The 72,089-nt window shown below is 34.4% G+C and overlaps 1 protein-coding gene and 2 long non-coding RNA genes across 8 annotated transcripts; 2 read left to right on the top strand and 1 right to left on the bottom strand.

Annotated features, from left to right (window-relative positions):
• Positions 1-12,680: 12,680 nt before the first annotated feature.
• On the top strand, positions 12,681-15,672 carry LOC132036411 (uncharacterized). Of its 6 annotated transcripts, XR_009409580.1 has the most exons (4): positions 12,681-12,864; positions 12,995-13,091; positions 13,247-13,322; positions 15,424-15,672. It is a non-coding gene; the product is annotated as an uncharacterized LOC132036411 (long non-coding RNA). The 6 variants fall into 6 exon arrangements; XR_009409575.1 differs by having other exon boundaries at positions 12,687-12,864; positions 12,995-13,322; XR_009409577.1 differs by lacking the exon at positions 12,681-12,864 and having other exon boundaries at positions 12,871-13,091.
• A 19,866-nt stretch (positions 15,673-35,538) lies between these two features.
• LOC132036369 (probable N-acetyltransferase HLS1) lies at positions 35,539-38,713 on the bottom strand. Its single transcript, XM_059426698.1, has 3 exons — positions 38,172-38,713; positions 37,506-37,726; positions 35,539-36,703 (listed from the first exon to the last, which is right to left on the bottom strand). The coding sequence occupies exons 1-3, from the start codon at positions 38,355-38,357 to the stop codon at positions 35,845-35,847; spliced, it is 1,266 nt and encodes a 421-aa protein (XP_059282681.1). The 5' UTR covers positions 38,358-38,713; the 3' UTR covers positions 35,539-35,844.
• Positions 38,714-67,115: 28,402 nt separating this feature from the next.
• LOC132048018 (uncharacterized) lies at positions 67,116-68,276 on the top strand. The gene is made up of 3 exons (XR_009412877.1): positions 67,116-67,231; positions 67,365-67,536; positions 68,122-68,276. It is a non-coding gene; the product is annotated as an uncharacterized LOC132048018 (long non-coding RNA).
• Positions 68,277-72,089: the final 3,813 nt, after the last annotated feature.

Below are 72,089 nucleotides of genomic sequence, written 5' to 3'. Positions count from 1 at the left end.
CGCCAAATGTCATTATTTTAGTGACATTTTTCGTCAAATGTCGCTATATTTACGACATTTTACATCACATGTCATTATTTTTACGACCTTTTTTTCATAAATGTCGAGAAATTCCTTTTTCCCCGACGTTTATTTCAAATGTCACTAAATAAATGTCGTCGTATCTCCACTTTCTTGTAGTGTCATGTTCATGTCCAGATTTTCAGTTTCAGTTCTTATCATGTTATTCCATGTCCCATGTTATTTCTTTCAGTTGCTTTACATACCAAGACATTTAATGTGGCCGACGTCCCCTATTATCGGGGGCCCGCATTTCACGATGCGGTGACGGGATTTACAGGACGACGCCTCTCGCTCATTAGGATCCGTACGTACTAAATTTTATTAGGCGGTAGCCCCATCTCATTCGGGGTTTAGGCATTGTCTTTCTTTATTTAGTTTTGCATCTTAAGGTATGCTGGGGGCCTTGTCCCAGCAATTATGTTGCGTGTTTCAGACTCATGTTAGAGGTTTCATAGACAAGACAAGTGTCATGTTAGACTTTCAAAATTGGTTAGCTGGTTTGGCTCATTTATGATATTGTCCACATTCATGACTTAACCAAATAATTATGTTTAATATTATGACTTGCTATGTTTTATAAAGGCTCATCATGCAGTTCACGTTATATTTTCGCTTATGTATGCCTCATGATGATTCAGCAAGCCATGTGGTTCGCTGGGTCATATGCAGCCAGACACCGAGTGCCGTGTTACGCCCAGGCTCTGGTTCGGGGCATGACAAAGCTTGGTATCAGAGCCTAGGTTCAAGTGTTTTTAGGGAGTCTATGAAAACGTGTCCAGTGGGGTCACTTTTATATGTGTGAGGGCCTCATACATATAAACAGTTGACCACCAAGACATTTAAGATTTGTCTCACTTCCTTCGTACTCTAGATCGTGCAGTTAGAGCAGTACTTTTAGGATGCCTTTCTAATTCGTGCGTGTATGTATTTTCAGAAAATGCCTGCAAAAAGGAAATAAACCAAAAAGGCCACAGCCACCAGCCAGAGGGCTACTGCTGAAGCAACTCGCGAAGAGACCGTTCCGACTCAGACAGTAGCCCCAACCGCTCCTACAGTTACACCTCCTAGTGATTCGGATGGGGATGTTAGGAGTGCTATCAACATGCTCACACAATTGGTAGCAGCTCAGGCCCAACGTCAGGAATCTGGGTCAAGTTCAGGAGGCAATGGAGAGTCTTCTAAGACTAAGGACTTTCTCAGGATGAATCCCCGAGTCTTTACGGGAACAAAGAAAGATGAAGACCTTCAGGACTACATTGATGCTCTCCAGAAGATCTTCAGGATTATGACAAGCTGTAAAACCCAAGGCGCCTACTTTTGGAGCTCATCAGCGACAGGGCATTGCTAACACTTGGTATGAATCTTGCGAACTATCCTGAGGTGAGGATGCACCTGACGCTATATGGGATAAATTTACAAGCGCATTCCTGGACCACTTCATGCCAATAGAAGTCAGAGAGGCTAAGACTGAGCAATTTCTAAAGCTTAAGCAGAATGGCAGGTCAGTTCAGGACTACTATTTAGAATTTATCAGTCTGGCTAAGCATGCTCCACATATGGTACCTGATATGAGGGCAAGAGTGAGGAGGTTTGTTGGAGGACTTGATTCGTATTTGTATGATGGGGCCAGTATTGCTGCACAGAATGGGGGAATGACCATCTCCAAGATGGTTTCTTTCGTACAGGGTAATGAGACAAGGCTAAAGGAGGAGGAAGCCTTGCAGAAAGAGAAAGGCAAGGAGTTTAACAAGAGGGTCAAGTCTACCGGACAGTTCAGCGGGAACGAAATGTAGACATTCTTTAAGAACGAGTCGGCGGGACTGCTCCGTCCACAACAAGTGCCCCGGGCCCCAAGTTTCGTAATGATAAAGACGGAAATTTCAGGCCATCAAGTTTTACTCTCGGGCTTGTATGGGTCGATCGACTTATACCCATCCGATATGCGGCAAGTGTAACAAGAGACACTGTGTGAGTGTCGTGGTGGATGCCGATGCTTTAGATGTGGTCAGAAGGGCCATTTTCAGAAGGACTGTCCAGCGCTCATGTTTCATGTCTCATGCTTCAGTATCCATGTTTTCATATAATCACATCATTTCATATCTCATGTCTCATGTCATGTTTTCTTCACATTCATGTATTCAAGCCATGCCCAGCCATATTCTTAACCATGACCTATCATTCGAGGACGAATGATCCTAAGGGATAGATATTGTAACACCTCGTACCTTTAACCTAAGCTTTGACCATGATCATAGACTTAGAAAATCAGATAAAGAAAGTGGGAATTGGAATTTCCCTGTTCAGTTGTAAGATGGGGGTTTACGCCCATGAACAGTGAACGCATTTCAGTATACGGGACGTATTTCAAGTCGTAAACTGGCACCAAAGATTTCTGAGCATTCTGAAATTTGGCATTTGAATGTTACATTATTAAATACGGATTGTATTTCACAATATGGATCGTATTTCAAAACATATTTGTAATTTGGGAAAACTTCCTTGATGAAAGTTGTAGAGCTTTGAAATATCTTTCCCACGGTATATTATGGGGGTCAAACGGACATCTGCGCAAAGAGTTATGGCCATTTCTTGAAGAGACGCAGTGCAGTCCACATGAAATACGGATCGTATTTCAAAATACGGCCCGTTTCAAAATACGGCCAGTATTTTGCTGGGCGTAAAATTCAATTTTTCAGAACAGTATATATTCGTCCATATCAGTTCAAATCATTATTTTTCATTCCTTCAAGCCCTAGAACGATCTCCTACCCTCTTCCATCATCAAGAACACCAAGGTAAGCCTACTCTAATTATTCCAAGTCAATTCTAATACATATCCTTGTAATCTAAACAAGAAATCATCATTCCTAAACTAGGGTTTTCAAAAAAACCCATCTCAAGGTTCAAGAATTCAAGATTTTGAAAATCTTCTTCAAAGTTAAAATCTTTAATTCAAGTTTGAAGCATTACCAGGTATGTAGAGTTGCTATCTACGTATGGGAATATCATTGTTCTTTCCCACGCCTCTTAATCCATAAAGTATGATTCTTTACGACAACTAGGGTTTCTATACCATGCTCATAACAACCCTAGGTCCATGTCCATGATTGTATTATGTATGAATTGCTATTATTCTATCATTGTGTTCTTAATAACTCCATATGATTATTGAGAATCTGTCTGTAATCCATGAAAACCCATATCTTGTATTCCATGAGTTCTTGCATGCATGTTTTTAGCTAAAAATGGTTATTTTATAAATATCCTACATGTCTATAAGTTTTTATGCAACTACATTAGATAATTACTTTCATGCCATGATACAAGATACATACATGCTAAATACAAGCTATTTCATGAAATCATGGTTACAAGTTATTTCGTGAAATCATGATTACGAGTCAAGTGCAAGTTAATTCACGAAAATCATGGGCTTCTTAGCCAATTATATCATGTTCATATTTTTGGGAGTTGCACGAATTACCGAGAAGGCTCAAATAGCCCAAAACTACATAGCCACCATAGGACAAGGATCGCTCCACCCAGTTAGGACGATTCCTTAATTTTACACTGAATGGATCCATCAGGCACGTTACCACCTTATACCCTGGCAAGGTATGGGGGCTCTGCTGGTCCGGCGAGGTACCAGACTCCACGTACCCACGTGGTGATATCACGTGGTCGGTTTATGAAATGCTCTCGCTACTTATCATGTTTTACTTATGTTATATATATATATATATATATATATATATGTATACCCATGCTCATACTCATGTTCATGTCCAAGTTTTCAGTTTTAGTTCTTGTCATGTTATTCCATGTCCCATGTTATTTCTTTCGGTTACTTTACATACCAAGTACATTCAATGTGCGACGTCCCACTTTATGCCGAGGGCCTCATTTCACGATGCGAGGCACAAATTTAGGGGACGACGCCTCGCTCATTAGGATCTTCACGTACCAGCTTATTGGTGAGCCCTGTCTCATTCGAGGTTTAGGCATTGTCTTTCTTTATTTAGTTTTGCATCTAAAGGTATCTTTGGGGGCCTTGTCCCGACAATTATGTTACGTGTTTCGGACTGTTTAGAGGTTTCATAGACAAGACAAGTGTCATGTTAGACTTCCAAAATTGGTTAGCCGGTTTGGCTCATTTATGATATTGTCCGCATTCATGACTTAACCAAGTACTTATATTTAATATTGTGACTTACTATATTTTATAAAGGCTCATCATGCACTTCACGTTATATTTCCGCTCATGTATGCCTCATGATGATTTAGCAAGCCATGTGATTCGCTCGGTCACATGCAGCCAGGCACCGAGTGCCGTGTTACGCCCAGGCCATGGTTCGGGGCGTGACACACCTGACATAACTCCTGGGCCTGGTTGGAAGCGGCTGTCACAGGTGCTAGGGCAATGTCGATCTGCCTCTTTACATACCTCTCCATCTGCCGAGCTAAAATTTTTGGCTGCTCATCAGACTGCGCAACCTGAATCACCACTCGTTTAAAATTTTCTTTGTTGAATGCAAATGGGTCTTGGGACGACTGCTGGGTGGCTGGAGGAATAGTGTGGGCTGCTTGTTCCCCAGACGGATGCACGGGTGCAGTGCTAGCCTGAGGACCTGCAGAAGTAGTGGTCTCAGTGGCGGCCGGAGGCTGGGTCGCTGCTGTGGGAAATTCCTCAGTGGTGGGCACCTCAGTAGTATCAGTGCCCATAGCCCCAAAATCTGCTTGGTCACCCTCAACTTGCTCCTCAGGGGCTGTTGCGGCTGGACACTTAAGTAATGATTCAGCTTTCTTCTCTTTGTTCTCCTCCTCTTTCATTTTGTGGATATCATACATGCGAGTAGCAGTGAAACAATAATCTATAAAAGGTAGTGGTGCCATCTTCGGTTGGTGACATGGAGCAGTGATAAGGCAAGGATATGCTAACGAGGTGGTGTCATGCTATGCTCTATCCCGAATCTCACGTGCAATCATCTGCCCTATGTCCAGTGGGTAGCGGGTCATGAGAGCTGCCACAGCTCAGTCAAGGGGAAGTGAGTTGCCACTTACTGTAGGAATTATTCAAAACTGCACTACACCCCACCAAAACTTTGCCTCTAGCGACAGAGTGTTCTGGAATATCTTCGACTTTTTGCTCAACCACCGTGGGCTACCCTTGGCTATAATGGAGGCCAACCACTCTGTTACCGACTTTGTCATCCTCCTCTGAATCTTATCATCGTACTCAACCGTGCGAAGAGGTGGAGCAAAATCAGCCCCAAAATAATACCTGTTTATGGCGGCAGGTGATATATCAGCATTCCTAGCTTCACAACAGTGCTCAATTGTGCACCATAATTGGCATAGAATTCCTGCATGAGCATTGGGTAATAGTCACTCAGTTCGCTGTTGAAAAACTCTAGCTTGTAGTGGATCAGCAGTGCCCTGATTTGTGGGTGATCCTCCAAGTCCCGGAATCCTATTCGCCTTTCTTCCTAAATATTTCGTCTAGGAGCACCCCCTTTCTTTATACTTTCAATGCCCTTGTTAAACCGCTCTCGTGAACTTTTTACCGAGAATCGAAGGGTATCCTCCGCTTCAGCTCTGATCAGGCTTTCCTCCTATCTTCGATAATCTGCCACTTCCTGATGGGTGACAGGGGTTACCACTGGATTCCAAGCTATTTTTTATGCTCGAGCTTATTCCGGATCGGACCCTATTGTATCTGAGCTAGAGGAATCCTCCTCGTCAGACTGGGAGGGCACCTGTACTGGGTTAGCTAGGCCTCGAGTTGAGGTTATCAATTATTTCAATGGTCTGTTGTCCTCGTCAGACAAATCTTGGTCCGAGGGAACATCCTTAAGCCTTGTAGTAACCCTGCCTCTCTTGCCTTGTGTAGAACTTCCACCTTTGTGTTTGGGCGGCATACCTGTTGAGGAAAACATTACGTGTGTTATAAAGTTGTTACAGGACCCATGAAAGAAGCGGCAAGTCTTTGCTTGCAAAGCAGTGTTTCAGCATTGTAGGCTGCACAATTAAAGTACAGGGCATATTTTGAAGTATGGACATAAGGTACGCGATGTACACTGATGTACGGGACGTACTTTGTGCACGTACTTGGGAGTTTACAGCTTAGAAGTTTCTGTTGCATTTCACTGATGTACGTGATCAAGGTACGCAACGTACAATAAAGTATGGGACGTACTTTGCTCACGTACTTTTAGGTATACAACTAGGCTGGTTCTGTAATCTTCTACTAAGGTACGTGATCGATGTACGTGATGTACAATAAAGTACAGCCCGTACAGGCATCACGTAGTCTCAGGTATTGCCATTAGACCCTGCTAATATTAAAGACCACTTACACAACATCACCAACACATAAATTACTTCTTTCATACTTCAATTAAGGGGTTTAGGGGTGCGGGTTACTTAGACTTCACCCGTTGCATAATATTTTTCTTTGAGACAATTTACCGAGCAGTTGGTGGGCATAACAACTTTAGGCTTCAAAACTGAAACCCATCGTTAGAATGCCCTCCAACCTAGTGGGGATATGAAATATTTGTCCCCATGAGTTCTATACATGACAGCATACCAATCCCCGCCCCGAATTATACCCACAAATGCTCCCATAACAAGATTTCAATATATGTAGTCCCTTACAATGATCAAGGCATATAATGAAAGAACTTAAATCAACATATCCATGAGGAAGATTACAGCGAGAATAATGTACGCAATACAAAAGATCCCTACAAGTTCCTTTCCCTCACTACTTTTTCGGGTACAAAAGATGGAATTGGGTGTTTTAGTGATTGTGAGGACTATGGTGAGATTATATGGTGGACTGTGGTTAATGGGACTAAGTGATGGCAATTATGAATGGGGTGGTGAAATCGTGGCTGAGGATGGGGGAAGTGGAAGGAATTTAGAAGTGGGAAGAAACAACAAACCGTTCCTTTCTTTTTAAGTTTCAACTTCCCATTTTTTTTAAAAATATTTTTTTTTCTGAAAGTTTGTTATACACGGAAAAGGTATGTCCCGTACAATGAAGTACGGGATGTACATATAGCACGTACCTTTCTCCCTTGTTCCAGCGAGTGTATTCGACGTACCTGATAAAGTACGCGGAGAAGGTACGGCACGTACAATGAAGTACGGCCCGTTATTTCCTCCCGTACTTCCCAAGAATTTCCAGTGAGTTTGCAAGCTTCACTTTACAAGTACGGGCATGAAGTGCGCCCCGTACAATAAAGTACGGGATGTTCTTCTCAGCTCGTACTTCGATCGTCGAAATTCCTGGAAAAAAAAAACAAACGTTACACTATTCTAAGAAACCTGTAAAACATGGGTTGCCTCCCATGAAGCGCTTGATTTAATGTCGCAGCACGACGGTGTTACCAATTTACTCTTGGTCAGGACTTGCCGAGTCGTCATTCGTTCCCAGGTGCTTCAACCGATATCGGTCAACAATCCTATCTCCCGAAATCATACCATGGTAGTGTTTCACCCTCTTCCCGTTCACCTTAAATGTCCGAGTTCCATCTTCGGACTTCAATTCAATAGCTCTATGGGGTGAGACACTTACCACTTCAAAGGGACCTGACCACCGTGATTTCAATTTGCCCGATAGCAGCTTCAATCTAGAATTAAATAGCAGGACGGGGTCACCCTTGTAGAATTCCCGCTTCAGGATTTTCTTGTCATGATACTGCTTCATCCTCTCTTTGTATAATGCTGCACTTTCATATGCCTGATAGCGGAACTCATCCATCTCGTTGAGCTGAAACAATCTGAGTTTGGTCGCGTCTTCCTAATTCATGTTCAATTTCTTCAAGGCCCACATGGCCTTATGTTCAAGTTCAACTAGCAGGTGGCATGCTTTTCCCAAAACTAGCTTGAAAGGCGAAGTCCCAATCGGAGTCTTGAAGGCAGTCCGGTAAGCCCATAGAGCATCATCGAGCTTGTGGGCCCAATCAGTTCTATTTGCATTCACCGTTTTTGCTAAAATACTCTTTATCTCCCGATTAGAGACTTCCACTTGCCCACTTGTCTGAGGATGATAAGGGTTTACACCCTATGTTTGACTCTATATTTCTCCATCAATCCCGCAAAGGCTCTGTTGCAAAAGTGAGAACCACCATCACTGATTATTACCCTTGGGGTACCAAAAAGAGTAAATATGTTCTTTTTCAAGAACCCCATGATACTCTTGGCTTCGTTATTAGGTAAAGCCACCGCTTCTACCCATTTAGAAACATAGTCAACAACTACCAAGATGTACTTCATGCCTCTAGAGCTTACAAAGGGTGCCATAAAATCTATCCCCCAAACATCAAATACCTCAACTTCCATTACAAAGTTCATAGGCATCTCTTTCCTCCTACCAATGTTGCCCTGCCGTTGTATTGATCACGAAGAACGCATACTCAAATTAGCATCATGAAAGAGAGTAGGCCAATAATAACCACATTCGAGAACTTTTGCAGCAGTTCTCGTACCACTATGATGTCCCCCGACTGGAGAGTCGTGGCAAGCCTTCAGAATCTCTAATGCTTCACTCTCTGGGACGCAACGCCGAATAATATTATCAGCGCAAGTTCTGAATAAGTATGGTTCATCCCAATAGTACTGATGAACATCCTGCAAAAACTTCTTTTCTGATAAGATTTGATCTCATCAGGAATGACACCAGTCACCAAGTAATTAGCAAAATTTGCATACCAGGGTGCCATTTGCATAGAAACCTCCAAAACTTTCTCATCTGGAAATGGATCTTCAATATCAAGTTCTTCTGCTGGCACCCTAGTTTCTTGAAGCCTAGAGAGATGATCTGCGACCTGATTTTCGGATCCCTTTCGATCTTTTACCTCAAAATCAAACTCTTATAACAAAAGGACTCAACGAATCGGTCATGACTTAGCTTCCTTCTTTGCCATCGGATACCTCAACACGGCATGGTCGGTGTACACCACAACCTTGGACCCCAACAAATAGGATCAAAACTTCTCAAAAGCATATACTATAGCAAGCTACTCTTGCTCAGTCACCGTGTAGTTCATACTGCGCCGCATTCGATTAATCTCTACTAGCATAGTAGATCGGGTGCATAATTTTATTATGCCTACGGCCAAACACAACATCTATCGCAAAACCACTAGCATCACACATCAACTCAAAAGGCAAGGACCAATCAGGAGTAACAATAACAGGAGCAGTAGTGAGGCACTCCTTTAATTCATCAAACACCTTTCGACACTTGTCATCAAACACAAACTTAGCCTCTTTTTCAAGAAGCTTGCACATCGAGTTAGCAATCTTGGAGAAATCTTTGATGAAGCGCCTGTAGAGCCCAGCATGTCCCAAGAAACTTCAGACACTTTTGACTGAAATGGGTGGAGGAAGTTCTGCAATCACATCTATCTTCGCTTGATCAACCTCAATTCCCTTTTCAGAGATTTTGTGACCGAGGATGATCCTTTCCTTCACCATAAAGTGGCACTTCTCTCAATTTAGCACGAGATTTATCTCTTCACATTTTTTCAGCACTTGACCCAGATGGCCAAGACAATCATCAAATGAATCACCAACAACAGAGAAATCATCCATAAACACCTCCAAGAAGTCCTCTACCATGTCAAAAAAGATCGACATCATGCACCTGCGAAAAGTGTTACTGAGGCATTACACAACCCAAACGGCATTTGATTTGAACGCAAATGTCCTATAGGGACAAGTAAAAGTCATCTTCTCTTGATCTTAAAGGCAATGTTGATCTGATTATATCCCCAGTAACCATCTAGGAAGCAATAGTAAAACCTCCCAGCCAGCCTATCCAGTGTCTGATCAATGAACAACATGGGAAAATGGTGTTTACAAGTGGTAGTATTTAGCTTCCTATAGTCCATGCAAACACGCCATCCAATAACTGTACGAGTGGGAATCAGCTCATTTTTTGCATCAGGCACCACAGTGCTACCTCCTTTATTTGGTACACATTGAACAGGACTCACCCACTTGCTGTTCGGATACACTACCCCATCATCTAACCACTTTATGATCTCCTTCTTCACGACCTCTTGCATGTTCTGGTTCAATCTTCGCTGATGTTCAACACTCGGCTTACTGTTCTCCTCTAGCTGAATTTTATGCTCACAAATACCAAAAAGAATACACCGAATGTCTGCTATGGTCCAACCAATAGCACGTCCGTACTCGCGCAAAAGCTCCATTAAACGCTTAATGCGATTCCTCGATCGGTAATGCTGAAACGATCCGGTAATGTCTTATTCGGACCAAGGAACTCATACCTCAAGTGTGATGGGAGGCTTGGGCTCAAGCTTTGGTGGCTCGATAACAATAGAAGGCTGGTGGAGTAGTTCTATTTGCAAGGTCAAGATCAAGCTTTCTTGGGTGGTAAGTGTAGGAACCCAGATCCTCAAGCGTATTTATAGTTTCCACATAGTCCTCCATATCATAAGCATTAAAGTTCATCAAAACCGCAGCAAGAGCTTCTCCCAGACTTTCTTCTTCCATTTTATATTCGACAGCATCATCAATCCCATCAAACGAATCAATAACCAAGATACTCTCATAAGCGCTTGACAACTTCATCCCCTTGCTTGCTTGGAAAGTCACTGCTTCCTTATTCACTCGGAACTTAATTTCATTCTTTTCAGAGTCCATAAGCGCTCTGCCTGTAGCAAGGAACGGTCTTCCCAAAATGATAGGAATATCTCTATCCACTACACAATCCAGAATAACAAAATCAGCAGGCAACATAAACTTACCCACTTACACCAACACATCATTTATAACCCCAACTAGCTTCTTGATAGATCAGTTTGCCATCTGTAATCTCATAGAAGTCGGTCTAAGAGTCCCCAATCCAGATTGTTTGAAAATAGCAAGGAGCATCAAGTTGATACTCGCCCTATTATCACACAGAGCACGGGCGAATGCATGAAGCCCAATGTTGCATGGAATGGTAAACGCCCCTGGATCTCCCTTCTTCTGAACTGTAGTGGAAGCAATAATCGAACTCACACGATGAGTTAAATTCCCTATCTCATGTTGAACAGACCTTTTCTTTGTAAGCAGGTCTTTCACAAACTTAGCAAATCCGGGCATCTCTTTGACAGCATCTAAGAATAAAAAATTCACTATTAACTGCTTCAACTGATCATAGAACTTATGACACTTAGCATCATCATTCTTCTTTGCCAACCTCTGCGGAAAAGAGGCTCTGCTTTGTACATCTGAGTCAAAGGGCGAAGTGCCCCTTTTATCGTATGTTTCCTTGTGTCAAAAGCAACTTCTGAAACATCACCAACTTTTTCTTCACCACGGACCTCATCTTCAATAATAGGCACATCGAATACACCTCTTCTTCCTCAATAAGTTGGGATCTAAGATCAATACCAACTCGGCCAAGACCCTAAAGTATTTTACCACTCCTCGTGCTAACAGCAAAAGTACGTTCCACTCCCCCACTATTCTTCGAGTTTGGAATAGTATCACTAGGAAGCCCATATTTTCTAGCAGGATGTTGTTCTCTAGAAAGATCACGCATCTGCTGTTCAAGATTCTAAATAGCTAATGAATGAGAAACCATTGTCTCGGATAGCCCAGATAATGTTTTTTCAATTTTTATCTAACTTGCCAACACTTTTTCAAGCATTGACTCCAACCTCGAACTAACTTGATCATTAGACTGCCCTTTTAGTGGAATGTAAGGGTTGGAACTTTTGTTCCTGAAGTTACCATTGTTGTTGTTGTATCTACCTTGGTTCGGTCCCTGCATGGTTGTTATTGTAGTTCCTTGGTTGTTGTTGTAGTTCCCTTGATTGTATGCACCCATTTGCCCTTGTTAAGGTCTCCAAAGATATCTCGATTTGGCCCGAAACATCCTCTTTCGCTACATAATCTGCATATTGAACATTCTCAATCCCAGGCCGAGGGGGACCTGCGTACGGACATTCTTGGATTGGTACATTCCAGGCAGCATGCCTGAGATATCTTCACACACGTTCACTTTCTTCGATTCCCTCTCATCAAGCCTCTTTGTCAATAAAGAGAGACTGGTGGCCAATTGTGCCAACGTCTGCTGCATTTTTCGGCTATCTTTCACAATAGTTTGAATCAACGGTGTTCCAAGTGATAGCCCATCAGAATTACTTGGATGCCATGCTTGACTGTATGTAGTCAATCGATCAAGTATATCGGTAATAGTAGCATAGGACTTATTTATGAAACACCCATTGTGAAGCGTTATTGGCTATCGCTTGGGTCATAGGATCCAACAACACTGTAGAACTTCCCTTCAAAATCGTCAAACCCATGGTTTGGACTCCTATCCAAATATTCTTTGTACCTCTCCCAAGCTTTAAAAAGTTATTCCCCATTACGTTGTTTGAACTCGTAAATCTGATCATGAATTTCGGCTCTTTTACTCGCACTACCACAAAAAGGGGTTTTAGCGACAATTATTTGGCGGCAATAGGGTAATTGCCGCTAATTTATTCTTGAAGGCAAATATTACCGGCCAATGAATATTGACCGGTAATGAGTATACTTTTAGTGGCCATTCAGTAGAATAGCCCTAAACTTTTCATTTTTCACTTTTGTATTCCCTCCGATATCTCTTTTTTCATCTAAATAGTCTCCCACCTAAATTGGATTTACCCTAAAGACTGCAAATCAGAAAATAAAAATAGGCTTAAAGAATAAGATGGACGACGTTCATCACCGATGCTTAAAGAAAAGGGCCTCAACAACAAAAGTCACTGGCCACCATCACAATAACTAGTAAGTTTCTCCCTCTTTATAGATATCTCTCCACTCTATCACTATCTTTGTTCGATCGGCCCCATCACAACAACTAGATCTTTTGACTAGGTCTAGGGCTTGATGTAAAATCGCCCTTAAATTGAACCAGGTTCAACTCTTGTTCTGAAGCCAAAGAGGACACGCCAGAAGAATTGTATTGTGACCACAAATTTTGAGATTTTTCTTTGAAATTTTGAGTTTTTAAGGTTTGATTTTGAGATTTTCCGATTTTCTCTTTTCTTCTTGTTGATATATGTATATCTTTGAGTTATTCATATCTTCGTGGATTTTATTCATGTTCTCATGCTTCATTTTTGTGTCTTTTGACTAAGATGCACTTGTAAATTTTATTGCTAATTAGCTGGAAACAGAGCTGGTGTGCCTGACAATTGCTGCGCATTTCACAAACTGCTACTTTACGGCGAGCATTTTCAAAGGTTAGTTTCTGATCTTTTCCTCTATAATCTTCATGTAAATAATGATTGTCGATCCCAAACAAAACTATGTGAACAGTCCTTGAAAGAAAATTGTTACTTATTTCCTTTTCCTGTAGCCATAAATCTTAGTCTCAGTATTGGGCCAGCTATATTTTTCCCTTTGTATTTGTGGTATGTCTACGTTATTTTGCTTAATGTTTTTTAAGTTCAGTTTTAAGTTTAATATGAAATCAAGTTAAATGACTGACTTAAACTATAAACTTTTTTGGGATTTACTCTTATCTACTTTTTTCTCTTTTTGTTAAAGTTGAAGTTACTCGGACTCTTCAAAAGTATTGCCGCACCCGTGTCGGATTCTCCTAAAATACACTACTTTTGAAGGATCCGACACGCACCCGACGATATTTTAGGAGAGTCCGAGTAACTTAGGTTAAAGTTATTACTAAGGATGGGAACGAGGATTACTGGTACTTACTATGATAATATGTAAACTTTCGTATCAATTTAATAAATCGAATCTCATTGTTAGTTTTAATGTGTAAAATTTCATATCAATACAGTTGATATTGCCTTGGATTGTTTATGCATTACAGTTGATATTGTTACTTGGAAATATTGTAGCAGTTATGCTACTATATATATATATGGCAAATCTAAAATTTTAAGATCAGTAATACCATATTGAATGTATCAGCCGTTATTTTTGCTCTGTACTTGTTATATATTAATGGTGTGTTCATGTCCTTCTATACAACTCTAATCAGCTTCTCAAACTTTCAGATAAATTGTAATTTTTAGAAAGTTGCGGGTTCAATGCCCCTTTTAATATACTTTCAAATTTGATGGGACACATTAATTAACCTGAGCTCATACACTAGTATATTTGTTTAATTACCTAAATGGTGACATTATTGATGAATTTTTCTATGCTAGACTTAATCTGAACCACGAAATTGACATATCGATGTGAAGAAGATGAGATATGCAATTCAAACATGATGTTTTTTACAACATTAATTTAGTTTATGATGAGATGAGATGTGCAATTTAAGTTATAACCATGAATCCTCGACTTCTTTTCCTTTGAGATTAGATGTGCTTAGTTGCTGATTATTTTTGGGAAAATTGTATCTTGTCTGTTATGTGTTTGATAATCCCATACTGAGGTGCATACCGGTGGTGCTTCACTCTGGCTAGTTTGTCATTTTTCCGTTCTGTAAGCATTCCACTGAAGTGTGAACTCATGGACATGTGGCTTTCTGTACCTATTGGTGTTGTTTTCCTCTCTATTTCTGGTTTTCCTTAAGAGTCCAATGTTGTATGTGGCATTGATTCCTTCCCAGTTCTTTTCCTTAGTAAGACTATTTAAAATCTGAAACTAGACTATAATGTATATGTTCAATTTAAAGTAACACACATCATTTGTTGCCAGACCTGCAAATGTGCATAAAGGGAAGACACTGGATCAGAAATTGGATATAGTGCCTAGCAATAACTGGAACTAGGAACAGGTTGACCTTGGGACCTCATTCTGCATTTTGCTATCGTAATTCCTTTGGCATTTCTGCATACGGTTCTCAATCTTTTAAGCTTTAACTTGTAGGTCACTTTCCTTATCACTTTTCAATATCCGTAAGTTAGCTCTTATATTGAACTCAAGTCAGCAAAGAAGATGGCTACAATTTGTTAACAGTTCTGGGCTGTAATTTCTCTTTTTGTTACATTAAGCATTTGACATGAAGTTGGAAACTGAAGTTCATATTCCTCATAGTTCCTTTACCTTTGAGGGGTGGTGGTGGTGTGGATAGATAATGAATTCTTGCAACACATACTGTGGACTTTAAAATGCTCGTGTTCATGACCAGATGCATGATTTACTATTCACTCTAGTGTTTGAGCAAATACTGAGTTTATCTACTTTCCATGTGATTTCCTATGTGATGATGCTTAAAATCTTGGTTTGTCAGCTCATTTCGATAGTCATGTTGGAAGAATTCAGATTTGTATAACCGAAGACAAGTATGTCAATATCCAGGAATATAAAATTATATAGATGTTTAGACTTGTGATTTTTTTTAACATATATTCATTGTTATTTCAGGTCATACAATTTGATGCTCGAAAGTTTAGCATTTGGAAGATTTCAATATGATGAAGTGTTGCGAAAATTAATAGAAGACTATTATTTCTAGTTCTCGATAGGATTGTTATATAATGACATTAGTTATTTAGTTCAAACAATATAAGTTTTCTAAGTAGTTTTTACGTTAATATTTTGCGTTGGTACTTCCGTTTGTTTGTTAGATCTAACGAGATATATTATGTTTTTATAAATTAATAGTGATGTGTTTTTTTAGCATTTATCAAACTTCATTAACACTGAAAGGCTCTCTTTTACTTATAATTTAATTGGATTTATTAGCAAACTAAATCATTTTCCGGGAAAATATAGTAGCCATTATCATTGGCTTGATAATGGTCGTTAAACCATGTGGCTTTTAGAGGCACTTTAATTAAATTTATGGACCATAAAAATGGACGCTAAAAGGGAAAATAAAGACATTTATTGTAGCTATTATAATTGTCACAAATAATTGTCGTTAAGATTGTGACTTTTAGTGGCAATTTAATTAAATTTACCGGCCGCAAAAATGGTCACTAAAAGGGAATAATTAGCCATTTTTCGGATTGGATTTAGCAGCCATCATAATTATCACAACACAATTGCCGCTAAAGCAAGTGATTTTTAGCGGCAATAAGGCATATCTTTACCAGCATTTCGCTAAATGGCCGCTAAAGGCTTTAGCGACGCCAACATCACCGGCCAAAGTTTAATTGCGTGAATGTTTTCAATGGTAATTTTTGTGCCGCTAAAGGCATTTTATTCATATAGACCTTGTAGTAGTGCGAGACCACTTCTATAAAACACTTTGACCATCTCTTCCCGTAGCAGCAATAGAGTTTCGGGGTATTTTTGTGAACCACTTTCTCCTTCTTCTAGCGAATATTTGAAGAGTTTTAGCCAACGCTTTAGGTCACACCGAATATGCCGAGAGCACACATCCGGAAAGTTTGTTATGTGTTGGAGAGGGTCATCATCGATCGATTCCGAAAGTATCCCTCTTGTTTGAGCATATGATAGAGGAATTATCAAAATTGATAGTAGTAGCGCCACCCTGATGAATGATTGCGGATTTTTGTGTCTTCATTTGCTTCGATTCATCGGCAAAAACATTCTCGGCGGAAGTTCGTTGTTGGCCATGATCACCTGGGTTTACAAGCAGCAAACAAGGTGTGTTGGAATATGACAAAGACTTTAAGAAGAGTAAACACTATTTAGTAATTTCAAAACCGTATTCCCCGACAACGGTGCCAAAATTTGATACGCTCAAATTTACAATTTTAATAGTGTAAAGCGGACGATGTCAAATATAGTAACCCAACGAGATTGGGATCGAATCTCACAGAGAATATGGTGTGAAAATTTTACTAAACAAATATTATACTAATCTTGCGGTCCTGGTGTATTCCAGAAAAAGGGTTTTATAGTTGTTTTGGTTTGTGGACTAATTCTTTTGTGGACTAATTCTAAGTGACTAGAAATCTAAAGTTGTAAATATATGGATAAAAAGAACCAAGGTTGCGTCCCCGTCAGATAAAGTGTATGATCATGGGTATCGATCTTGATATACTTCTAATGGATCATTGGTATGGATGCACTTAACCTCTATGTGAATCTAGACTATTTCCCAATAAGAAAAGATTATTTCTTTCTATGCTTTTTCCAAAGATAAAAAAGCATGCATGAAGAACAGTTAATTATGACAAGTAAATTCCTCTTATTCCTAAGTGAATTTATTAAACAAGGGTTAAAGTCTTGAGTTCTTGTTATTTATTCTTACCTAACCCTAGCTATTTTCCCAAATAAACTAAAGTTTACGGCGTTAGCTAATGTTTGTAACCACTAACTATATGATGAAAATAAAGAACAAATAAACCCTAACAATCCACTATGCGTATATCCTTCACGATCTCCAATCACAACACACCCATCTTTGGGTTCACAACCTTAGTAAAGGTGTTTAGCTACTCATGGCAACAAGAAAACAATAAAAGATTGAAAATTGCATAATTGAAATTGTGTTAAATCTTACGAATAAAATCCTGAAATTAATCGGTGTAATTGTCTTGAAATAATTTCTTGCAAGAGTAGCTAAGAACAAAAAAATTGTCTCCCACACAAGTCTCAAAATTCAGAATTTCAAAAGTATGAAAGTGATAAAAAAAACATTCAAAACCACGTTGTCTATTTATAAGAGTCAAATCCTTCTTCAACATGGAACAAATCACGTCACCCTTGCGGAAAGAGTACGGGACGTACATTGAAGTAGTCCCGTCCCTGTAAAATATGGCCTCTGACTAACTTCAGACTTTGGAAGAAGTGCAGGCAAATGTCCATCCCGTCCTTTGAAGTATGGGACATACTCTCACGACGTCTTTTTCCTCAGTGCTTACGAGACTTTCTGTTGCTTTCAGCCAAGGGACGGGCACTAAGTACGGCCCGTCCTTCTATGTACGGGACGTGCTTTCCAAGCCATACTTCCCTTTGTTTTTCCAAAAACTTCAGTGGCTTTCCTCCCAAGTGCGGGGAACAGGTACGTCCCGTCCTTCTTCATGTTTTGCTCCATTTTGCTGAAACTTCCATCTTTGTACTCCTATAACGCCAAATACCTAAAACCCAATAAAAACACATCAAATTGACCAAGACTTGCTCAAAAACAAGTAAAACTTATAGCCAAAAAGCGTTGAATGTGCCAAAAATCCACAAAGACATCATTCACCATGGGAGAATTTTTACAAGCTTTGGACGACTATCACAATGAAGAAAAACTTGATAAAGTGGAAATTTTGAGCCAAGATTGGCTAACGAATCAAGCTCAACAACTTGAAGTCTATAGGGATCACCGTGAAGGCATTTCACAGATGATGGAAGAATTTCTAAAAATGCATGTTGAGCAAAGTCAATAAGTGGAGCTACTTGAAATTGCTATCCGGAAATTGGAGGCCCAATTGAATGCAAAGATTGAGGCATGTGATACTCAATATCAAAGGGCCATGGAATGTAATTTTGAGATGGTTTTAATTGAGGAAGAGGTCATGCTTGATTTTCAAGAGCTAATAGTGAATTGCCAACCGACCAACCCAAAAACAATGTAAGATGCCGAGATTAAAGAAATGATACTAGAGTTGCATAAAAAAGTTCATGAAATAATTTTGGAAATCTCTAGTTCATTTTTGGGTGAGGATGTCAAAAATGGAGCGAATTCAAAATTGAAGCGCATTGGACCACATTCCAACCATTTTTCAACATTATGCTTGGTTGGTGATATGGAAGTTGAACTAACCAAGCCTATGGAGAATTTTGAAAATGAAGAAGAAAGCATTTTCATTTTGGAGTTTGTCGTGCCAAGAAGACAAAATGACATGCCTCACTTAAAGGCCAAGAAGTGCAAAATGCGATACTCGAAAGTTGGCCTCTTTGCTTCCTTACCACCGCCCCACGAGCATCAACGTAATCTTGATTCAAAGTTTGGGCGACAATTCATATCCTCTAAGTGGAAGGAAAATTGGTAAGGTTGACAGTCGTTGTGCCGCGACGTTAAATTAAACGCTTGGTGGGAGGCAACCCATCGTTTTCAAAGTTTTAAGTCGTTTTTGAAATTTTCTTTTTTAGAAGAGCTTAGTATATTATTTTTGACTAATCCACAAAGTTTCGAAATTCTTGGAGTTGATTTGAGACGGTCGGGCTGAACGAGTAGCCCCAAACCAGTAGCTTACCACTGAAAAATGGTACTAGGTTCAGGTAATTAGCGCAATCGCGCATTTTGAGTGCCAATAGCGCTGGACAAATTTTCAGGCAATAGCGCAACTACGCTGAACAAAAAAAAAATCGCGCAATAGCACTGGTGGAGATGAGGATGATGTTGTTGATGCCCCAGCTGGTGGAGATAGGGAGGGCCAGGCGAGCCTACTTTAGTACCCCGACAGTTTCACGATTTCAGGGAGCCCCTCAATCTATTTATGCTTTTGTTTTGATATTATGTGTAGTGAGGACACTGCAATATTTGTCGTTGGGGGTGGCATGTGATAGCACATTTTATCTTGTTTATGTGTGTTTTGTGCCCTTGCCAGGCTTTTATCTTATGTATGGATATTGTGTGCCCTTGCCGGGCTTGTTTTACCATTTATGATGATCATGTGCCCTTGTCGGGCTTTTTTTTGTGATAATTGGTGTAGTAGTAGATTAGTCACTTTTATTATTTTATTTTCTTTCTTAACTTCTTTAATTAGTCTTGTAGTTTAGGTGTAGGTGCTCCTTTGAGGAAAAATGTGGAAACTCTTGGCTTGTTTGGAACTAATAGAGTTAGTCTTTTGCATGTGAAATGTTGAAATGCAAATACCCCTCTAGCATTTTTGGGAAAGTTTTTTTTTTTTTTAAAAAAAAAAAGCAAGGTGCATGGGAAAGAATGATCTTTGTGACAACTTTTTGGCTCGTTTGGTGGCTCTTTACCTACTAGTTGGGTTTACTTTAGATTATGAGATATTGCTCTAGTTGTTCTTATTTAGGAAGTGAAATTGATCCATCTTTACTAGTTCATATGCCATGTGTGGTGAGTGTTTATTGAATAATTCTTGTGCTTACTTTTATCATCTAGAACTTGCCCTGTTAGTTTTTCAATCTAATTTTGGCTATGTTGGTTGGAGAAATGAACTTGGGCTATCTTTGTGATTTTTGAAAAAACCTCTTTAGCCTATCTAGCCTACCATTGCATAAATAATATCACTAGTAATCCCATTCGAGCCTATGACCTTTTCTTTGATTGCTACATTACAAGCCTTTACCCTTTTGATGAAAATTCTCTCTTTGGAACCTTTCCCTCCTTGAACATTAAAATTGTGAATTTGAGACCAAAAGCCTACGTTGGGGGTGTTAGTGTTGCTTGAGAAGTGGTGAAGATTGGCGTTGTGAAAAAGTCAAAAGAAATGAAGAAAATTTGAAAAGTTCAAAAAGGTTGCAAACTTTTTGTGGAAAAAAAATGTATCTTTGTGAAAAAGGAATTGGAAAAGAACAAAAATATTAGAAATCAAGAAAATGGTTGCACAAAGAGAAGTCGGAATAATTAGGGGCAAAAGAAGGAGTGGTGTTTTGAAATGAAGAGGAAAGTGGACAAAAGGTATTGTGTAGTGTTCAAGGAGGGCGTAGCCACTTGTACCCCAAATACTTATCCTACCCTTCCCTAAGCCTACATTACAAGCTTAAAAAGTCCCTATTTGATCTCCAACCGAATGTTCTTGAGTTAGTGATGAATGAAAATAAGGGCAAGTTTATGGTGTGACATTTGTTAGCACTAGAATTTCTTTGTTGAACGTGAGTGACTTTGTGTATATGTCCCTTGTGTTGTTGTTGTTTTTGTTGTGAATATAGTGATGAGACTTTCTTTCTTGTGAGGGCATATGGATTATGAAAGATTGGTGATGTTGACAAATTCCGAGTTGAGTCAAGTGAGCATATCTAGTAAGCTCGTGGTTGTGAGTCACTTAGTGAGGCTTGAGTGTTGTTACTTGATTGTTTTAAAACTCCATTGCATTCTTTGAAATTGTATTTAAAAATGAGGGAGTTATTTGGTTAAAGATTCACATGCTTGTAGCCTAATTATTTGTACCAACCAAAGTCATGAGTTTTGTGCTTAATTGATGAATATGATTTGAAATGATAGTGATACTACTAGAGCTTGAATTGATAGGTCCTCATTGAGTTTTTGGTTTTGGTTTGCTTGAGGACAAGCAAAGACTTTAAGTTAGGGGTGTTGATAAGTGGTGATTTCACCACTTATTCTAGTCTCTTTATCTTGGTTTTTGTATCCTTTATTGATAATATGAGACTATTTATCATGTGTATTGCTATTATTTCGGGTACATTGAGTTATAAAGAGAATTGAGATCAAACCAAGTGAAAAATAATAATTTTCTGGGAAAAATGGTTGAATTAGTGCAATTGCGTTATCTGGGCGCAATAACGCTGAAGGAATTGGAAGCTGTAAACCTTGAGTGCAAATGCGATGAACCTGCGCGATTGCGCTGAGTTGTTAGGGTTCCTTGAGGGCAATTGCGCTGCTTGAGCGCGATTGCGCTGTACTGTGCCTAGGCGGAAAAACTTAGTAGAAATGGAATTTCATGTTTTTTGTTCCCAACTCATACAAAACTCGACCAAGCTCACTTGAAAACATATCTTTGGCAACAAAACACAAGTCTTGGAGGCTAGGATTTTGCTCCACACTTTGGGGTTGAAGATTTGAAGAATTGGATTGAGAACTTGCTTAAACTTTTCTCCATTTCTTTGATTCCTTGCTTTGTAATAAATATCTAAGTGTGCAGTATTTATTTTCTTCACTTGAATCTTGTTTATGAATATTCTAAGATTAAAGTGTTGGATGAAACTTTTGTTTTGCTTATGTATTCAATGATTTTTATTGCTAATGAAGTGAGTTAATGTTCTTTTAATTAATCTTGTTCTTTAATGTTTCTTAAGGGATTAGCTAACCCTAAGACCCGCCCATTTACTTCAATTTGAGCTCGAGAGAGGAAGATTGAGGTTGGAAAAGATTAATTAACAATAATTTGAGGCTTTAAAACCCATCTAATAACCTGAGCTAGAGATAGGAATGTCACTTGAGATTATATTGATTGTGCTTAATATCACACTCTAAGGCTTGAGAAAGCTTAGAGTGAAATTCATTTATTTGGTCGAGAGACTTTTGATGAGATTTTAGAGATCATTATCTAATTAGCATAAACTCCCTCTTAGTTGTAAAATCGTGAAATATATTGAATTGTTACTTGAGCGTAATTTCTGTTGTATCTATACTTGTGGCCATTGATCATTTTACTTGCTTTCTAGATTAGTTTATATTTTCGCATTAGTTATAATTTTCTCAAAATCAAAATATTATCAAGTGTTTGGCTTAGCGTAGAAAGTGATAATTCCTTACTTATTTAAATCGCCTTTATATTGTTCCCTGTGGGTTCGACCCCAACTCATAGTTGGGTAAATTATATTGTAACGACCATGTACACTTTCTCTTTGAGGAGTGGATTTGAACGTTATCATGTACTCTTCACTGCTAACTGCACAATAAAGCAAACTAATAGTTTTAGCATTAGTTTCAATTACCTCTTGTTGCTCTTTGGTGACTTTGAAAGATTCCGTATCAATCTTGTTTTTTAAGTCCTTTGCATCAACAATTGGAGCTGACTTTGGTCCCTTTTTGATTACGAGCCACGGTTGGTAGTTGAAAGGACAAAGATTTTGAATCTGTCCTTCCAGTGGTTGTAGTATTGACCATTGAAGTATGGTGGTTTTGTTGGAGAATGCCGTCTTGTAGTATTGCACCAGGAATATGATATCTAGACATCTGATCTTTTCTCACGTGTTGTTAGGCGACTTTATGTAAGACCTGCTCTGATACCAATTGAAACACAAGGGGGTGGGGATTGTAACCCTTTTTGAATTATGTAAGTCGACTACTAAGCTAGACAGCCGACTTCCCTGCAAGTCTTGGAAACTTTGTTAGCAAACAAATAAAGATAAGTAATGTAATGCAGAAATAAATGAACACAAAGATTTTTATACTGGTTCGGATCACCGGTGTGGTGCCTAATCCAGTCCCCTTGGGTTACAAGAGTTTCCTTAGAGTCGTATGGTAACTTGAATATACAGATGGTTCAACTTGAACCATAATTCCAATTTGGGCAGTTTCCAATTGTCCACTAGTGACAGCCTTGACCTGTATAGCTATCTATCCTCTCTTTTCTTTTTCTAACACTACAAGACTTTAACAGACTAAAATGCTTTTTACAAGATGAAGAGGAAACATTTTTTTTGCTCAAGTGAAGTTGTGGTTTTCTTCGTCTCATGAGGTCTTCTTTTATAGTTGGCTGCTTCAAGTCTCGACAGAAGGCAATGAATTAATCTTTCCATTTGATTGATCCTGTTGGCTCGCTCTAAGGTAACCCAAGGGAGTTTGTCCTCAATTAGGGATTTGAAGTGATCCGCTAATTCCTTCGATGGTTCAAAGCTTGAGATCTTCACTGGTTGATTGGTTGACTTCCGTCATCTCTTGGCAGTTCTTTGCTAGCTGTCTGCAGCCTGCTTACTTGATTTCCATTTGGTTGATCCTGATTGATATTCTTAATATTTTCCTATACGGTTGTTCCTTCACGTCTTGGAGATTTTCTATCTAGGTTTTCCTTATCTGTCTCCGTGATTAAGGATTCGTCACAGGATATCCTCCTTATTTCCATCTGGATGTGTGTGCTGCATCCTCTTTTATTTTTTTTGGTTCCTACAAAGTAATAATGACATCATTAAAACATTAACACATGTGAATAATTAAGGCTAACAGTATTTAAGCAATCAACTAATATATTTTATTTACTTAATTATTTAAAATTGACTGTTCATGTGCGAATCTGATGTTCTTTTTGGGTAATTACATGAAATCTTTTTTATAATGGGTTGGTGACATTTGAACTCATGATCTCAACTTGTTCTAGTGTCATGTTGAATTAAGTGATCGCTTCCTCTAAAATTTCAAGTTATTAAAAGAATATGCTCTTATTTACAAGAGTGTATGTGTGTAACATTCACTACGAAGCTCGATCAAAGCCTTATCCATGTGTCCTGAATTTTTACTTCATCTTATGTACAATCCATTCATCGAGAAAAATATTATCATATTCTTTACTCTCATATAGATATAAAAGTTTGATTTTCTAATTGTTGTTATTGATCATAATTGACTCAAAAATTAGGATTCAATATTTATTTATTTTTAAAAAAGTAATACTTGCATACATAAATAGTAAAAACTAGTGTTTTGGAATTTTTTTTTTTATACTCCCGCTGTTTCAATTTATGTGAACCTATTTCCTTTTTAGTTCATGCCAAAATGAATGACCTCTTTCCTAATTTGGAAATAAATTCACTTTATGAATGATTGACAGCCACACAAATATTCAAGACTTATTTTGGACCACAAGTTTCAAAAGTCTTCACTCTTTCTTAAATGTCGTGCCCAGTCAAATAGGTTCACATAAATTGAAACGGAGGAAGTAGTAAGTAAGAATGCAAAAAAAATAGCTCTCTTCTAAATCTGGAGAGCTTCTATAAGTTATAGCAAAGCTCCTGCCTCACTTACATATTCTTTTTAAATTAAAAGTACTCATATTTAATCTTCTAGACTAACTTGTGTTTCTCCTCAAAATATGTTGAGTTTCTTTCTTTCAAAATCACCCCCCAAATGCACGCTGCAAAAACATTCCACCAAGTATTTTTTACTTTACCCAACCCTGCTTATCTCAACAATGCAAAAGATCATGTGTATCCCTACAAAGTTGAGAAATAGCCGTCAGAGCTAATCAGTAATAGAACAGTGCAATTACAATTAATTCAAGTATTTATTTATAGAATATGAGCTATAAAACATATTTAGAAAATCTTATAATATTTTCATTTATTCATCTTGATTTCTAACCTCAGAAGCAGGTAAATGTATAAATTCGTTACATATTCATGAATTGAAGAAAATCAACTCGAACCATTGAATTATATGGTATCAGAGCCGCGAAGACTCAAATTTATGCTCGAAGATTACTAGCCTCTTTTGGGTTGTTAAAGAAAAGGTACCGATCGTTTGGATCATCCCCGAGAAGTGACTAGGTTATCTTACCGATACAGTAGGAAGATGCGGCGAGTGATTTTCAATCGGAAGAATTATATCCGGCGTTAGGATAGGCTGCGAGTGACTCGCAAGCGCCACCACTATCTCGCGTCTGTCTCTCACACTTCGGTACGCAGAGGCTCGTGGCATAGATGAATCGATTGCACTTTGCATCGTTGACGTCGCTTCGTTAGTTTTAACGACTTTTTCTAGTGTTAAAAGACAGTTTGGAAATTTGTTCCTTACTTCTAGGCAGGTTGTTTCCTGTAGCTATTGCAAAATTAAATCTGGTAAATTGTTTTGTTCTTCTGCACTCCTGGCTTATGTTTGGGTGTCAAATTATTGTTGTTTTATGTAAGTAATGTACTTAAGATTCCAGGACACTATTTTTCAAAGTTCACTTATAGTGGTTCTAGTGTTAAGACGTTACATCCTGAAGTTCACTTGTAGCAGCACAAAATCAGGAGAATAAGTCATGAAGTTTAGTTGTAGTACTTTGAACTTCAGGAAATTAAAATTAATATGTACTGAAATTAAATTATCGACAATATTGAACAAACAAAAATATCACGCCAAAATAGACCATCTCAGGGAGGGCAAATCGGGTTTGTAACATTTTATAAGGTAGTGAATTTATCAATTTTGGAAGCATTCAAATATTTCTTTTGGGGATATTAACACATATATACGATTTCAAAGAACAATTGACAACCATTTAGCCAACAATTGACATTGACACCTAGCCCCAAAATACTGGCAACAAGTAACTCCTGTCTCTCTCTCGTTCTTCACATTTTTTCTCAATCCACCCCAAATATCTTCTCCGACAATCCATCAATAATCCATAAAATTTCTTGGTAGTCCTCTGGCGGAAAAGTGGCAATCGTCGAAAAGTTCTATTTTCGATACATTTTTTGATAGTATATCTCACATAGTATATTGCATATATAATTGTATATCACTGACTTCTACATCATTAAGAAGGAAGAAGTCGAAATATTTAAGATGGATTCATGTTGTATATCACGTTGGTTTACATGGTAATATACACACATATACATCACTGAGCAATATTAAAAGCAAATTGAAGCAGAAGAAGTAAGATCTATATATACATATGCACTAAGAACCAATCCAATATCATGGGCCAAACTTGACTTCCACCCCATAAGCACTTCAAGATTCATTTAAATATGCTTTGAATTTGTCTCTCATTTGAACTTATTGAACAAGAAAACACAATAATTTTCGAATTTAGATATACTTTAGGTATACATATTATTTTCTGCCTTTTGAAAAAGAAAAAAAGAGAAAATGTTTCAGATGGAATCAGGTGGTGGAACGAGAAGGGAAGAAATCAGTTTTTTTCGGGTGTGTGTGTGTGTGTGTGTGAGAGAGAGAGAGAGAGAGAGTGATGGAGAGACAGAGAGATGAAGATGGCAAGGAGAGTGGGTTAGGGTGAAATAGAATAACATGAGGAAGTAGAATTTTGAGAATAAGTGTGATATACTTTGAAAATTTTCTATTAAAAAAAAAAGTTAAACTGGGCCAATAAGTTGAAGTTGAGCTATTTCTTGCTGATAGGTAGGTCGAATTATATCTACATGCCAATTTGAGAAAATTGCAGAAATAGAATACCATAATCGGCGGTCTTGAACTTTTGTCTTCGCTTAATAAAATCTTTAAAAGTTGACTTTAACTTTAAAAAATCGCTGAGCAGAACTACTATTGCCTCTCAAGCATAAGTTTTTGTCGTAACGTATGCATAAGTTAGTTGACTGTGAGGCAAGAGTTTAAGACATTTCAATAATTTATAGAGATTGCAGATAGTGTAATTTATTTTCTATTGGACAAGATTTTTCAGTTGTACGTATTGGTTGACTTACTATTTTTAAAATAATCATGATTAAATTCACTTGTGTTTTAATAATAGTTTAACAACACATATTTTTAGTTATATAGGCGTAGAATATTATTTTATTGATTATAAAATAGAATCTTTGTAAAGAGGATGGAGTTGTGTACAATTGAATAATACAAGCAACTTTTTGCTAATACGTCACTACTTGTGATTAATTTAACTCGATAGGTAAATTGAATATTACCAAATTTTACCTGTCCGTCATAATTTGTGAATAATTGAGTAACACATACAACTTTTTTCAATAAAGCACAATTTGGGACCAATCATCTACTAATTAGTAGAGTTTACATTTTCATATTTGATTATTTTCACATTTTTATGTCTTAACTCTTAAATATGTAGTAACTTTGTTAGATGCTAAATTGGTATTTAATTTGGGGATAACTACATGACATAACAAACATATAGTGGGTATTGACATTTAGTAGTTATAGTTTAACTTAATTACTTCTCATAGCAAACATTTGTGTATTAATGACATTTAGTAACTATATATATATACACACACAAAATAGAATACCCATCACACTATTCACTTCCAACCCAATCCTCCCATCTCTCTCCCCCCCCCCCCCCCTCTTCTCCCCACTGCTCTGCCGCCGGCCACCACTGACCGCCGGAGCTCCGGGGAAATGTCGTGCCCCTTCACCACCGTCACTGCCAGCCCCTTCCCTTTTCCCTTTCTTCTCCGGCCGTGCCCCTTTTTCCTTTCTTCTCCAGCGCCAAAAGGGGAAAAAACTCAGATCTATGCCGGAAAAGAGCCAATACCGACGGATCTGAGCATTGTTGGAAGCAAAAAGAAAAAAAAGCTCAGATCTACAGTGTTTTTTCCATATCTATGTATACATACAGTGTATACATACACTGTATACATATTTTTCAGAAGTTGTTTTTTCAGATCCGGTGAGATCTGAAGGTGACGGTGTACGCAGATCTGATCGGAATTTTTGACCGGAAGTTTTTTCCAGATCTATGTATACATACAGTGTATACATACACTGTATACATATTTTTCAGAAGTTGTTTTTTCAGATCTGTGTATACATACACGGTATATAATATTTTTCACGTTTTTCGAAAAAGATCTTTTTGTATACAAATTAATAGAGTGAATTAACGCCTGTATACAAATGAATACAATCAATTTTATTTTTTGTATTCAATATTTTGAGTGTTTTCGGTTTTTTTTTTTTTTTTTTTTTTGTGTGTACATATGTTGTATACAGTGTTTTTCGCCTATTTTTGTTAACATTTTTGGTATATCTATGTCGTATACGCCTGTATTTGTTGTATACATACCGAAAAATATGGTGTTTGTTAAATTTTGGTAAATTTTAACTCACTGTATACATGAATACAGCGCTGTATTCATGTATAAAGCGAAAAAAACAAAATTTGTATACACGCGCTTTATTGCTGATTGTTGCTACCAAATGTAATTGCTGAAACATAGCTATGTGGCTTGAGTTAAGCTCAGAACTTTGTTATTTATGTAGTTTCCCCTTTAATTTGCACTATTAACATTTGTTCTAAGATTGTTTTCACACCACGAAAAGATTGAATTAATCTTTACTAACGTCTTTACGGTTTTATTCTTTTTTAGTCGATTTAAAAGATCGAACAAACTGCATATACCAAGAAATTATAAAGTAGGTAAAAATCATAGAGATTATCACGAAACATATATCTCGGTAGTACTTTAATCACGGGTCCTTTTTATTTATCTATAAATACTGCTAGGCATGGATGTGAAATTTGCACTACTAACATGGAAGAGAAGATGAATCTCCTGGCGGCTGTTGCCATCAAGAGTGAAGAAATAAGGAAGATAAAGGCTGAGAATAGAAAGAAGGAGATGGAATTACTCTTATTTGCATGCTTGGAAGTTCCAGAAAAGGTGAATCATATAAATACGAACGATTTACCAGATTATATTGCTTGTCTGAAAATGAAAATGAAGGAAGTCAAAAAGGAAAAGGCTAAAAGAGCTGCTCAGAACTCAATAACAGAAGCTGAAAATAGCAATTAATGATTTAAGAAAAAGACCTTTTCCTTGAAATGGAATATCTATCTTAATTAGTTTCATGTATGCCTATTTCTATTAGTGAAAAAATTATCTTTATTTAAATTAGAATGTCCTTTTTCTAGTTCTCATTTGTCTTTCTTTTAACGTTGTTATCATTTTCTCTTGAGCAAGAAAATGAAGATATACATAATTTTCTTTTAATTGAATAAGATCTCCTTAAAAAGAAAAATGATCTTAACATTTTCAGTCAGCCTGTTAAAAAGAAATTCACACACGTAGTTATAAAAGGTTGTAGGTATCATTGGTAAATAGATTGATTACACTATGTACACTGATTAAGATTTGTAAAATAAAATTAGGGTATTTTTTAATTGTGGCTTTATTGGACTGGTGCGCACGTTAAAAGTCGGGTGAACGGCCGTAATGGACATATTAAAATATCCGGAACTTCTATCTCACAGGCAAAACTATTTATGCTCCCAACTTAATGCCTAAGGGGCAAGAAATGTTCTGCCTAATGAATTTTTTGAAGCGAAAAAAAAAAAAAAAATTAAGATCATATCCTATGAATGTTATTCATGTAAATCTCGTTATCTTTTGGGTGGGATAGTTTAGAAATTTTTCCAAATTTGTATGATCAGAACATCCTATTGGATTGGATTAGGTATTGGGCTTCACCCCCCAATAGACCCAACTGCATAAGAAAACCAAGGCAGTTCAGTAGCTTATAATCTGTCTGAACTCTTAAACACCCATCTAGGATTTATATGTAAACTGGAAAAATTGTGAGCTTGCCATTTCCCCGGACCGGTCTTTAAAGTTTAGCCTAAATATATAACAAAATAATCACTTTTTAGTGTGAAACTTAAATTTGGACAGATATCAAAAGTTAACATACGAAGAAACTTCAGGAAATTTTACAAGAATTTAAGGTTTCTAGAGCTCGAGACTCATGAATTTTGAATTATAATAGTTTAAGTTTCATGCACTTTTTCTGGAGTTTTAATCTACGACACAAACTCTATAAAAAAATGTTTGAGCTTGAATTGTTGCATTTCAAAACTCCATGAAATCTCTAGATTTCTTCTTCTTCTTTTTTTTTTTTTTTTTTTTTTTGTTTTTGTTTTGTTTTATGGGAGTTTGAACTCTGATAATTTACTCCGTCAAAAAGTTAAAATGTATGTTTTAAACTTCTAGTCTAGAAATTTAATTTGCATGGTTCAATCTTCATGGCTTTTTTTTTTTTTTTTTTTTTGGGGGGGGGGGGGGGTGGGGGGGGTTGGTAATTTTTTAAATGACAGTGCAAACTCCATGAAAGAATATCATCACGTAGATCAAGCAGCATTATATTTTTACTTCTCTTTCGAAACAAAATAAGATGTCTGTAGTAAATTACCACCTTAGGGTCTCAAAAGGATATTCTTTAAAAGTACTTGAATCAATTAAGAATAGGCTTAATACATATATAACCCCTTAAATTTGTCAGGATATTTCATTTAAACACTCGAACTAAGTTCTGTTTAAATTGATTACCTCAAGTCCTAATAAAGTATTCCGATAAGACATTTTTCGGTTCAAATTTTAAAATTCTTTTTGCTTGTGTTTTCATTCGTCTATTAGGTAGTTAAGTTAAATACATAAAGTATGTCATCTCCTTAAATTATACACATTTGCTTCAATAGGCCTAAAACCCCAGATATTTTCTGCTTGAGGTTGATGCGTATAATTAAAAGAGATTAAGATATTTTATGTACTTAACTTAACCACCTAATATATGAATGAAAAATCATGCAAACAATAATCCAAAATTTTGAGCTGAAGGTGTGTAATTGAAACACTCTATTAGGACTTGAGGTGTTTAATAGAATAGCCTTTAGCTCGAGTGTCTAAATAAAATATTGTGACAAGTTTAATAGACAGTGCTAAGCCTCAAAGAATATACAGTGATACATATGTTTGCTTACGAATCGCGCCAACGTGACCAAATTCAGTAGCTATCATATAATTCCAATAATAAAATAACGGAAAAAGGCCAAATATACCCTTGTACTATCGAAAAAGGGTCAAATATACCTTTCTTTATACTTTGGGTCCAAATATACCCCTATCGCTATACTTTTGGTTCAAATATACCTCTCCATAGTTAAAGTTGACCCCAATCCTATATTTTAATACAATAAATATTATGTGGCATGCCACCTCAATTACAAATCCAATTTTACCCCTCCCCTCCTTATCTTCTTCCACCACACCTCCCCTTTAGTCCTACCATCCTTATGCCCACAACCATTTTCACAAACTCAAACTTAAAGCCGGTGCATTAATCGGGTAGCAATAAATAGAATCTAAACGTGTTGTCAACCAATGGGACATTAATCCTAGGTCAATATAGCCTCTGTTTTTTGTTATTTCTTTGAATTAGTCCCCTGTATTCATTCTCTACTGATGATCTCCTTTCTTATATCCTCTTCTTAGCCTTCGTTGCCTGCAAAGCTCAATCACATTGAGCAAAACAAGATGTAAGAGTTAAATATGACAAAGGGATCAAAAATAAAAATTAGGAGAAATAAATAAAAGTAGACCTGTTTTTGCCAATCAGTGAAGGAAAGACTAGTTGCTTGTATTGCAGAGCCAATCAATAGTCCAATTCAAAGGTCCTTTGCTTTCAGATTTACGAGGAAACACAATACAGCAGCAGGGGTTCTCCAATGATTAATGGTGGTGGCCATAAGGACGGTAGTACTAGAGGGGGAGGGGTAAAATTGGGTTTGTAAGTGAGGTGACATTCCACATAATATTTATTTTATTACAATATTAATGCCACTTAGGATTGGGGTCAACTTTAACTATGGAGGGGTATATTTGAACTCAAAGTATAACGACAGGGGTATATTTGAACCCAAAGTATAACGAAGGATATATCTAGCCCTTTTCCGATAAAATAATGATCCAAATATCATCGCCTCCTCTCCACCCCAACCCTCAACCCCCTCCCCCCCCCCCCCTCTCCTAAACCCATGGCCCCTCCATATTGTTATTATGCAGATGAAGAGGACAGACCATGAATGCATGGATTAAGCTAGCATTTGGCGATAGATTCCCAAAAAACTTTTGAAAATTTTGATTTGGGTGAAGTTTTTCAAGTTTTGAAAATATATGTGGTCATAATTTTTCAAAACATATTTTACTTTTTGTTTGGAAAAACATGAAACATTACTTATACTCATAAGTTCTAAAACTATCAAAAATTCCCCCAACCATACAAAACATAAATACTTGGTAATCCCAAAGTATGCAGAACATGATATTTTAATAACAATTGCTAATAACACACTCACTAGCTACTACAATCCAAATTACAATACAAAGATCCATCCGCGCAAAAAAAGAAAAAAACTGTATTAATTAGCTATTGTTCAATATAATCTTCCCTCATTGTATGAACAATCTTCACTTTATAGAAGAGACTGCTTTAATTATGAAAATATGGTAGATACGGCTTTAGCGGAGGAATATGGTAAGAATTAGTTGGATCATAAATATATGAGTTTTTTTGGTTTGTAAAATACCAAAGTTTTGGGTAATTTTTAAAAGTTTTGAAAAGGCCAAAATATAGATATTTTTTTGCGCGGATTGCCCTTCTTTGGGGTGGTCTTTAAATTTTGCCCCTCATATTTGTGGTCTTTTAAGTTTTGCCTTTCGGTTGGAAAGGTAGGCGAATACCTGAGGTTCTGAGTTCAAACTCCCGCTCAGGCATAAAATAAAAAATTAACTTCGCAAGACAGGATTGGGGGCCGTGTATGCGGATCCGGCATACACGCCTTAAGGAAAAACTAAAGTTATGCCGGATCAGGCATAACTAAAAGTCTGTCCCATAAGACAGAACTTTTCCTTAAGGCATAGTTTAGTTATGCCTTGGGGGAGACTTGTAGGGTAAGGCATAACCAAAAGATGCCTATAAGATGTAACTTTTCCCCAAGCGCATAGACTTTGCCTTATAAGGCAAACTTTTATTCATGCCTTAAGGAAAAGTTCCGCCTTATGGGACATACTTTTAGTTATGTCTTATAAGGCACACTTTTAATTAAGGTATAACTAAAAGTATGCCCCATAAGGCCGAATTTTTTCTTAAGGCATAACTAAAAATTTGTCTTGAAAAGTTAAAAATATATATATATATATATATATATATATAGTCCCGCCCTCTTAACTAAATGTTCCGTGGAGTAACGGTGAAAATTCAAATTCTGCCTTGCGAATTTTTTTAAAATTTTTAACTGAGCGGAGATTCAAACCCTAAACCCATGGGTTTAGGCGAAGGTCAAAAATTATAGACCACCAATTTGAGGGCCAAAAGTTAAAGACCACCCCAAAAGAAGAATTGCCCAAACATAAATTTTGGCCCAAAAATAGATTTGAGCCAGAATTTGAAATTTGAAGATTTATTTTCAAAATCTGTCAAAATTTTAACCAAATAAAAATTTGAAAACAATTCAAAATATGTTCTTAAAATCTATGGCTAAACAGGAGCTTAATTTTGCTTGACATGTGGAACGCATTCTAAAGCTTCAATTACACGTGTCTCTATAGCTATAACAGCCAAAAGGATTAAAATTCTGTACTGATATTATTTAGTTCCCCGCAATCCAATTGTTACATGTAGTAATAGTAACTATTAATAAAATGATCCAAAATCATGAAAGATCAGACTACAATTCCAAATAGACGACAAATGTTAGGTAAATTTTTTAATTAGTTAAACTTTGATAAATTTTTTTATTATTTAAATTTTGATGGATAGAATTATCTAATACTTTTATGATTAAATGTAATAAGAACTCGATAAAATAGTTAAAGTGTGCATAAATTAGTCCGAATGCTACACTTATACTTTCTTTTTTTATAAATTATAACATCAATGTGTTTTTCTCGTTAAAAGAATATTACAACCGTACATACAGGGGCGAAGCCTGTAAGGGCCCAGCGGTTCATCCGAATTCCCTTCGGAAAAAAAATTATATTGTATATATAAAGTTAAAATTATTTTTTATGTATATATAATATATATTAAACTCGCTTGACTTCTTCATGTATTTACTTCTTTATATTCTTGAATTTTTTAGTAAAAATTTTGGCGCCGCAGCTGTGTACACGAGAGAGGAGAAAAGAAACTGTTAAAATCGAATCCACGTCAATTTTGTGAAGTGTCCCACCGCTATGATTAGACAAGCCGTGGTGGCATAAATCAATACGTTATTTACTATGAAAGAATTGTTTTCCATAAATATGAGGACAAAACTCCTAAGCAAGTGGAGACCACCACCATTAAATTAGTGGAAACTCCAAAAGATCTCTAATCACTATCTTCGATTGTTATCACTATGGGTTTTGGTGGAAGATTAAAAACGTGTACATCCACACAGTGCACAAAACTTAAATTTTTTGGTGGAATGGTTGAAATCCTTCCACCCTTAATTAGAGATCTTAAGTTTAAATTCTGAAAATGAAAAAAATCCTAATGAAAGTGTTGCCCTCAAAATCATCCCTGCAACACGCGATCCAAATTTAACCTAACTCCAATGCAGATATACATAGGAATAAAAAAAATTACTATAGCACAACCAATACCCCACTCTCCCTTTTCGTTTATAAGTACTCTCAAACAAACAAAGCAAATATCCAACAGGAGTTATTGTTATTGTTATTTTGCTTAAAGAGAAACCACGATTTGAAATATTGAATAAGAAGAAAACTAAAATAAGACAATCGTAGTAAAAAGTACAGACATATCATATCTGCATGAATTCATACGCATATCCGAACTCTTTCTGTTCCAGCTTCTTCTGGAGAAAAACCCACATAGTAGAGTGATAAATATAGCCCCTGCCTAGTTGAAGAAGTATAGATAATGAAATGACGGTTTACCGATAGACTACACCTAATGCACGAGGATAATGTAAAAGATCTTTGACGTGATTAGTCCATTTCTCTCATATCATCAATTATCAATTATGATTACAATAAATTTTGTCGACTATTACTGAATTATATGAAACAATGCATAAAAAATAAGCTCTTTTTCCCAGTTCATCTTTCCACCTCTTCCTCATAACAATACCAATAAAAATCGATTGGTACTCTCTCCGTTTTCATAATAAGTGATGTTTTAGACTTTTTATTTTATTTCAAAATAAGTAATACTTTAAGATGTCAAGAAAAAATTAATCTTATTCTTTCAAAATTAACCTTATTAACTTAATCAATAATCCTTAATTAAGTAACTTTTCTAGAAAAGAGATAAAATTAAAGGAGTAGTAAGTTAATAAAAACACTCCTCATTTTCTATGAGTAAGCAATTCCTTTAGGGGTGCTAAAAACACCACTTATTATGAAATAAAAAAATATAGAGAGTACTTGTTTGTGGCAATACAATCTGAGCAATCAATTCACAAATAGTTACATGCTATTTCAATCATTTACGGCTCTTATCCTTTAGAAAAATTAGGAAATGCGAAGTCAAGAGATATAATCCCAAATATAACAAAAAATATGGCATATTAAAAGAGGATCTTAAACAAGGTCACATCCATTTACATAAAACAAAAAGTCAGAAACATAGGGATACTCCAAAATCCCCCTTCACAACAAGAAGCCAACAACAATCAAAAAGTGGCGTATCCCATCTCTTTTCTATATTTTCTCTTCACCTCAACACCTCTAATTCTTCAATTATATAAAGTTGATCCCAAATAAAGACTCCTAAATTAGATTATATTTGTCTATTAAAAGTTACTAAAATTCTCTGGGATCAACAAAAATAGAAAGACCAGGCTTTGATTTTGTCCAGTCACCTATAGACCCATCACTATAGTCTTCCCCTAACCGTTTTATGCACCATAAATCCTCGGCGCATGATAGTTTTTTCCAGTGTGGAATTCCTAACTTAAGCGGTTCGCAACTTGCTACTTCTGTTACCACCACTCCACAACGCGATTTTCTAGCTAAGTTATGTGCAAAATCACAAAGCGCCTTAGTTAACTTCACGGACAATGGGCCTTCACCACCAAGCCCATACATAAAATGAAGCCCAAACGGCCTGAAAACTTCGGGCACAGATGGAACTTTTAGCCAAGGAAAACCCCGGTCCATTAAACGACTTGTTTTAGCTAGACCTTTTGTCACGCGTGACGCGCCACGAACCTCAAGATTGAACACATCTTTACAATTCCATACACTTAGTACAGCCCATGACTCGGGTTGAGCCGCTAAAAACTCGTTCACACCGGGCCAACCCGAAAAAACACCCTTTGGCACTCCTAGAAAAGTGCCCAAATTTAGTTTATTTTTGAGAATTGAGTCAATGTCTTTAGGGAAAAATTCTGAGGTGGAGAATTTGTGGCGATATAGTGTTTCAGCTTCACTTGGGTTGAGTTTGAATATGGTGACCCGTTTTGAGATTTTGACCCGGTGAGCAAAAACGGGTTGGACTAGAATGGATGGGGTACGAAACTTGTTGTAACCACATTTGTGTGTGAAGAGATTTACAGAAGCTTGGTTGTCATTTTCAGTAGCTATGTATGAATATTCAGCACCATTTTCTTTAAACCAATCCTCCATTTTGTGCACCAATTTCAACCCAATTCCCTTTCTCCTGAAAAAAGAATTAACAGAAATGTCATTTGTTATTGTGGGGTGAGTTAATTTTTTATGGACGCACGAGGCATGACCCAAAAAAAATTATACAATCAGAATTATAAGTAAATCTTCATAATATAGATTAATAAAAAATAAGTATGCATATGCACGTCAAGTGCATCATGCACCGATCTCGGTTGAATCCAATAGCTGTTACCTAAATTTTATAATTATTTTCTGAAATTCATTAAATATATACAAATTACTAATGAGATTTTTACATTGTATAAAATATGTATATTTTCTGTATATTACAATTAATATACAAAAAAATATGAGTACACACTTTGTATATACTTAATATATTTATTTGTATATTGATTAGCAGTTGTATTTGTTTTTAACGGAGTGAACAAATATGCTAAAAGCTCGCTACTAATTTAAAATCTAGTTACTCATCTGCACTGTGCACCAATTCTCCTGTGCCTGAGAGCACCATGTTAAACTAAACTAATTATGTGAAACAATTTTATATTATTAATACTTGTAATTTAAACCTTTTTTCAAATACTTCTTGTATTCTATAAAAATAAACAACTTTATAGAATAATACAGGTAGAGAGTCAACTATAATATATAAGAAAAAGAGTACAAATAATATGATGTCATTCGAATGTGTGTGTCTTTGGAAAATAATATCTAATAAAACAAAACTTTTCTAGGTAGATGAGAAATACGAGTAGATATTATATATTTATTTTATTTTTAATAGAATATAGAATATCATCATCAATGGATAGAAATGCAAAAGTAATTACCGGTGATAGGGAGAGACACGAAGGCCTAAAATATAAGCAAGTTTAGTGAAAACAGGTAGGTGTTGAGGATATTGATGATGTAATTTTGTGAAATCCTGATTGTTCTTCTCGTTCCTCGACATTCTCTTTCCACACGTAACGGTTTTGATGCAACCTCTTATCATCCCTACTATTCCCCTTTTTTCTTCTCCTCCTCCATTTCGCACCACTATCTCTGCCACCTGATATCATTATTTTAATCATATAATCAACAATCAAACTATATATGCCAACAAAATTTACTCCCTTCGTCTCAATTTAAGTGTCTTATTTTTCTTTTTAGATTATGTAAAAAAGAATGTTTTGTTAACAATTCAAACATCTCACATGATAAATTTAAAATCACAAGATAAAATCTCTTTTTATTTCTTAAATTTTGTGTTCAGCAAAACTAAAACACTTAAAATGGAATGGAGGGAGTATTACTTAGTGATGAATTGATATCATTAGTCCAATGAGTTAAACTTTGAGTGTGTGGTAGTTTATATGAAGCAGAGCTTTTGAACAATGAGTTCAACTGAACGTCAAGAATCACTAAAATTCAACAAATATTAAAATTGAAGTTAAATTGTCGAATTTAAATTCTGAATCCGCGCTTCTGTTAATATGAGAAAGAAATACACGTACCAGCATGAGATAGGCAGGGGAATGGCGAACTCTGCAAATAGGGTCACCTAAAAGGTCAGTGAAAAGAGAGAGTTTACCACTTGGCCCAACTTCACATGTTCTTTCTACCTCTTCAACTTCTTTGCAATCTTTCTTGGGGTTGAATTCCCTCACCACTATCCTCACTTCATTTTCAACAGCTACCATCTTCTCTGTAATTTCTTTATGCTAAATTTGAATGAAGCAAGTATGTTTTTATGTATAAGAGTACTGACAAGAGGGATTAAGATGACTAATAAACCAACTTTAATTTTGAAGGATTATTGGAACTGAGGAGTTGAAGGAAAGGGAGAAAAAGTGTAGCATCAAGCAGGCACAAGAAAGGGGGCCGTTAAAAAACCTTTTTGTGTTTTTTCTAGGTGTCTGGCTATATGAGTGAAGGTGAGAAGTTGGTTATGATTTGCAAAATTTGAACTTTCAGAAGGGATAATGCCTTACTTTCTTCCTCCTCTTGAGCTACTAATTGCCTACCACTTCCTTTTATACTGATGATTTTGGCTGCTCTGTCTCTCTCTTTATTGGTTACAAATTGACTAGCACTCATTAATTTATACTCCCTCTGAATAAAAAAAAGAGTCTACTTAGCCTTTTTTTTTAGATTAAAAAAAAAGTTTACTTAGCAAATTAAGAAAGAATTAATCTTATTTTTTCATATTAGCCCTTATTAAGTGTTATATGATCAAACCTCAATGCTAATTTAATTAGGTATAGTTTAGTCAAACTGTCTATTTTTATCTAGGAGTTAATATTTTCTTAAAGTATGTGCAAATGCCAAAGTGGATTTTTTTTTATCCGGAGGGAGTAACAATTTAAATAAATGTATGCATCTTTCATATTAATGTTAAGATATTCAAAATATAATAAAATAAATATACAAAAAAAAAAAAAAAAAAAAACTCAGATAAAACTCAATATGCATATATAGTACTTCTTCCGTCCATTCTACTTGTCTTGTATAAACTTGAAACACTCTTAAAAAATAATAAATAGAATAATAATTTTACTATATGACAACCGGACAAGTAAAAAATGGACATATATAATTTTTCAATATAGGGGTTTGTGCGTGCCCCTAGCTTTCCCCCTGTTAACACACATTTATCATTAGATGATATATATTTTTATTTTTATTTGTATTTATTAGGATTAAAATATTTCGTTTTATAAAAATATGCAACTAATAATTACCCTCTTCACGTTCCCCACGGTTACAACGACCTCTCTGCCTATTACCAATAATAACTCCGTATGTGACAAATCCAACGGGGTGACGGGTGAAGCCTTTTAGGTGTAATATGTCTACGTTTCTTACTTGGGTCATATACTACTCCACTACTTAGTTAAAAAATCTGTTATTATATTAAGTATTTAACCTAACTCGCCAGCAACTTATAATCAATTTCAAATAGAGATAAGAGGAGATTACGGTAAATTAATGACTAATATGAGAATTGTTTTCGTTGAATACATAATATAGATCGATTATTCATATAGTCGATTTTGATTAATTTATAGTAAAAATATAAGTTATCTAAACTTTACTTTTATTGTTACAAAATGATAGTTGTTGGTGAGATTGCATAATGAGCACCCCTGATTGAAAATTTTAAATTCTTGCATAGTAAGCTTTTGGCATGTCCCTTTCGATTCCTTTGTGCAGCTCTTCAACTTTCTCATTGGAAGTGGTGAGTAATGATAATGAAGGAATTGATTAATGCTATTAACTTCACAGAGTATTTAATTTGATTAATGATCACAAGAGGTAATGGCGGCAGTGGCTGCGGAGTTTTGTTCCAGTAACCTGTATTTCTCTCTAACTTTAATTGCCATAATGACCCCATTTGTAATCATTGGCCTTCTTAAATGCCCTAATTGTCCTTTCTATAATAATCCTAATTTCACACTAAGCCACTTGTCGAAAAAATGTACCGTTCAATACAATAATTTATTCTCACGTACAATACAATATTTTTAAATTTTTACATCTATCTAATTAATAATAATAAACAAACTTGTATAAAAGTGTATAAAATTGGTAGCTTTGGTGATGAATTTCTTCTACGATTTTAAGTTGCAATTCTTGTTTCAAATCAGCCTAAATATCCACTAAATAACTTCAAATTCTATAGAATCTCCTTAAAATATCTCCAACAAGTCTAAACAAAACTCACTCCAAATTTCTCACAAAAATCAAATTTGAAATTCAAGCTCGCTTCTTCAAGTTCACTCAATAATGAGGAGTTATCTTTTTAATATGATTTTCACCTCCCTCTTACAAAACCAATATATAGATTACGATTTATTGTTTCTCTCTTGTTCTTTGTGTTAGAAGAATAAAACAGAGAGATAAGGACTTGAGAAATAATTGTCATGTCTTGAAGAAGAGTAGTAAAGTTGTTGTCATGTGACCATGAGGTCAGAGGTTGGAGTCGTGGAAATAACCTCTTGCAGAATAGATCCTTGTGGTTCGGCCTTTTTCTAGAACCTCCGCATAGTTGTAGCTTAGTACACCAGGCCTTGAAGAAGAGTGAAGGAAGAAGAATAGAGGAATTATAGAGATTGTAATGTTTACTGTATTAAAATAAAATACTATATTTGTAACATATTTTCTATCTCTATTATTGTCTCGATGTTAATTTTACTGTCTACAAATTTAAATTTGCTGCAATCAATCTATGAAAAATAAACTGCACCTAAAAAAAAATACATAAAAAAAGGAAAATATTTTATTGATAAATAGTGTAAGTGTATAATTCTATTTATCCATTGATTCTTCTCTTCGAATTATTCTACGTGATTCAAGGGTTGAAGCAATGGTGTTTCTCAAAAAGTAGAATGGTGCGGACCTCCTTGTGATATTTCTCCAAAAAAGTCGGACACTACACGAATCGATCATGAGAAACAACTTCTCTTGATCTCTCCTTGTTTCTTCAATCAAGGGTTAAAGTGGCCTGTTGATCCCCCTTAAGCATTTGATTGTAAAGAAGCATCCGTCGCACTTCGAGTTGATATTGAGGGAAAATGTCTTTTGATCATTTCGCCTCTGTTCGAATTAATATTGCGTAAAAATGTACTTTGATCACTTCGGCTCTGAGAAAGACAGTTTTTAATGTCTTGATCTCTTTGTGAATATTCCAAGAGTTTATGAGACTTTCGAAATGTTTGCTCAAGGAATATATACTCCTCTATATATGTGTGAGCTAGGGCTTATGATAAAGTAGTCTTCAAAAATCTTTAATGAACTTTTGGGCTTGAAAATTATGGGTTGGACTTGTATTGTAGAGGCTCAACTTAAATCTACTAAATTTTTGATGTCTACAATAGGGTCTTTGGCCGTTATGCCCTTTTTTTTTGCTGGTCTTTAATAATTCTGTTTAAAATTATTGGTGAATATATCATAAATTATTACAGTTGAAAAATAAAATGAAAATGAAAAAAAAAATTCTTCAGGCTGAGGCGCGGATATCTCGCTCTCTTTAAGGAGATTCAAGCCCACTGCGGCATAATATATTTTTACCGGTCTAGTAGTATAACTCTGACTTGTCCCGTCCAAGATACAATAGCCCAACAATGTCGTGTGACTCAACCAACTCCGGATTACTTGAAGAGTCTATAACTCCACCATAAGAACGCCTTCCTTCAACAAGAATACTCTCTTTTGTAGTGAATTAGTTGGAGACATAAAAAAATTTCTCAACATTAATTTTACACTTCTTATATTTCTCCTTCACCACATAAAGGAAGAAACACCGCTATTTCACTACTAAAAAATCAGCGTTTAGTGACGGAATATTAGCGACAGACCATATTCTGTCGCTAATTAACGACGGATTAGCTACGGATACCTCATTTTGTCGCAAAAAAAGGAAACTAAAATTTTATCTCATTATATAGCGACGGATTAGCAACGAAAAAATGAGTTTCGTTACTAATAATTAGCGCGAATTTTTGGCGCCTTAAATTTACTACAGTTGTAAGGTAAGGCGCGACAAATTTTATTTTTAATTAGCGACGGATTCGGCAACGAAATATCCGTCGCTAGGCCTTTAATTTTTCTAAAAAAAAATATATATTTGCGACAACGGAAAATTTTGTCGCAATATTAACTATTAAAAGAAATCAATGTATTATTTAGCGACGGATTGTAAAATCCGTCGCTATTCCGTCGTTAAATGTAAAAAACAAAGATATCTCCTAGCTAGGTTACGCATTCTTTCATTTCCAACACGGTAGCCAACACGGATAGAGAGATAGGTGCGAAATTGGTAACATAGAGAGAGAGAGCACAACATAGATCAAAATAATGTGAATCTAGGGTTTACATTGTGTTTTTCTCTTCTTCTACGCAATTTTTATCTAAAGGAAAGGTATGTTTTGATTTTTGTATGTGTTATGGCGCTTTCTTTCTTCTTTACCTCCTTCTTGTGTTTTACGACATTAAATCTAAAACGAAATTAAGATATCCGTGTTTTCTTGCTTATTATCTAAATGACAGTGTTTTAAGTGTTTTTTTTGGCTAAAATCGAAGTTGGGTGTGTTGAAAATTGTTGGGTTTATAATTTATTTGGAGGTTAAGTATTGGGAATCTCTATTTGGGCGAAAATGCGATGAAAATGGAAATTCGACCTTTGTTTGTGCTAAATCTTGTAGGATAATATTATTTGGTGGTTAAAGTTTGTTTTAATTTATTGCATGTCGAGAAAAAGCTTGAAGAACTCAACATTCTTTATATAATCTGTGATTTGAAATCGTAAGAGGAAATTGGTCCCTTACAAGAAAATGTATTATTTTCCTTTGATTCCTAGATTGAAAAGATTATATGCATCCCATGCTACGAATACCCGACATGAGATGGCATCATGAGCATACACGAAGGGATGGGGGTAACGCGTCATCCATCGTACTACGAGGCTTGGAAGAACTTCAATGAAACTCATTCTTTTTTTGTGAACCAAGGAATGTAAGGTTAGGGTTATGTCTTGATGGTTTCCAACCGTTTAGTCAATACTGGGAGGAAATACTCTTTGTGGCCGGTGATTGTCACCCCATACAATTTGCCTCCAGGAATGTGTATGAAAGAGGCATATATGTTCTTAATCGTCATTGTTCCCGGGCCAAACAATCCCAAACATAAAATTGATGTTTATCTCGCAACCTCTAATAAAGGAATTGACTTTGTTGTGGGAGACGGGTGTAGAAGCATTTGACATCTCGAAAAGCAAAACTTTCAACCGAGGGCGACTTTGATGTGGACAATCGGTGACTTCCCATATTCTATGTTATCGGGGATGGACGTAGGCACGCGCGGCAAGTGACTAATGCTTAGTAACATGTGTTGTTGTATCTTTAATGTATTTTGCTTAAGATTTGGGTAAAAATTTTACGATGGATGGTTGAGTGTTTTGATTTGCACCACGCTTTTCTTTATTGTTTTCTTTAACCTATTTTACCACTTTCATCATTACTTACCGAATCTTGTAGTGTACTATGCGACTATGTTGTTTGATAAATGCCATTATAGTTTTAGTTCAACCTTTGATAGAATCCTCCCGATGTTATTTATATTACGGATACGTAGTGGACGGGTCGGGATTCATCGACGTGCTACTCATTGAAGGTTCTTGCATTTTAGTCGTTGTTGTTGAGGTATTGTTTCGTATTGAAGTTCTTCTCACTTAAATTTATTTATCTCCTCTCTCTCCGTACGTACGGTAACTTGACTATTGATTTGTATAAAATGATAAATAGCGAGTTGTTGATGACAAAGAATGCTACATTTTTTCTACAATCGATGAGCAAGTATGGCCAAAATTGAATTGATGAAAACTACGCTTGTGTTGTCATGTATTCTCGCATTTTAAGAAATTCTCGCAAATTTGTTAACTCATCATGTGTGTCATACCATGTGATTCTCGTTGTCATGATTCTGTTGTGGTGTTAATATCTTCTTGGAAGGCCAGAATACTAGATTCTCATCAATGTATCAAATTGCGATGTGACACCGCGTAGTAGAAAATGTCGCATCTGTTGCTACTAGTCTTAAAGGAAAGTCTGCCCTCTCGAGACTTTTAGTTATGCTCAACTAAAAGTCCGGAGGCGTACTTTTAGTTGTGTTAAGTAAAAGTCCCATTTAGGGCGGACTTTTAGTTGTGTTTAAGTAAAAGTCCGCCGGAGGGCAAGACTTTTAGTTGTGTTTAAGTAAAAGTCTCGCATAAGGGCGTACTTTGCCTTATATATATATATATATATATATATATATATATATTTTTTTACTTTTCAAGGTAAACTTTTAGTTATGCCTTAATATATATATATATATATATATATATATATATATATATATATATATATATATATATATATATATATATATATATATGTTGCATATAATACCCATCTCGTCGCTTGATGTCCTTCACGTGCTCTTTGTTGACTTTCCTTGCTCCAAACCAAATTTTCTAATGCAATTCCTAGTGATGTGTAAAGTTTGTCACACCGGCGACTGTTCCTTTCCTTTTCTTCACCCTTTTTTTTTTTTTTTTTCCGTACAAGCAAACCACATACACCACCCGGCCAAGGGGCCTTTCTCTCCACCTCACCAAATTTTATGTCTCCTTATTAAATCACCCCAACATCCTGTAAAAAAGGCCCTTGTGCACCCATAGCATCCAAACCAAAGCTGATCAAGTTGCTCCTTTGCACCAAGTTTTCAATAATACCCTTGATCCTGCTTCCAAAGAACAGTACAGTCTTTGTGCCAAATCTCTCACTTTGAATAACCAGTACCACATCATGTCCTATATGAGTAGAATCAGTGGAATTTAATGTCACTAGCCCGAAGCCGATGGTGCTCAAGTTTGCAACAATTTTTGCCGGTCTTGTAAGTCGGCGTTAGTTTTTTGCTACGCTTTTGTTAAGTCATTTGCCGGATCTATGTTGTCTTCTTTGTTGAAGTTGGTACGTAAATTAGGCTTTCTCGTAATCGTGCTACCGCCACGTGTTGATCTCTATAGATTGTGATTTAAAGCGCAACTTTGTTTGCCGTTAACCACAAACCAAAGGTCATCAAACCACTCAATATGTAAGTGCTTCTTGTTCCTCTCGCAGTTGTAATGCTATGTAGTTTTGTATTACTATATGTGTCAAACTTAGCCGATATTGCAAGTTTTCAATAGGAATGAGCATAGCTAATATCGCCCATTAAAAACCATACAATAGCAAAAGATTGGTTGGGAATATGGCTAAGGTTGGGAATATGAAACTTATCCATGTTGATAAGCCTTCTTCCAAGATTGCAGTAGTTAAAATGACCGAACTCAACTTCACTTTGATACTTCTCGGTCAATTTTCCGAAAGTCTCTTCCTTTTCCTCCGAAAATTCCTTATTTGCCAATTGAATTTTCATTTCTTCTCTCTTTTTCTTGAGCTCATTGATGGCTACCACTTCTTAGCATGCTCTTTTGTCTTTTTGCAAGCTTTGACTTCTTTTTCTTACCCAAGCATGTGAACCATGAAGCACATGATCCTTTGCTTAACTTGTGAAAGAAATCCTGATATAAATGAATAGAAATCAAGCCAGATGTTGTTAAGATCGATGAACCGATGAGCATAAAGACCGTGTTTAGCATAATTGTGCGCTTAATTGATGTTCGTCGTTCCCCGTCGACTCGCAGCTGTGAATAAGTGTCGCATTTATGCAACCTTGTGCCCGTTAGTCCGTATTACTTGTACACCAACGAAAAATGGATAAATATCTCGCTCTTTTATCTTTGGAATTCATTTCTCTTTTTATTTGGTAAAATTGAATGGTTAGTATTCTTGATGTTTTAATTTAACTAATTATTCTGTGAAAGATATCAAGAAATATTACGGAAAAATCACAAATCTCGGTCGATATTGATCAATGTGAAGCATATTACGAAGCCGTCGGAACAAGAAGAGAAGAATATATGGTCTTGATCTCAAGCACAAAGTTATTATGGGCCAAATCTTTGCGTCAATTTTGCCTTTAATGCTTCAATCGTTTAAACCTTCAACTTCTCAATCAAGACCTACGAGAAAATATGGAGGAGTTAGTGATGCGATTGATTCCTACAACGTTGATCGCTTGCTTCCTTTATTTATTGAGAAGGCACGCCGGAGTGATTTCTTCACCATCACATCATCCAAATACTCATCGTCGACAAACCATCGGGGTGACACCCATAGTGCCTCCTCCTAACTATCGCCAACGTTGACGATGTTGATCCTTTAGTTTCTGATGGTGATCGTAGTCCTTCACCCATGCATTAGTTTTTTATGTTATCCGCTTTTTGTTGGAAAGAACAAACTTATGCACTAACAATACTTGATGGATGTGTGGGTTCTTTTGGTAGTTGATAGCTTGGTGTTGTCGGTGTTTTGGACTTAACGATTGAGATTTCGCTATCTATTTTGAACTTTTTTATAAATATTATTTTATGTGAATGTCGGTTATTTTTAAGGGTATTTATTAATTTGTATTTAGTATGTTTCAACGGGCGTATTTTAAAAAAAAAGCAAACGAAAAAATATTTGCGATGATTTGCGGCGGATTTTGGTCGTTGCTAGAGGGACAAATATTCTATTGTCGCTAAATGCGAGCACAAATAATTCAATATTTTGCGACGGAATAGCGACAATAGTTTTACGTCGCTAATTTACTTCAACGAAAATGAAATATGAAATTAGTCACGGAATTTATAACAATAGCAACAAAAATAATCCGTTGCTATAATGTGCAACGGATCTCATGCATCGCTACTATTCGCTAAGTTTGCAACGGATTTCAATTTTCCGTCGCTAATAGGTTAGCAACGCGCAAAATCGTAATAGACGCCATTCCGTCGCTAATCCGTCGCAACACATGTTTAGCAACAGATATATGCTGATTAGCGACGGAGTACGTCCGTCACTAAACGCTATTTTTTTAGTAGTGAATTTGTAGCTGTAAAACTCTTCCACAGATAAATGTCAATAGTGGTATAATAATATTGTAGAACCTGGTTGGTGGTGGGTAATTATAGCTCAATCATGGCATTAGTGTGGTTACATGAGTTACACAAGAAATAATGCCCACTTTCACCACTAACTCATGCAAATTAATATTATTATTTTGATATTAAAATGCTATTTTGCTCCACCAAAAATTATTTCGAAATTAGATATAGATTATTTTTGCAGAGCGTTGTTTATAAAATATTGCATAATAATTGAATTATTGTATGAGGCTTCTCTCCATTTCCATTCTCTTCATTTCCGTTCTCTCTTCCCCAAGTTCCTACTTAGATGGAAGCCACATGTCATGATTAAGAATTAAAGGTTGAGATTTCATTATCCAAAACAAAATCCTAACCATGATTAAAATAACAAACATTTCCTTTATTTACTATCAAAAAAAAATTTCAATCCCGCAATTCTAGATAAAACATTCTCTCATGCACCCTTAAATATACTTGAAAATTTCACTCTTTTCCTGTGTTATTAGGAGTTCTTTAAAAAAAAAAAAAAAAAACAGATTTTTACTTTTTGTACACGTACGAGTTCTTCTTTATTTTTTTCCCTAGTCCTTTTTCATGTTCCCATTAAACAGGAGAGAAATAGACATCTAATTCTCAGTGGGAACAATAAGACTAAACTGAATCAATGTATGATGTAATAGAATTTAAAAAGAATAATATATATTTATAAATTTTGAATTAAAAACGAATCTGCATGATGTTAATTTTGTTTTGTCTATAACTCCGAGTTACCGAGAAAATTTAGAAACAAAATAGCAACATAATTCTATATTCCTGTGTAATAACAAAAACCTGTTAAAAGAAAGAGTTCGTAATAAATATGAAACTAATTTTTAAATATATGTTTGGATGCATGATATAATGTTTTAACTAGAATTGTGGGATTGGAGATTTTTTTAGAGTATATAAATGAAATATTTGTTACTCTAAATCTCACTTTACCCCTCTAACATTTAAGGGTTGGGAAACAATACGCCCTTCATATATTGAATGGGGACAATAACCCCCTTATACAATATTTTCCGGTAAGAGTTTTCTTTTTTTGAATAAAGATCTTTTTTTTTTCTTTTTAAAATTAAAATATAAATACGGAAAAGGATCGAATATAACCCTGCACTATCAGAAAAGGGTCAAATATACCCCTCGTACTTTCAGTCCAAATATATCCATGTCGTTATACTTTCAGTCCAAAGATACTCTTCCATTATATTTTGGCACAAATTTGTCCTCAATTTTAACGGAAAAGACACGTGTCAAGCCAACAATTAAATAACCCACCCCCCAATTTTAAAAACACGATTTCTTTAGAAGACCACCGTTTAACCGATCGGACCCGTTTATCTTCTTTTTTATTTTTTTTGAAGTTTTTCCTCATTTGCACCTCTTAATTCTCTTAATTACACTTTTTCTTCTTCTACTGTTGGCTATTTTCATTGGGAATTAACAAGACATTGTTCAATGGCCGGAGCAGGTCATTGTGTAATTTCTTTCGTTTTGGGTTGTCTGAATGTGTCCTCCATATTATTTTTCGTCACTAGCCCTCAAAATATTTTCTACTTTCCTTGTTCATGAAATCATATTAGTTCCTCTTAGATATTTCTTAGAATTTCTCAAGATATGTTGAGTGGTATTTAGTCACTATTCCAGTATATTAGCACATTGAAATGTTGCTAATGGTAGAGAGATTTTTGCTATTTTAATAATTGTGCAATTGACATTTGTTTTCAAGTTTCGGGTTGTTAAACGGGTAGTTTTTCAAAGGAATCGGGTATTTAAAATTGGGGGTGGGTTATTTGTTTGTGAGCTTGACACGTGTCTTTCCGGTAAAATTAAGGGCAAATTTGTGTCAAAGTATAACGGGAGGGGTATATTTGGACTGAATGTATAACGGCAAGGATATATTTGGACCGAAAGTATAACGAGGGGTATATTTGACCCTTTTTTGATGGTATAGGATTGTATTTGACACTTTTTTTATATATATTTTAATTCTAGAAAGAAAAAAATAGATCTTTATTCAAAAAAAGAAAATTCTTACCGGAAAATATTACATAAGGGGGTTATCGTTCCCATTCAATATCTGAAGGGGGTATTGTTTCCCAACCCTCAAATGTTAGGGGGGTAAAGTGGGATTCACTCTTTTAATCACGATTACGATTTTGTTTTGGATAATAAAATCTCAACCTTTAATTCTTAATCATGACCCGTGTTTTAAAGGCGGGGTGGTTAACTTAGTAGGGGTCGAGGCGTAAGCCCCGAGGCACAGGGCGTAAGCCTCATGGATCTTTAAATTTTTAACTTATAATATAGTAAAATAGTATAATGACACAAAAATTATAAAATATATATATAAATAGTTTTAAAAAATTAATAACATAATTAAAGAAACTCATAGAAAGCAAAACTTCTAACATGATTTTACAAGTATAAATAATTGCAATGATTTAAAAGTTATTATGAGATACAAATCATTTTTAACCCCTTAACTTTCAAACAATAAAAGAATCACAATTTCTAAAGCATACTACTATCATATATACTATGCAATTTACCTCCCTAAAAGAAAATAATCAATAAGCTTTATCAAATTATAATTAAAACATCACTCCTTCGTGAATAAAAATAATATACTTTCAAATAGCAAAATAATAAACTATGATAATTTTGAGACACATGACAAAAACGTGAAGACTAATGGCAAGTATATATGTAAAATTCGGCTATTATTATTAAAAGAAATGTTAAGTGATGTTCATACTCGCAGTATTCTCAAATAGTAAATATGCAATACTACAGTTCATTATTTGAGTTATTCACAATCGTCTTATTTCTATAGATGAAGTAAACTATTAAGCATCATTCATTTAATAAATAATTATGAGGGTCAATAATGTTAACTGGGAAATTTGACACCTACTTTATGTAAGAACTCTTATGTGAGCCCCGAACGTTGGGCTTTAGGCGTGTTTAGGGTGTATTGTCGGGCGCTTAGGGCATGAGCCTCACAGAACTAAGCCTCACATGTAAGCCCCGAAGCGTTTTGCCTGTGCCCTGCCAGGAATGAATTCCGAAGCGAGTCCCGAAACTGCCTTTTTAAACACTGATTATGACATGTAGCTTCTATCTGAATTTTTTTATGTAAAGACCAATTGCAGCTCCAGTGCCTCTCTATTCGTCCCCTTAAACAAACGCGAGATTCCTAATTAAAAATAAATAAATTCTAGCCATGTCTAACTTCCTTTAATTTGTTGAATTTTATTTCATCTTTAGAAAGCGACCCTCTCACTCTTTATATATTTCTAGATGGAGCACGGGTCCAACATTTAGTAAAATACTTTTAGAAAAGAAAAAAAAAATTGTTACATACAACATATATAGAGGAGTTGAAAGAATAAAGATTTTACAGTTGATGAGTTGCAAGAAATGAATCTTCTGAACTGTGTAGAATCTGCATTCTTTAGCTTGGTATTAAAATACAATTACCTAAAAAAATTAAAAAGGAGAAGATTAGTTATAGCAACAAAACTGCAGATACTCTTCTTATACGTCGACTTCTCCTGTCTCTGGTATCAACAGTTTGGCACATATTAATTTATCCTATCATCAGCGGAGGAGATCGACCCTCTTCAATTTAGCTGTTTAATCGTTGTACTGATCTACAATTGGCCAAGGAACTGAAAGTTTACACATTCCTTAATATTATGGCTTAAGTGACTAAAACGCATCCAAACTTGGCACGAATTGCAACTTTAGTCCTCAAACTATTGCTACACTTTAAGACACCCCTAAACTTGGCTAACTGGGTTTTAATACACCCCCGAGTTGCCACATGGCACAACAAGTGTAGTCACATAAAAAAAAAGAAAAATCAAATTTGGAAATTTCATTAAAAAGTATATTTTTTTTTAAATCAGAAAAAACTAATTTTTAAAAAGAATGTGGAAAACCTATTTTTTAAAAATAAATTTGGACTGGATTTTTTATTAAAAAATATGGAACTTTTTAAATCTTGAAAAATGAATTTATTTTAAAAAATGTGCGAAACCTGTTATTTTTTAAAGAAAATCTGGATTTTTTTTTAATTAAAAAACCTGGATTTTTTAAAAATCTGGAAAACTAAATAAACCCATTTTTCTAAAAAAGAATCTGAAAAATTGAATTTTTGATAAAAACCTAGACTTTTTTAAAATCTGGGATACTGATTTTTTTAAGAATAAAGTGGAAAATCAGCTTTTTCAGTTCTTTTTTAACGAAGTGTCTTAAAAGAATCATGAAAATATGAATTTTTTAGGACACTTTTAAAAAAAATATCAAGTTTTCATTTAAAAAAAAAATCCATTTTTTACAGATATTTTAATTAAAACTCTAGTTTTTTAGTTTTTTTTTTTAAATCAAATTTTCCAGATTTAAAATATATATTTAATTATTCCAGATTTTTTATAAAAAAAAATTGTTTTACTTTTTTTTTTTCAAAACAATTTCTCTATGTAGAGGACACATAGGATGAAAATGCCATGTGGCATTAATATTTTACACGTGGAGGGCCACATAAGCCTTTTATTACAGCTGGACCCGCGAGTGATTACACTCACTCCGGATCATGAGCTCAGGGGTGAATTAAAACCCATTTTGCCAAGCTTAGGGGTGTCTTGAAGTGCAGCAATAGTTTAGGGACTAAAGTTGCAATTCGTGCTAAGTTTGGGGGTGTTTTATTCACTTAAGCCTAATATTATCTCTGAAATCAAAGGCTTAAACAAATCAATTATTTGGCATGTAAAGAAGAACTGATTTCTTATAGCCACCTCAAAAAATTAAAAAGGAATTGAGTTAGCAATTTTTAGAATTTTGGACCCTTATTTAATATTTTCTAATTTCACCTCCCACAAGCCATATTTAAATGGTCAGTCTTCAGTCTCTTTTACAATCGTATCCATCACTGCTGGGTAAATCTCATTCAAACTACTACTACTACTTTCACAAGGCACAAGTCATTATAAGCCAAATTGCTACATTGAAAACTACTACTACTACTTTCACAAGGCACAGTTGAAAACTAATACTACTTCCATTATTTATGACTTCCTGCTATTGAAAAACTCTACTTTTACAATTTCCCTCTACAAGGAGAAAAACTAATATAAATTAAATCTAGTTTAAATTCTTCTAAATGTGATTTGGTATGTTGACATCTAAACACTTCAATTTATTTTGCAAGAGGTCATGTTTAGTGGATGCATAATAAAATGATTGTCTCACAAGTCTGCAAACATGTAATTGAAAATTTTAGAAGGCAAGTATTTGGAAACAAAAATTAGAACAGTCGTATACTCCTTATTCCACTTTCCAAGGATTTTCATGGAGAAACTAATAAGTAAAATTTAATTTTCAGATTTATATTCATTTAGCCTTTATTGTTTGGGGTTCTATTAACATGGCATGTTCTCTGAGAATGTCTTCAACCACTGCTTTTGGAACTATAACATGAGGGGGGGGGGGGGGGGGGGATAGCACTATCCAAATAAGAGATGATAATCACTTGACAAAACGTCTATCCAAGTCACACATCAGGTGTCTGCCTATAGATAATAAACTAAATGAGTGTAACTGATATAACACACTAAGAACAAATGCTCAATATGATAGCATAGGAGAAACCTCTCAATGAAAGAAAAGTGAGGGATTCTCCAAGAAGTATTAACAGAATAGACAACTTTTTCAACTTTTGGTTTGAAAAATCAGTTGGGAAGACATGATATCAAAGCCAAGTGAATCACTGGTTTTTTTCTTTTGTTTTTTTACAAGCAAATTTTATTTTACCCCTCCCTAGGAGCTCCCACCTTTTTGCTCCCTTGGTGTCTTGAACTCACAATCTTACGGTAGGGTGCTTACCACCTGAGCAACCCCCTCTTGTCATCAAGTGAATTACTGGTATTTAGATGGAGAATATAGTAAGAGAGAGGCGTTAAAAGGCACCACCTCTTACTATAAAACACTTTAATGCAGAGAAAAAAGTTGAAATGTTTGACAAAAGTACATTACTATGTGAAGGAGAGTAAGAAACCAAAATAAGTTAAAGCTTATACCATTCCATTATGAAGGAAGTACCATAACAGAGCTATTGAACCAAAGACTGATAAGATATTTTCAGTCCATTCATAAATTTCAAAAAATTTCGGTATCAATACATCTATTTTCAGTTTTTTTTTTTCAATATAAAATTTTTTAAGATAAAAACCTTCAACTAACTCAGTAATCAAGGTGGACGATTGAGGTAATATGATTTTGTTCAGAAAGATGCATCAAGGTCAACAAAAAGAGCACAGAAAATCAGCTTGTCGCATAAGCCAAATAAATGTACAAGTAATCTAGTTATTATGCAATATAGTTTGCAAAATCGTGCATGACTTTGTAAGAACAAATGAACGATGCAAACAACTCATAATGATTACTATGTGATCCCAATGCCTAAATACCTTTAGCTTCAAATCAGCCCCCTCTCAACTGAAAATTGGCACTCCATTGTTCTCTCCATTTTTTACTATATTGCAAAAGGCCCTTACGAAATGCCCTTTTTGTTTACTTTAAACTAAATAACAAATAGTTCATGCAATGTATTCTAACAGCTAGATTATGATACATAAAAATAATTACTCTTTCATCTACAGCACAATAACACATGCATAATTTGAAGTTCATACAGAAATATGCACACTTTTATAAATCTCAGCTTTACAACTCATAATCCTCATAAGAACCTCCAACAATAAATCATAAAAATAATAAATTTAATCACATATATACACTAAACAAAATTAAATCATGAATATAATGATAATTAGAGCAAATTACCTTCCTAAATAAAGTAAGCCAACAATAGTAGAAACGATCTCAAAAAAAGCGGAGCTCAAAATCAAGTGTTAACTAACGTCTCATTCATACTTTGGGCACAATCAAATCTAATCGTTTTCAGAAAGCATCAAATGCAGCATTATGCACCGATACACCATTATGACTCTAAATTAACCTAGACATAGCAAAAGAAAAATTTAAGAAACATAAAATTTAGTCTACCAAGACGACTACCTTTTAGTCGAAGTATACTGAAGTAACACCAATTAAAATGCAATGCTTTGGAGATTATAAATGCAAACCAAAAGAAAAAATAATGAGTAAAATGCATCTATATTAAATATGAAGCTTGAGAATGCTTCATTGTTCAAGCTTGTGTACATTCGATTTATATATTTCAACAGGAACTATGTGCTAGAATTTGGTGCGTATCTAGTTCTTGAACATAAATCTCAAAATGTAGCTATAACGTTTCTGTGAAAGATAGTAACAGAGAAGAGTAAATGGAAAGTTATTTTTTTAATCAATGGAAAATGAAAAGTTGAAGCAATCAGATTGGGTATTAACAGAATTTGAAGGGACATTTTTCGGAATCCAAAAGGAAGTGTATTAATCTAATGCAAATGAAATTACTACTATAATTTGTCTATCCATCGTTATCTAACCCAAAATAACAACTATATATTCACGCATAACAAACCTTCCGAAACTATACCTATGTTGAGAAATTTGAAAAGAACTGAAAGAAGATTAAATTAAAAAAATTGATAGAAAAGTTTACTGGGAAGACCCAACTGAGAAGATGAAGAGAACTCAAAGATTTGTAATTGAAAGTGCAAACAAAATAGGACTGAAAGAGGGAGGGCTTCTTGTTGCGTCTTTCCAAAGAACAAGAAAGTACAGAAATGGCTTCTAGAATTATGTTTAGTGTGAAATGTCAATTCTACCCTTGGTCGCCCTAACCTTCACTCTTCTATATAGTAAAAATTTATTTTAAGAGAAACAAATGCTGCAATTGAATTATATATTATACTAGTTGCAAGGTGAGATTATGTGTTCTAAAACGGCCAAACTCAAGATATAAAAAATAAGACGAAAGTTTATCAAATAAGTATAAATTAGGTCACATTTGTCTATTATATAATTAATTTAATGTAATTATAAGTTAAATATATCTTATTGATAAGTTTTCATAATTATAAGTTTCTTTGTCATATAATTGGATAATTTTTAAAGAAAAAATTATTTATGAGGAAGCAAATTTGGTAGAAAACTTAGCAATTATCATAAGGACGCAAGTGATTCGATATTCTATAAACATGATAATTACAACCGGGCAAAGATCATTTCGTATTTTTATGATTTTTTGAGAATGCAATTTTTATTTATAGATAGAAACATACATCTTTTAATAGTTATTAAATTTTCACTCATTTATTTTATGTTTCGAGACTTTATGCTAGTTAAATGTGGATTTTAACCTTACTTTTAGACGAAATTCAAGAAATAACTTAAATTTATTAAAATGAGCTTCAAGAATCAATTTAATTCTTCATATATACTTTATGCTTGAAAGGATTAGTTTTTAGTTAAGCAAACAAGAGCTTATGAATTTGAATGGTAATGCTACCTTCATCTTCAACACTATACAAAACCATCAATAATTTTTACTATTTGTAGTTATAAGCACATGCAATCTCACTAACGAAGCAAAATTTTAGAGGAACATATGACGTGAGATATGTTTAAATATAAAGTAAGACCTAATAAATGCTTCAATTGAAAAAAGAAAATTTGGCTCTAAAGTTATCTAAATTTACCGGTCTAAGGACAAATAATTTAAAAGGTATTTCCCTCGATTCATATTATATGATGGTTTTAGTTTGGGCACACACTTTAAGAAATCACTCACCTCTAGAAAGTAAGAAGTCCTTTTACTAAATTAATTCTTAATTAAATACTATCAATTTAATATTATTTTTTGCGTTTGTAATAATTCACTTATTGAAATAAAGAATTTGAAAAAAATATGTTTGGATTTTTGCGATTATTTTTCAACAGGGGTCGTTGAGTATCAAAAACTTATTACCCGAAATCCTTTTTTTTAGATAATACATGCTTGATTATACAAATACTTATTTATTTTAAACTAAATATAAAAGTTAAAACACCATATATACTACGAATCAAAGAGATAAACTAATAAGCAGCGAGAAGAGATTTTGCGAAAGTTACGACACCAGTATAAAAGCTCATGTGAAAGGGGTCTTCATTGATAAATGAAGACAAAAATAAGCAAATGAAAATATGTAAGTACAATTGAAAGTAACCACGTGTAAGAATTCTATAAGATGAAGTGAGGATGTGGGGACGACAAAACCCTCACTATCCTCACTTATATTATTAAGCAGTAAAGTTATACTACAACGCACAAAACGATCTGGACGATGATTACATTTTAAATGGAAATGGCATGATCATGACAAAAAACTAAATTTACAATAAATATAACTTTTAATTAAACTTAAAACTCCCAAACGTTTTCGACGCAATTGCTTACAGTTAACTGGGTTTATTTTACTACTGGTCTCGATATTTTCAATTAGACCCTAATTAAAATTGTACTCCACTTGATAATGACAACAAAATAATTGAACTTATATTTAAAAATTGGTTTGGCTTTATGAAAATGAAAGGAAAGAATGGAGAACAAACTTGTACCAATTAGACTTTAGTTGCCTTTTTGGCCAAATCAAGTCAATTTCACTTGTGCATTGACTTTCTCTCCTCTATTGTTTTTCAATTCAATTGATTAATTAATTTAACGACGTCCCACTTTCTAAGTAAGTTCCATCACAATTACTCAAGTGTAAATTATGTCTAGATAGCATCATTTTTGTATCAATTTTGTCTAATTATTGTACTTTTCAAACTTAAGCTAATTAAAAACTCAATCTTTTCTATAGATCTCATACCAATTAGGTGACATAGTTTTAGCCTATTAGCAATTCAGCTACTTAATGACTATTATTTACAAAAATATCAGTTAGTGTTAGACCAAGACAAAATTTAACATCCGAAGGTTGGTACCACTTCTATTGTGCAAATAAGAAATTAACACTAAAGTACATGATGATTGATTTGAAAAAAGAAATTAATTTAAGCTTCGTCAAGCATGTACTGTTGAATAGTGTTTTTCCTGTGCTAGAAATTTCGAGCAAGTATCAGCCAAATATTTAAGAATTTGGGGGCTGGTGATTCAAATCATTAGTTTTCTATTACTTTTTTTTTTTTAGTCAATTTAATTTTTTATTTCACCGACCAAGTCATCCGTCGACATTTAAACTTGTCCGCAAAATTCACTTAAACACCTTAACTTAGGCTTTTTCCGGTTGAACACCTACACTCCTAAGATTTGTATCTATTAAATACTTTTTGCTGATGTGGTAATGTGGTAAAGCGTGTGTAATACACACAAGACAGGCCCGTCCAAGGCATTATTTAGCCTTTTTTTTCGTTTTCTTTTATCTCCTCGTCTTCTTCTTCTTCTTCTTCATGTAATCTCCTTTTAGTCATTGCAACCGCTGACACCACCGCGACGCCAACAACAACGCCAACCATCTTTCTCTAGCCATTCACCTCTTCCACCTTTCTCCTTCCTTTCTTTCTCGAGCCATTTATCTCCTCCAGACCACATCGTTTTCCTCCAGGTCTGCCACCTTAGCTCGTTCGCCGGAAAAATGGAGCTGCCACTAGCACCATACCTCTCTCTCTCCCTCCTCCTTCTCTTTTGCCAAAAATCAGTATCAAAGCTAAACCTAAAGCCTAAACTGATCCAAAAACAAGAGAAAAAGGAAGAAAATATGATGAGATTTTGGTTTGAAAGAACAAGAAGAGTCGATGAAGATGAATTGGGATGCCGGCGGCGGCAACATGTTTAGGGTTTAGGTTTAAGTTATTTTTCTTTTCTTTTTTTACTTATAATTATTTTTTTAATATTATTTTGGACCCCTCAATGCCACATGTCGTCTTTTAGTTAGTCATTTTCCACGTTACCACGAGTGTATCACACCCACTTTATATTACAAATTTTAATGGGTACATATGTTCAATCGGAACAAACTTAAGTTAAGATGTGTAAGTGAATTCTACGAATAAGTTTAGATGGCAGCCGCCGACACATGACTTAAGCCTTATATGATTTATAAAGTGCGCGAAAAAGTAGATATTTGAGAGGGCGTACTGAAGAGACGTTCCTATTTTACACTAACTTTATTTATTCCACTTGATCAATGTCTAGACAAAATTTTCTATGTTTCTTATTTCTACGAAAGTTCTCTGCAAGGGCTCTCACATTAACTTCATACAATTTTTTAGTATGAATATAAATTATCATAAATTGCTTCATGTCACATGTTCCAACATCAAATGTGTTCATTAGTGTAATTTTTTAATCTTTCTTATTAGAATTCCTGATTTCATTAGTATTGATTTTCCAATGGGCTGTGATCAAATCTGAAGGACACAGCCATCAGCTAGCTCCTTTTTCTTTTCTTCTTCTGTCAATACTAAGTTAATCCATATCAACATTTAGCTAAAGATTAACATGAACAGAAAAGCAAAAAAAAAAAAAAAAAAATTTAAGATGATATAATATTGGTGATGAGTGATGACAATGACTCTACCCTATTCCAAAGAATTTAAGATGATATAATATTGGTGATGACAATGACTCTACCATATTCCAAAGGATGTATCCGACATTAAATGTTCATGAAAATGATATTGTCTATGTGATTGTACTTAACGTGATGTCATCTTTGTTTTAACTAAACTTCATTTCATTATTCTAAGACTCAACTGTATATATGCTCTACTAATTGAAAATTAATGTACTACTGTATATAAGGGAGTTGTTCACCTGAAGTCATTCTATATATGAGCTAGAACTTAAAATATTCTATTGTTGAAGGATAAACGGGCGAGACAGAGATGATACGACGACATTACGTATATATTCCCAACTGTTCAAGGGGTAAAAAAATAGTTGCACATTTGAATAAAGTGGATAATGAAATATATAAATTTATCTTGAGCCGTGCGATATTCTTCGTCTCTTCCTTATCATTAGTCAATTAGGGAAAAATACAAAAATGGCGCCTTCTAAAAAAATTAACATAGGGTTAAATAAGCCAATTAGAGTTGAAAATAATAAAAATTTAAGTCATTATTATCTTATATTGTAAAATAATAATAAAATATATAAATTGTTTGAGGATATTGACATAAAAAAATTTATTAATTCAACTCTAATCGGCTTATGTAACCCTATGTTCATTTTTTATGAGGTGCGAAGGTTCAAAGTAGTTTCTTAAATACTTACTCTTGAGTATTTTTTTAAGTTTGTCAAAAGTAATGTTTTTGTCTTCAGGGCCGGCTCATATATAACTTTTTTTTTGTGCGGATTGTCCTTCTTTAGGGGGTGGTCTTTAATTTCGTCCCCTCAAATCGTCATTTTTAATTTTTACCCTTCAAATTAAAAAGGTGGTCTTTAAATATTGTCCTTTCGCAAATCGGGTTCAAAAGCCCGAGCCGGCTCAAAAAAAAAAAAAAAAAATCACAAGGTAAGGCTTTAGCAAAAAGTCGCAATCGTGTACTTTTCCCAAGACATAATTAAACACTCCGCCCTTATAAGGCAAAGCATCGCAAAACTTTGGTTATGCCTTGGGGCAAGTACTCTATCTTGCGAATTTTTAAAAAACGTTTTTTTGGCAAGCGCAATTCGTCCGCGTCTCCGACATATTTTTTTACGCCGAATAGGCACAGTTCATGAAACCTATCCCTTGCAAAAATATTATTATTATTTTTGACTCTGCTGAGTTTTGAATCCAGAATCTCGAGGTATTTTTCGCCACCTTTTTAAGAGAAGGGTAAAATCTAAAGACTAGCGAATTGAGGGACAAAAATTAAAGATCAGTCCGTGTGAACAAATTGTAGCCAAGGCTCCCACTTTTTCCTAAAGATGGTACGTATACATAATTAAAAAAATTAATCTATTACGGTTAATTTGATGAGAAATTTGTGTGGAGAATTACTTTTTTACCTTTTAAGCTATCATTAATCCTTTAATGGGTACCTAATTTATTGCCTCGTTTATATCCCAACGAGTAAAAATAACATGAGCCCGCATTATTATTCCTATATTTACTTTTTTCATTCTCACTTTTACTATTCTTATTCTCTTGTTATTATTGAATTTTTGAAGTCTACTAAACAATATACCCTCTGCATTCTCCAAAACTTACTGCTCTCTACTTACAATTTACAAAAGATCAAAACTTGTTTTTTGGCGTCTTCTCCAAAATTTCAAAAACATTGCAACAAGAAATTATTAAATTGAAGCAGCGCAACACTATTTCGATATCATTGTATTAACTTATCAAATTCTTGAGCCAGGTTTTTTTATTCTAACTTTATATGAAGTGTTTTCATTGAAAATTTGTGACTGTTGATATCTTACTTCATAAGCATATATTTTTGTTTAGTTGTTATTAAAATTTATTCAATTTAAATATATCAACTAGAAAATATGATTCCGGATATGCAAAAGAGAAAAAAGTAATTAATGACTTCGAATGTAGAAAAGTTAGACAACTAAATTCTAAATAAAATAAAATTATATGGTGATCATTTTTTTTTTTTAATTTTAAGGTAGAGATACTATTTGAAGTTTGGCGCCCAATGTGGATGGTAAAGTACTCCTTGTTTGTCTTCGTCCTTTGAATATTTGCGGCAAAAAAGATAGTGAGAACTCACATTTAGAAGTGCAAGTATTGTAATTTTTGCTATTTGAATTTATTTTCTTGAGTTCAGTGTAACTTTTAAAGGTGCAACTTGTGCTATTTCGGTGTTTAATGCAGCTATGATTTTTTTTTTTTGGTTTGCAACTTCTAAGATTTGATGAAACTCTCTAAGTAATTCTAGTTGAATTTCTTTCATCACACTTTTTTCTTAAACCGAACAGAACTTCAAAAAAGTCTTGATGAATTTAAAGGACCAATATTGCTCAGAAATATATTTAAGAGACTAGTTAATTCTACCCCAAACTTCTGAAACTATTTTTGTCATTTTCTGTCAATTAGGATATGATAACAATACTGTAGCAAATTAATGCTCTTTGTTACTCCCTCCGTCTCAAAATATTGTCGTGATTACTAACAATATTTGTCGCTTTTGGAGTTTAAGGCAAAATTAATCATCTTTTTCCTATTCCATTTTTGGTAGAATTTTTCTTGAAGACTACAAACTCCTTCATTAACACATAAATTAATTTAAACATTTAATGTAGAGAGATAATGGCTTAGACATAAATAATGTTAAAGTAGTAAAAAATCCTTTTTAATCATTATTTCTTAGGAGACGTGTAAATTAAAAAAGAGATAAATATTTTGAGATGGAGGAAGTATTCTTCGTCCAGGAACATGGACCACTATGAAATCCTATTAGAGATTTGGTGTCAAGGTAGACAAACGAAGATATTTCTTCAGCAATTGAACTTAAATGGCCAGACCAATAAATAGTTTTTCTTTTAAACGACTTTTGGCGAGGGGGACCTCCCTGGGTCAAGGATCAATTATTATTGAAGAAAGAAGAGCATGTCAAGATCAAATAAGACGAAATTATCGAAAACTGACAGTATGATGTACGATAACTATCAATAAACACATAATTAATTTGGTTTAATATCCAAGTAAATCACAAAATAAAAAGGTTATGCCGACCACTGCTACTACTAGACCAGGTATCTACTAGCAATGTTATTTTTATTTACGCAACCAGTCAACGAATCGAACAAATCTTAAGAGAGAAATAATATTTTCAGAAAACAGAGCCGCCTTCCATTGTTTAATTTAATTGTTTCAAACCAAAGCAGGGTCCAATAATCACCATCAATAAGTGTCACCATTTATGATTATTAAAAAAAAAAAATTAAGTTATATACGTCAGCAACATATTTAAATTTTATGTTATTTGTGCAATTTTATTTTGCCAAGTCTAAGAAAATACGTTAGAGGAAAAAACGGGGACAGTAGGCAGCATATTCCCAATTTAGCGCTCGAGATGGATCAATTCACAACTTGGGCAAGTGAGGGTTTAAAAGGTCACTCAATAATGGTAATAGATGAAAAAAAATATTTTTATCTATATCAGAAAAATTACTTAAGTTTTGTTTTTTCACTTAAAAGGTCACTTTTTTTCTTTTGTATAAAAAATTCACAAAACTTTTGTTATTTCACTCAAAAGGTTACTCAAGACGGAAAGTGAAATATCCAACTACTTTTTAATGACATAGCACCTTAATTTTTAGTCAAAACATAAAAAATATTTTAGCCAAATCCGACCGAATAAGCAACCCGTAAAATTTCTACATGTGCTAAACAAATGCCGGAGAGTTAGTTCCTTTATATGCTAAACAAATTTTATCTGTAGAAAACTGATAGTAAATGCTTTGAACAAAAATACATAAGTAGGGAGAGTTTGGAAGCACAACTCAGTGATGATTTTTGGACTTCTGAGAGTTATCCTTCACAAAATATATGAATAATTGATACAATACAGTCGTTAAGCTGTTGCTTTGGTGATTTTCTTGCAAGATTTTGTTTGCTTACTTGCTAACAGTTAAGTAATCTAACTAAATACTATATTTTAATTAAGTTAGCAAAGTTGAAAGGAACAAAGAAAGCCATCTAATTTTAAGTGGCTCATTTAGGTTCGATAAGTAAATTTTTTTGTTACCAATAAAATTCAATAACGAACTAAGCTAAATGACTTTAAGCGACAAAAATCAATTGCAAGTATCAAGACTATAAATCTATCCGTCAGTTGTCTAGCATATAAAAATAATTTTCGAGTTAAGTACATGTCGGATTGGAGATTCTTGGTTAAATGGGTTGGATTTAATGTTTTTGGATTAAAAAATCAAGCCAATGTACTTAAAAAGTGAACGGATATATCATTTTTTTATTTGAGTGACCTTCTGAGTGAAAGAAAAAAATAAAGTGACTTTTCTAATACAAAAGAAAGAAAAATGACCTTTTGAGTGAAGTAGCAAAAGATAAGTGATTTTTCTAATTAAAAAAAAAAGATCTTTTGAGTGAAATTGTAAAAGATAAGTGATTTTTATGATATGCAAAAATGACATTATTTATTTATTTCCAATAGTTGAATGACCGTTTAATAAATCAACTCGTAAATGAGGGATATTTTGTTGTTCATGCCAAACCAAAGACAATTAGAATAACGGAAGGTCCGAATTTACTAAAGAATTTCACTTATATTTATTATTGGTGTAAACATTTCAATTACATCATTAGGTTATTTTTATTTGTTGTAACAGGTAATTTATCTTATTTAAAAAATTACAAATTTTACATTTTAAGAAGACTTATTTCTAGATATCTTTAATGACTTGATGATGTAATCATATATTTATATTGATGATGTATATAACTCAAACTCTTTACTGAAATGGCTAGCATAATTCACTTATTAGTCAACGCAATTACAAGGTTAATTGTTTACTATAAGTATTAATTGGTAACTAATTTTAATAAGGGAAAATGACATACGGTACCTACTTAAGACTTTTTATTATAAAATATATAGATAGTTTTCCTTATTTACAAAACATAACAATATTTTATGAAACATGACAGATTTTCATATATTTTTCGTTTTTTTTATTTTTTCAGGAAATTTATTTTTTAAATAAAATTATTTTTTGAAAAAAAATTATTAAAAAATATTTTAAACTTTTTTTTAAAAAAATAATTTTTATTTTTTTAATTTATTTTTCTAAATAATTTAATTATTTTTTTTGCTCAAAGGCTTAAAAAATTACCTCAATTTTTGTATATGAAAGCTGTATGAAAAATGTATGAAATGTGTATGTGTGACGAAATTTTTAATATAATTTTCATACACATAATTGTGAGCGAAAATTTAAGCCTTGAATATTGTATGAAAGTTGTTACAATGTTGTTGTATTTGTAATAATTTTCCAGAAACCTAATATAAACTTTATATATGAAAAATGTGAATGAAATTCTAAGTCTTGAGCGAGATATACACATTTCATACCATTCTCATACATAAAATTTTGATCGTAATGTTTAACCCTTGATCGAGATATACACATTTCATACACAAAATTTGAGCCAACTTTTTAAGCCTTGAGCAAGATATACACATTTCATACAAAAAAATTTGAGCGATTATTTTAAGTCTTGAATGTTGTATCAAAGTTGTATACAATGTTATTGTAGTTGTATTAATTTTACAGAAATCTAACATGAACTTTATACACGAAAATGTGAGCGAAATTCTAAGCCTTGAGTGAGATACAAATTTCATACCATTTTCATACACACAATTTTGAGCAGATTTTTTAAGCCTTCAACGAGATATACACATTTTATACATTTTTCATACACTAAATTTTGAGCAAATTTTTTATACCTTGAGCGAGATATACACATTTCATACATAAATTTTTGAGCGAAAAACATAATTTTTTTAAAAAATAAAAAAAATATTTTTTTTTAAAGTATGTTTTGTATAGGATTTGAAATGTTATAGTATGTAAATAGAAAACTATCGTCACGTTCCATAAATATTTCTCATTTATATGTATATATGCGTACTCTAAAGAATAACAAACATGTCATTGCATATTAAAGGTTACTAACAGTAAAAAAAATTACTTACAATATACTTCCATTAATCTTACCAATCTACTTAGATCCATTAATCTTACCATTCCTCTTTGTTCTACCGCTATTTTTCAGCAATGAGCAGTTGCTTTCGTTTCGGTCTGATGATTTGCTTGCTGGAGAACATACATAGGTGCAGACCATTGAGTTGTTGGAGTATTGTCTAGTCTGAAATCTTTTGTCACTGACACCTTCAATTGACCACCGGCAAACACTGCTCTGTTTGGTTAATGGATATTTGAAAATCCCAAGTACAATAACAGAGCTTAATACTTTTAGTCAGGCAATTAAAATAATAACTTATAGCATATTCAATACATAATAAGTCTATAATTAGTATATACACACTAATTAAGTAGGTGTTTGGCCATAGAGACCAAAAACTTTTCCACTTTTTTTTTTTGGGATTTTGGAGTTGGAAATGGAGTTGACCATAGTTTTTGCAAATAGTTTTTTTTTTTTTTTTTGGTTGAAATGTGCATGTTTTGGTTGTGAAAAAAATGTATTTGGAATTTTCATAGCCAAACACTAATTTTTGAAAAAAGTGAAAAAAAAAATCTGGAAAAAAGTGAATAATTGTTATGGCCAAACGGGTCCTAACTAATTGTACACTACAACAACGTACCCAGTGTAATCTCGTAAGTGAGATACGGGAGGGTAGAATGTACGCAGACCTTACCTCTACTTTTGTAGGGCAGAGAGGCCGTTTCCGAAAGAACCTCGACTCGAAAGGAAGGAAAGTTACGGAAAAGAAAGGGGAAAAAAAGGGAAAAGGAATTTCACGCAGACATAAAAAATAATAATACTAAAAAAATAAAAAAAAGTGACAGCAAAAGAGCAATATATCAAGCAAAACGCAATAGATAGTGCTACAAATCGAAGAATAGACAAGTACGCGATTACTAAATAATACTACTACTAAGAATACGTGTAGAGGGGGCTAGCCCCTACCTCTCCCACATACATTGCACCGGGGTGGCTTTTGGATGAAGCCTCTAAAGCCTAGGCTTTAGGCCCCTCATTTTTGGGAGCCCCATTTTTCATCAATATAGATTATTTTTGAAAAATTATAAAGTATTTTATGTACTTTTTTTTACATTAAAAGAAAATGATTAATTAATTTACAGAAAATATGGCCCCTGAATCAGTAATTAATGTATAGTATACAAATACTCAATCTATATTTACTATATTGACAAAAAAGAAGGCCCTCGATTGGTTTCTCTATAATGCTCAATCTACTTTTAATCTTTTACTAAATTCTAATATTTCTATGCTTTCACATTCTTCTTTGTTTCTCCAAAAGAGTCTTTGACTATATTGCTATGAAAGAAAAGAACTATAGGGTATGAATTTGCTATTTTTGTTTTTCTCTGGCACCAAATATTGTAAGAGGTATATTGAAGCACCAAATAAGTATCTCAAATCAAGTTATCAACTTCTTAAACCAGGCTCTATTATTTCAAATTTTTCATTTTTTTCCCATCTAAATCTTGCTTGTTTTTGATATTTTACTACGTAATAGTCTCTTTAACTATTTATTAGAATATAAAATATGTCAACTAGAAAATATGAATCCGGTTGTTCAAAACTCGAAAAGGAAGACTTGAATCTTTGGTAAAATCTCAAAAGGGAAAAGGGCCTGATTTACCCCTCTACTATTGGAAATAGTCCACATTTACCCCCCGTTATACTTTCGGCACAAATTTGCCCCTCTTAATTCCTAAGTAGCAATATTTGCCCCTATTTTTAACGCCAGTCCACTGTGGCAATTGTAATATTTTTTTTAAGGGAAAAGGGCCCCATTTACCCCTATACTATTGGAAATAGTCCACATTTACCCCCCGTTATACTTTCGGCACAAATTTACCCCCGTTATACTTGGTACGACTCTTACATATTATTGGCATCTTTTAACCTAAAAAGTTTTAGCAAATTATAGGCCTAAAAAAATGAGCTCAACTTAACCAACTAAGTAAGCGGCAGCTAAATAATAGGGATGACTATTTTCTTATCCCTATTAACCTAACTATATAATAGGGATGATTTTTTTTTTTATCCCTTCTTTAACTTGATATACATTATATGAATACAATAGGTGTATACAAATGATCAACAAACAAGTTTTATACACATTATGCGTATACCAAATCAAATTTCATATTTGATATACATCAAACACACATTATTAATTTAAAAAAAAACACCATGTATCTAAAAATAAATAAATTAATATTTATGTATTGCATACATAGAATTTGAAACTTATGGAATATTTCGACACCCGCCTATGTATACAAATCAACATGTGTATAGCCACATTGACACAGTATGTTACTATAGTAAATGTATATAAATATTCGTATACATTATATGACTACAATAGATGTATACAAATGATCAATAGCTGTTATAGAAGATGTATACATTATATGAATACACTAGATGTATTTTTATTTTTTTATACGGAGGTGATATAAGTTTACAAGGCAAAGGGTTTCAGATACAGACAAAAAAAAAAAAACAATTGTTAATTGAAATATTTTAGGAGATGAATTAAAAGAGGGGAAATTTGGTTGGACAGAAAATGAAATTCAAACTGTATGTGAAGCTATATTAATGGCATGATTTATGGGTTGTGGGGTACAAAGAAAAATAGCCTAAAATGTGTGAATAGGCCATTCCATACCAATATTTTGAAACATGATTATTCTATGCCAATTGTATTTCTCTGTTGATACACTGTGCCAAATTCCCGTTTTTCTTAGTTAGCTGTGGGAAAATGACATTCATGCAGCAAGATGGTACAATATTCTTAAAGCGTTAAATTACAGAATACCAAAATAACCCTTTGTGAACAAGGAAGCATGTCGACGGACAACACTGCTCTTCTAGTCTCTTAAGTTCGATTTTGGCGTGCTTTCTGAAGTTTCCACACCAAAGTAAAGATGTTAGCCGCTTTATTCTTTAATGCTCACGCTGACTTTTGACTCTTTGTCCTAATAACACAGTTTCCCCAAAAACCACTTGTTGAGATTTTCTTGATGTTGTTGTCACAATAACACACATATAAGAATTACACGTCTACATAATTCATGACCTGGAAGCATTAACTATTTATCCCGTACCATATTCGAATTTAGAATTTGTGAGTTCTTATAGTTACATCAAATTCATATGGCATACAATAATAATTGGTCTCTTGATGAAAAAGTTAGTTATTCAATGATTTTTTTTAATTAAAAATATAAGTTTGATAAAAAAAAAACTATTAAATTCTCGTGAATTTGTGTTTGTGATAAGTTTACATTAGTTGGTAATTATTATTGGTAACGGTAGGGGCAAATTTGTGCCGAAAGTATAACGGGGGGTAAATGTGGACTATTTCCAATAGTAGAGGGGTAAATCAGTCCTTTTCCCTTAAAAAAATATTACAATCAACAAATGACTGTTAAAAATAGGGGCAAATATTGCTACTTAGGTAACGGTAGGGGCAAATTTGTGCCGAAAGTATAACGGGGGGTAAATGTGAACTATTTCCAATAGTAGAGGGGTAAATCAGGCCCTTTTCCCATCTCAAAAAGGAGCTCTTAAGGAAATAAGTGAGATATTTGACATAGATTCTCAAAAAGTAAACTTCAAATAAAAAATAATTATAAATTCTTTTTTCTATTCTCGTTTTTTTGATAAAAAAAGTTAAGGCCCTTCATTGAAGTTTGATTTTAGTCTCCTAACAATATTGAGCCGCCCCTGACAGTGCAACATTAATTATACACTCTACATACTGACTATAAGTTATGGTTATTTTTTACCGTGGCAACCAATAGTAGTACTGCTTAGTGCTTAGTGCTTAGTGACTAGTGATTAGTGATTACCTTGGACAACACAAAAGTTAATGAAAGAAGAATCTATTTTTAGTCATTTAAAGGAAGACTAGAGTCTATTTTTAGTCATTTAAAGGAAGACTAGAGAGTTTTTATCATTTTGCCAATTAGGAGCTAGCAGGCAGACAAAAAGATAATCTTTTCTTATTTCCCAAAGATAAAGTTAATTTGTAACACGAAAACGACTAGACAAATGTCCATAATGAAGGTGGTGTACAGGCGTACAGCTTTGAGTGTTGGGTGTGGCAGAAGAAAGAAAGAGAAGCATGAGAAGGATAGATATACTTAGGATATGTTTTGTACTTTTGAATGTACATATAATTGAGGAGACAATATATTTATGGACATGTCATTTCTAACTTGCCTTTGTTACTTCTGTGCTCTTGTATGCCAGGTGTTGGACACTTGGATATGGCCTTGGCTTATGCCAAATTCCCTAAGGAGCCGTTTGGACATGATTTTATGAGATGAAATCATGAGATGAAATCATGTTTGGACATGAAATTTAGATTTCTTAAGTTGTAATTTTTTTTTTTTTTGTAAATATAAAAACCCCACAAGTTGTAAAAACTATCAAAATTTTCTCAATTCTTATACAATCTTACTAAATGAATAAATCATAATTCATAATAAAATTAATACGCTACTAGAAGGCCTTTCTAAAAACTACAACATCAATTGATCAAACTTTAGTTCAATAAAAAGGAAAATTTAACATGAATAGTAACTAACTTTTTTAATATAATCCTCTCACATGATACGAACAATATATCTATCAACTTATGGTTGATAAACATGATTGGTAAATATATCTACCAACTTATGGGTCTTTTTTTACAAAATATAAATGTGTGGGTCAAATTTTACATTTTATATTTTTTGAAATCATGATTTCAAATCCTAAATCATGCCTTTTTGGATGATTTGGGATTTCACCTCATGAGATGAAATCAGAGATGAAATCGCATGTCCAAATGCTGATTTCATCTGATGATTTCATCTTATGAAATGAAATCGCATGTCCAAACGCCTACTAAGAGTATGCGGCGAATTCAATCTATGCACCCTCATAATAGAAAGACTTTTAAAATTGTACCTATTTTACTTTCTTGTTAATTAATTTCATTTACTATTAGCACTCATTATCTTTTCAAGATATTTAATAACTCTAGATGGCAAGGCGGATTCTATCATAAGTCGTTCCCGCTAAGAAAAAAAGTGCAGCACCAATAAATCCATGAGAGATTATTTGTAAAAGGGCTTCATTAAGTGCCGTATCGGTTAGAGAACTAATTCTAAGCGAGTTGTGTCAAAGTAATATTTTAAAAGGCGGGGGTGTGAGACGAGGCGTTTACGCAGTATGGAGTGAGGCATAAGGCCCGAAACACGGGGCGTAAGTCACATGGATCTACAGGGCATAAGTCTCATGTATTTTTAGTTTTATAATATTATAACTAAGAAAATAAGCAAAAGTAATATGTTCATTAAAATTCTGAAACTAAATTCAAATAAATCACCAATAATGTAGAAAAAAATTATTATAATTTATTTTTGAGAAAGGTAACAACACAAAAAAATTTACTCCCTCCGTCCCAATATATGTGATATAGTTTGACTGGGCACGAGGTTTAAGAAATAAAGGAAGACTTTGAATTTTGTGGGCGAAAACAAGCCAAAGATATTTGTGTGGTTATAAATCATCTCATTAAGCGTAAAAGGTAAAATTTATAGTTAAACTATTGCCAAATAAAGAAATGTGTCATTTTTTTTTAGACCGACTAAAAAGGAAAGTGTGTCATGCAAATTGGGACAGAGGGAGTAATAGCCAAGATAATCTTTAAAATGAAATCATCATCCACTTCATCATCAATCTCCATATCTACTAGTTCTTCCACCCTCAACTAATACAAATTTTTGTTTATATATTTCAAAGAAGGAGAAGGGTAAAAGTTTAAGAGCAATGACAAAAATAGATAAAGTTGCCTCAAGAACATAGTGTTATGGAACATCTATCCTATCAATCTCAGGCATAATCATCTAAAAAAAATTATTTATGGCAATTTTATTTTCTATTAGAGTTGTATTCTTTATTTATATACTTTAGGAAAATCATTACAACATTAAAATGATAGCATAAGGTATAAATATCATTACTTCAATAATAAAAAGCATTATCTATAGTAAAAATACTTTCAAAATAACAAGAATCAAATTTAACACCTGGGACTTATGCTTTTAGGTTGGGGGCTTATGCCCCCGGAATTCTAGGTGACGTCTTGACCCATGGATCTACGTCTTTCATTTGTGCCCTAGAGCCTTTTTGGTGCCCTGCCCGGAAACTCGCCCCAAAATCGCCTTTGAAAACACTGCGTCAAACTTAGATGAATCAAAACGGGTCAAATCAAGAAATGACTTATGAATTAGCATGCCCAAACTGAGCTGGGTTGAAATGAGTTTAGTTAAATAATTGGTCACAATTCAACCCGTTTAACATAACTTGCTTACCCTCATTGTTTAATTTGCATCTTTTAATTTATTTATTTTTGAAAGATAATGTAACTTCTAAAAATTATAAATTTAAGTTCTATATTTACATGATTTCTGATCTCCAAACTTGATTTTAAATGTTTGATTTAGGGTTGCATTTTGAGCTATCTAACTCTATTTCATTTTGGCCCAGACATTTAATGTGTCATTCGGATTCAACTCATTGCATCAAGTTAATGAAAGGATAATCCAAACCTTTAAAAGTTGGAAGACCTGAATTTAAAGAAATAGGTCAATATTGTCACACTACTGATAATATTGAATTTTATATTTTATCTTTATCAATTTGTGTGACATTCTTTCCTTTTTATATTACTAGAAAAAGATGTTTTTCTGACCAACATTCGGTGGGAAATTTGTGCTATAAGACGTGATTTTCCCACCTCATTCCCACCTAACCAATTCATTGGGAAAATGATGTACCGTGAAATTACGGCATATTCGATGCTAATTCTTTAGACTTTTTTTGACTCTTCAAGTACTTTTGGTGTTGCTTTTCTTGAGTTTGTGTCATTTTGTAGGATAAGATGTTCGGAGAGTGTAACGGAGCAAAATGGAGCAAAACATGCCAAGATGAAGGAAAGCATGTCCTGCGGTTCGTAGGTCATACATGCGAGACGCAGATGGAATGCAGAAAGTGACAATTATTTTTGACAAATTGGGAATTGGAAGCAGCACCTGCGAGACACATATGATGCCGCAGATGCTGCCACTCATTCGGTGAAGAACGCACCACCTGCGGGAATTTGATGCAACCTATGGTTCGCAGGTTGAACATGCGACACCACC

This window comes from Lycium ferocissimum, chromosome 2 (assembly GCF_029784015.1).
Source record: "Lycium ferocissimum isolate CSIRO_LF1 chromosome 2, AGI_CSIRO_Lferr_CH_V1, whole genome shotgun sequence".
Lineage (NCBI taxonomy): Eukaryota > Viridiplantae > Streptophyta > Magnoliopsida > Solanales > Solanaceae > Lycium > Lycium ferocissimum.
Note: the sequence above shows the minus strand (reverse complement) of the source record. Positions and strands in the feature narration are given on the sequence as shown.

Excerpts from the sequence above, each read along its gene's own strand:
- LOC132036369 (XM_059426698.1), bottom strand. The coding sequence starts at position 38,357 with ATGGTAGCTGTTGAAAATGAAGTGAGGATAGTGGTGAGGGAATTCAAC. Across the intron at positions 37,727-38,171 it reads CCCCTGCCTATCTCATGCTG|GTGGCAGAGATAGTGGTGCG; the intron begins GTACGTGTATTT and ends TAATGATATCAG. Across the intron at positions 36,704-37,505 it reads CGTGTCTCTCCCTATCACCG|GAGAAAGGGAATTGGGTTGA; the intron begins GTAATTACTTTT and ends TTCTTTTTTCAG.